Source organism: Callospermophilus lateralis, chromosome 12 (assembly GCF_048772815.1).
Source record: "Callospermophilus lateralis isolate mCalLat2 chromosome 12, mCalLat2.hap1, whole genome shotgun sequence".
Classification (NCBI taxonomy): Eukaryota; Metazoa; Chordata; class Mammalia; order Rodentia; family Sciuridae; genus Callospermophilus; species Callospermophilus lateralis.
The window spans coordinates 20,989,134-21,061,222 of record NC_135316.1 but is presented as its reverse complement, the minus strand read 5'-3'; the positions used below and the strand labels follow the sequence as shown (position 1 = coordinate 21,061,222).

Below are 72,089 nucleotides of genomic sequence, written 5' to 3'. Positions count from 1 at the left end.
AGAACTTCAATCATGATAGCTTAATAAAATAAAAATACAAATACTGAGGAATCTCTTAACTAAAAAGATAGAAGACCTCTACGATGAAAATTAGAGAATACAAAAAAAAAAAGAATTACAATAAAACACTAGAATATGGAAAGACCTCCCATGTTCATCCAGAGGTAGAATTAGCATTGCTAAATTGCGTTACTGCCAAGAGCAATCTGCAAATTCCATGTAATCCCCATCCAAATACCAATTAAATTCCTCACAAAACAAGGAAAAATGTCATAAAGTTCACATAGAAAAACAAAACCCCAGAGTAGCCAAAACAATTCTGAGCAAAAACAGCAATGTAGAAGCATGACAATACACAATTTCAATTTATACTACAGAGTTATAATAACCAAACTTCATGATACTGGCATAGGAACAGTCATGTAGATCAATGGAACAGAAGACCTAAAGCCTGTCACACAGAGTTGCAATCATCCAATACTTGACAAGAGCACCAAAAGTTGTTAGAGAAAAGACAACAGTTTTAACAAATGGTGCTGGGACAACTAAATATCCATAGGTAGAAGGAAAAACTACATTCCTATGTTTTACCTGTACAAAAGTCAATTCTAAATGGGTCAAAGACTTTGGAATACACCAGAAAGTTTTGTAACTTCTAGAAAAAGTGTGGGTCAACACTCCAACATACAGTTGCAGGAAATAATTTCATCAATAGGACTCCTATAGCTTAGGAAATAATACCAAGAATAAATAAATAGGATGGCAACAAATTAAAAAGCCTCTGCACAGTAAAGAAAACAAGTAATAGTATAAAAAGAAAATCTATGGAGTGGGAGGAAATCTTTTTTCACTACTTTTCTGACAGATGATTAATATCCAGAATATATAAAGAATTCAAAAAACTTAACACCAAAAAAATTAGAATAACCCAATTAATAAATGGGCAGATAAACTAAGCACACTTTTCAAAAGACATACAAATTTTCCAACATATATATGAAAAAATGTTCGACATTTTTAGCAATCAGAGAAATGCACACAAAAGTAAACTGAGATTTTTCCTACTCCAGTCAGAATGACAATCATCAAGAATATGGTTAACAGTAAAATAAAGACTGGCAAGGATGCAGGTAAAAAATAACGCCTAACAACTGTTAGTGGAAATTTTAATTAGCACATAATGCTATGAAAATCAGTAAGTAAGTTCTCCAAAAATCTGGATATGGAGCCATTATATCATCCACCTGTACCAGTCTTTATCATTTAATGAAAAGAAAGTCAACATACTATGTATATGCACGCACACCATGTTTACAGCAGAAAAATTCACAATACCCGAGTTATTGAACCAGCATCAGTTTCCATTAACAAATAAATGGATAAAAAATGTGTCATGTATACACAACTTAGTTTTACTGAGTCAGAAAGAAAAATAAAATTATTTTATTTGTAGAAAAATAGGTGGAAATGGTGAACACTTAAGTGAAACAAACTAAGAAAGTTAAGGGTCATACATTTTCTTTCAGATGCGGAATCTAGAGAGAAAAACAATGGCAGGGCTTGTCTCATAAAAATAGAAGGAAGAAAATAAAGCAGAAGGGAATCAGGTGGAGGGAGGAGGAGAGAAAAAACGAGATACTAGAGAAAGAAATTTATCAAATTAACTTTTGAGAATGTACAAATATCCTACAAAGGAAAGTCAGGGTTCTGTATAATTATTATATACCAATAAAATTTTTTAAATTTGACAATACATTGATTATATATTAGTTTTTAAAAATATAGTGTTTTAATTTTTTTCTACAGTTTCACTGGTAGCAGTTTTAAAATATAAGCAGAATGTACATTCTCTTATATGAATAAGACTTCATACAGCACATTGAATATATATAAATGGAAAGAAATGGTTTATAACAGATCTCTAGGGATATCTTTTGGTTATGCTATGCCCATGATAGGGGCTTTACACTCACCCATTAAAATGATGTTTGAATGATTATACTGTAGAAGCATCTTAGAGTAGGGAGTTCTACTAGGGACATAAAGAGAACAATCAATTTCCTTTTTTATTTCCTTTCATTTATCAGTATATCCTATCACAATGCAGTCAGATGGCAGTCAGAAACCCATTTGTACCACACAGCAGCAAAGAAGCAATATATATTATTAATTTTTTCAAATGCAAGTTGGAAATTCATCAAAACAGTGACTATATAAATCACTGTAATTTTAGTAAAAGGAAAAGTTTAAAAGGGTACATACAGAGACAAAGTATACAAGTGAACATTAAAATACATCCCAAAGCAGAAACTCATAATTAATTTTATAGCTGAAATGTAGGGTGGGCACATTTTGAGAAATATAATCAATTTTTCTATATTTTCTGAAGCACTGAGTACAAAGTAGTACATTTACCAACAGAAGTGATGGGTAAAATTATTTTAAAGCTCAAAGATTGGGGAGGCTCTAAAATAATTTAAAATGTTGTGCCATTTAGGATACAATACTTTGTATTTATTTGTGTTGGCTTCTTTTCTCCTATTATTCCATTGGAAATGATTAGCATATTTTAAATTTTAATTATAAATAATTACAATAAAAACAGAATAAGTTTGTTTAAAGTATCATATCTGAAAGAACTTTAAAACTGCATACCACATACAATATAATATGTAACAAAAAAAGATTTATATGGTCCCACAGTAACTATTATTATTTATTTATTCATTTTTGTTTGATACTCAATAGTTTTAAAAATGATTTAAAGCAGCTTATAAAAATACATAGTGCAACCAAATACATATTGAAAACAAGTGAAGAATTTGTGCAAAGGTAAACAAGAATAGAAACAATGGGATAAATTCAAAAATGACACAAATGTATGCTCTGGAGCACAATAGCTGGTATGGTGCCTCTAATGTGGTACCTTATAAACAGTAAAGCAGAAGGAGAGAAGCAAGACAGCACTTGAGCCATAGATTTCAAAATATGAAGATAGTTCAGTTTTCTCATATTTTTTCAATAGACAATAAATATATACATCTTAACTATACCAAATTTATTAAAAAGTCATGTGAGATTCTTCCTAATAATTTTTTAGTCAGAACCCATTTTACATAACTTGATGAGAAGAAAAGACTGCCTATGAAAATTCCTATGTAACACTTTCATGTAATTTTAAGGTGCTCTTGCCTCCACCCTTATTCAAAGTTAAGACTTTCTGAGAAAAAAGAAAAAAAAAGGATAAGCTTTTTAATTTTCAGGAAAATTTTTGAAAGTAGTGCTTATTTCTACAAATATTTTGAGGCACTGAACAGTTTTGAGTTTGTGACTCTTTCAGACAAACCCTTAGTGCATATGATCTATGTTGGTGCTTAAACCAAAGCCAGACAGAAGTTCATGGACTAATTGAAGATGAAACTATGCTTTATGAGGAGAAGGAAAGAGAGACAGAGATAAGGGAAGAAAAAAAGAGAATAGAAATAATTCACACAAAATTATTTGTTTAATAAAAGGTCTCTTTTTCTTCAGCACTGAGGTTGACACAAAATTTCCGATAAGCCCTATGATTTCTGAAATTATCCATAGACAATGGAAGTTTTAAAGAAGTTTAACAAAATTGATGATAGCAAGCATATTAGCCTATAAAATAGGTGTAGTCCATCTAATTGTGTTTTATGTGTTCTTGTATGAGTATGTATTCCCCAGTAAAGTATCCAGAAATGTTTAATTATAAAATTATAGCACATATTTTAATTATTGGATACAAGACATTAGCCAAAATTCAAAAAATATCTCTTGTCTTGGAAAAATTAATCTGAGAGTCATTCTTCCAGATAGTGATGATATATATCAGTTGATTGGTTCTAAACTTAAGAAAACATAATTCTGTTAAATGTATAAAAAATGTGCATATCCTTCTATGTTCTCTTAGAGCAACATATTTCCAGTTATTGAATTTTTTAAAAGTATTAAAATGTAAGTATAGTTGTCCTTTTGTACCCACAGGTATTTGGTTTCAGAACCCCCCATAGAGGCCAAAATCCACAGATGCTCAAGTTTCTTATTTAAAATTACACAGTATTTGAATGTAACCTGCACGTATGCTCCCATATAATTTCAAACAGCTTTAAATGGCTTTTAACACCTAATACAATGTAAGTGTTACAAGGTATTTGATATACATATATTGTTCATGGAATAATGACAAGGAAAAAGACTTTACTGTTCAAAAAAGAAACAACATATTTTTAAATATTTCTGATTCATAGTTGGTTGAATCCATGAAGCAGAAACCTGGAAATCTGTACTCATATTCTATGAAAGTCAATAATAAGGTATGTACCTTGATTCTAAACAATTCACTTATCAGACATTGTATTAATGTGAAATCAAATTAGACTTCTGATAACCTTTTGTATCCATTCAGGAATAATTAACAAAACTAGATTTTTAATTTACACAGACCAATAAGTTCCTTTTGTCATTAAACTATTTTTATTTGGCTTGTGGGCCATTTTCACCAAATAGTACAGATTTATATCACTCATGAGATTCCAAGACTCTGAGGTGAAGATCAAGGTAAGGTTAACATAAATTCCATGTTACTTAATGTTTTCAACAGATATCACCACAAAGTGATGAACAATATAAATTTGCAATTCAGTGAATATAGAAGCTAGCTTTTAAAATTGGTAAATTGGTTAATGATTTCATCCATCCTCTTATTGCAGGATACTTTGTGCTACTTAATCTTCTGGTCTATGTTTAAATGTCTCCTTCTCAAAGAAGCCTTTTCTCAATTTGTAAGAAATCAAAGGGAGACAGAAGCAAGATGCAGAGGCAGAATGGCAGAATGGCAAAAAGGCAGAGTCCCTCTTATAGTTTCTAGTTTTATAATCTATATTTATGTAACTTTTACAATGCATTATATTCCTATGCTTTTGCGTAATTTTTTATAGTAGAACCCTCCCACCTGGAAATTGTGAGTCATAATTAGTATATTGCTTTTTTTCTTTCTTTTTACTTTTCTGTGTATGTGTGTGTGTGTATGTTTGTGGTGTGTGTGTGTGTGTGTGTGTGTGTGTGTGTGTGTGTGTGAAGGGAAGCTTTTCTGTTATGTCTTCAACATCCAGGGTGCTACCTGAAAATAGTAGGCACTCAATCAATATTTATAAAATTAATGAATGAATAAATGAAAACAATCTCATTACTGGTTCTAGAGTACTATATTATCAAAATTAAACAAAGCGTAGGTTAGACTAGCACTGAATCTTACTATGACATGATGTTGAAGTTGATTATTCATCTGTTTTCAATGAAACAATTTCTGTAGATTACATTTATTCTTTCATGGACCATGTTTATTAGAACATTTGCTCCAGGGTGTGCCCTTAAATTTTAGTAGCAGTGAGCAAGGTGAGAACTCACTGGGAGTAAATTAGTTGCAAGTATATCACTTTTTTAAAATAGAAAAGGAAATTGCTTAAGATTAATGATGAAATATGGGAATAACATGTTTTGAGTATATGCTATGTATGTACCAGGCATATTTTATTGTTTCACTGTAAATGAAGCTTTTGAATTTATCCCTGTTTGATAAAAAAGATAATAAAATTTAAAGTTTAACTAACTCATTCATATAACTAATCAGCAGATAACATATGGAATTGCAGATACAATGAAATATTTAAATAAGTCTAAAATGTAAAATGGACTTTTCACTATAACAAATAGCCTCTATATGAAAATTAACTTCAATATTTGTTTTCCTATTCTAACTTGTTCCTGAGGGGATAGTATATTTATGGGAAAGGCAACGAAATGTGTATTATGCAATATAGACATAAAAATTAGTGAAAGCTTATTGATCTTCATAGATGTACAAACATTTTATAAGTGACTTTAATAATTGTATTCAAACAATGTAGTACTCACACAGCCAAGAATAAAATAAATAGAGCTATGATGATAGAAATAGGTATATGAAATATGTAGTAAATATAAAAGATGGGTTATGAAGTAGCATGCATTTCATGATCACATTCATTGTAGAAAAAGGACAGTGATACAGATATACTATATTTAATCATATCTAAAATGCTGATTTTACTGGTCTTTTCCATATTTGCTTTTAGGCTCATTTCCCAGGCTTCTATCCAGCTGGCTTCCTTTTGTTTCAACAAAGGTTTATGTGAATGAATGGGGGAGGAATAGGCAAGGTGTTTCTCTCCTTCTCTTCCTGCCATAGAAAGCATATCCAACAGAAATGTCTCCTGCATGGCTCCTTCTGTGGTTCAAGATCTGCCAATGATTCCAGTTTCTGCCAGAGAGCCTGGTTCATGTTTACATATAACACCATCTTATTCCTTTTTATTTTTATCCTGAAAATGCATAATATCTGGAAATTTGCCTTTTTAACTTGGAACTTTTTAAAGTCGTTTTCTGTTAGATGTCTCTATAGAATTTCCTCATATCAGTTGTGTTTCCTTGACTGAATGCAAACTGATGCTCATCTTGTTTGGACATCCTAACTTTTCTGAATTTTTACCACATCTTATGATTTTTATTGATGAGGTAACAACACTGATTTTTTTTACTATTACATGTGCATGTGCATCAAAACTTGTGAATGAGTATTTGTGGCTTAAAATAATAAGAGAAGACATTATTTTAAAGTATAATGTGTCATCTATATTCTTATAGTTAACAATATATGTAAAAATATATGTACAAGACAAACCATAATTCAATTGTCAGCATTTTGTGCAAATATAAGAATGCTTTAACCAATTTAATAAAAATACCAAAACCAATCTGTTTTTGCCTATTTTTACATATAAGTGTCATATATTATTAAATATTTTAACTAATATGCCTGAAAATACATAATATTTATATTGTAAGTGATATGTAAGTTTATATCATTGTTTTACATGACATCATAAACATTTTTCTTCATTGTTTATAAAATAATAGAGCTTCTTAAATTAGATGAAAAATGGTAGGTATATATGCCAAACACTAGAAAGGATTATCTCCAATTTGTATAGATTTTTACTTCCTTTAAAAGTTGACTTCCTTTTTTTTTCCAGTACTAGGGATGGAACCCAAGACCTGCCACATGCTGGCAAGTGCTTTACTATTGAGTACATCCCCAGTCCTACTTAATACTTTATTGATTAAATAAAGTGTTAGCCCACTTTTACAATGATAAAGAGTAATTTTTAAAGAAATGATATGCATTAAATCTAAATCTGTATCTTATAATCTCTAAAGCTATTAACAATAGAGATTGGTAGTATTCTGGACTTCTTGGTTGCACAGCAGAGTCTGCATTCAAACTGATTTGTTGGTGCTTCCTCTATGTTATTCTTTGGGATTTAAAACAACCAGTGTTTCCTTTACTCATTATCTGAGCAACCATTGATTATTGACATTTCTTTTTTGTGATTAAATATTTTGAAATGGTCTTTTAGTTGACAATGACTATATATAATATTATCCAATATAGTCATACTAGCAGAGATAGACTCAAAACCTGCTTTGTTCAGCTGAATACATTAAAGAACAACTAGATCATCACACAAATATAGAAGAATGAGTGCAGGACAATAAACTCTGATTCTTAAGGAGGAATCATAACGTTGAGATTTCCCAGTAATGTTCTGGGATGTCAAGAATGTGGAATGAGGGTAAACAGGAAGGGATATGTGAAGTACTCTATGAAGATTGATTCATTTTCTCTCTCTATTAAACCATTACAATTTTTAACTTACACATGTTGACTAGGGAAAGAGGCCAGAGCAACTTGAATAAATGACAATAAACATGCCTAATTGCAGAATGTATACTTCCAAATTTTATCTCCTACAACATATTCTCCTATAATGTACACCATGAAGTAAATAAGGTCACCTAAAATTTTTAATATCAGAATAGAACATTTTTTTTCATTTGACTCTTCTCAATACAAGGGACAATCATTATTCAAAAGGTGTAGTTTCACTCCATCAGGGGCATTGAGAAGCTGAATGGAATATTCTTCCAGATTAATTTAGTATAACCAATGAATAAAAATTGCACATATTTAAGTATGCAGCCTAATATTTTGATATATATATATATATATATATATATATATATATATACACACACACATTGTAAAATAATTAGAACAATAAATATAATTATATATCCAGAATCCAACAGTTATCTTTCCCAGAGGTATTTGTGTGTGTGTGTGTGTGTGTGTGTGTGTGTGCACTACAGAGAGAAAAAGTTGAGAATACTGAAGTTCCTTTCTCTTGACAAATTTAAAATGGTCAGTCTTTCATTGTCAACCAAAGTCAGAATGTTGTGCATTATGTCTTCTCCATAATCTCACCAGTACTTTTTTTGCCCTCTTAGAATAAGCATCTTAATAGGTATAAGGTAATAAGTCATTTTGTTTTAAATTTACATTTTCCTAGTAATTAATGATATAAGCACCATATCAGATATTGGTCTGAAAATTTTAGTTTTTCATTCAATAGGATAGGAATTTTTTTCCTTTGCTGTGCAAGAGTCTTTCAGTTTTATGAAGCCCAGATTGTTTGTTTTGTTGCCTGTACTTTGATTGTCATATGTAATCAATCATTGCCCCAAGAAATGTCTTGAAACGATCCCTTATGTTTTTTCTCAGAGTTTTGCAGTTTCAAGTATTTCATTTAAGTAATTGAAACATTTTTTTGTTCATTGTTGTGCATAGTGTAAGATATGGGTCAAATAACAGGATCTGAGTGTGGATAGTAAGTTTTTCCAACACTACTTATGAAGTAACTCTTGTTTTCCTATAGTATATTCTTGTTGCTTTGTTGGAAATTAGTTGACTATATATGAGTTTGTTTGGATTTGTTTCTGGAATTTCTATTTTCTTCCTTAGGTCTCTTTGTTTGCTTTTTAGACCAATAACATACTATTTTGATTACTGTAATTTTATAATATATTAAAATCAAACAGTGTGGTGTCTCCAGCTTTGTTCTTTTTGCTCAAGATTGTTTCAGGTATTTGGATGTCTTGTGTGGTTCCATATGAATTTTAAGCACTTTTTTAAAATTTCTATGAAAAATTCCATTGGAATTTTTATATATGTGTGTATATATATATATATATATATATATATATATATATGCATATATACATATAAAATTATATATTTAGTTGTAGGTGCACACAATACCTTTATTTTATTTTTATGTGGTGCTGGGGATCAAACCCAGTGCCTCATGTGTGCCAGGCAAGCACTCTACCACTGGGACCCAGCCCCAGCCCCACCATTGGAATTTTGATAGGGATTTCATTCAGTAAGTTGATTGTTTGGGTGGTATAAATATTTTAACAATGTTAATTTTCCTCATCCTTGAATGTGGATTGAACATGAAATTTATTTCCATTTATCTGTGCCTTCTTCAATTTTTCATCTGTTTTCAGCATAAAAATCTTTCACCTTCTTTATTGAATTTACTCCTAGTTATTTTATTCTTTTTGTTGTTATTTATTCCCCTATGACTGATGTTAAATGAAAGGGATTCAGCTCAACACCAGTGAATATGATACTAGTAATATCCTTGGGCTAAATGGTATTCCTTCAATAGGATTCTTTCCAAAGATTTTATCATTTAAGTATGTTGTAGTTTTTCAAATGCCTTTTCTTTGTCTGTTGAGAGGATCATCTGATTTTATTTCTTTAATTTGTTAATGTGGTGGGTCACATTAATTAATTTGCATATGTTGGACCATCTTTGTATCCCAGGGTTGAATCTCAGTTGGCTGGGAAAAGCTGAAAGAATCTCTGACATCACTTATTTTAAAACAATCATTTTTCAGAATAAAAACATTTTGCTCCAATATAAATAGAAAAACCTTGTTTTACATGTATGGTGTTACATAATAAATTAATACAAATATTATCTGACAACAATGTCACACAGTTTTTAAGGATCAAAAATCCAAAATATGCTTAGTCAAGTATATCTGGCTTTGGGATTATGAAGTGGCATCAAACTTCTGGCTTGCCTGAAGATTTTTGTTTTGACTGGTGTTGAAGAAACTTCTTCCATGCTCCCTCATGTGGCTTCACTAAGAGGCTTCAATTTCTTGACATTTAGGGTAAATGGCCAGTCTTACCACAGATCAAGTGAGCCAAGGGATAGAGCAATCAAGTTGTAAATCATAATCTCTTGTAATCTAAACTCACAACTGATATAACATCAACCTTAGTATGTTTTATGTTAAGACTTGTGAGGCATTTAGTGGCCATTTTTAAGTCTCAATAACACAGAGCCCTGAACTAGGATTCCAAATATTTGAATTAATTGAGGTAGTAGAAAAAGAAAAACCATTATTTTCCTTGTCTTTCCTCAAAACTCCATCATCAAAAAAGATGACATTATACTTGAATAATTCTCCCACCTTAGAGGTAGTAGATATTTCTCTATTTCTCATTCCTGAGAGTCATAAAGCAAAAGTATATTAAGTAGTAAAGAGATACAATGAATGCCCCCACTAAACTTCTGAATTCTTTTGATTTTATCTATTCTCCAGTTAACTCAATAGTTTATCTAGAGAAAGACTATATGAAACCAGAATCCAAGGCAGTTTAGTTAGTGGAAGAAGGCGATCAGAATGGCAAAGTCTCCTTTGAGATGCAACACTCTCTGTTCTTGTCAAAAGTTGCAATTATCTTCCTTGGATCTGTGAAATATATTAGCTCTTCAAGAACTTACAAATTTGTTATTAATGATTTCCTGAGACGTTTTTCTAAATACTTCTAAATAGAACATTGTGTTAAGTAAGTTTCTAGGCTAAGTTAAACACTAAAATTCACATACTGTACTTTAGTCAATCTGGATTAGGATAACAGAAATAATGTAGTCTAGAATGACAATCAGATTTTTTATTTACTATTGTAGAGACAGAGTTTGCATAGTTTTGTCCTTTCTCTAAATTTTCCTCCTTATGAATGACTAATAAAATAAGACACATATTTTCCATTGTATTAAATACAATGAATGTATTTACAATAGTTTTATAATCAGTGAGACTTAGGGAAAACAAGATTATTGCTGTGCTTGGCTTTACTTCTCAGTGCAACTAAGGTGGAACAAATGTAGTTCAAATATCACTTTGTCTCTTGTTCATTCATTTTGAGATAGACTCTGTTTTCCCTTTATTGATTTTTCACTTCTCATTACAGGTCACTTTATCTCTCTTTGATTTGTTTCTCTTACTGACTTGGCACTTCTTGTAGATGATTCACTTCTTACTAATCACAATTGCTGGCTATTGACTAAATATTACATGACCACTGAATTGAAACTTTCTACATCATTACAACTCCCTGTTGATAAGTGCAGTTTTATATACTCCAAATTATCTCTACGTATGACACTTAAAAATGCAGGGACCAATGAGGACAAATTCTCTATAGAAATAGCTAAAAGCATAATCACAGTTTGTATGTCTCCTAATACTGTAAAGTAAAGAGTTTTGCTGATCTAAAATTAAGTGAAGGAGATGATTCCACAAACATCCCTGTACCTAATGGGTACCTATATTCTTCTTTAAAGGTTTGTAATCTACTTAGTAATGAAAAATAAAATTAATCTATACAGAAAATATTTAGCCCCTGATCAAAAAGACCAAAGAAAACATTTCTTTCTTTCTTTTTAAAAATACCTTTGTTTTATTTTTACTTATTTTTATGTGGTGCTGAGGATTGAACCCAGTGTCTCACACATGCCACGCAAGCACTTTACCACTGAGCTACAACTCCAGCCCTCTATTTTCCTTTTTAGATGAAAAAATTTTCCTATTTTTCTTTTTTAGTAGAGAAAGCTTTCTCAAGAGCAGTAATGCCACTTAGCTCACCTATTCCTTCCTGAGTAGCAAAAAAAGCAGATCATGTTGTGTAGGTTGCATTTGTAATGAAACAATTTCAACATGAAAATTAAAACAGATTGTTTTGTGAAACATGAATGTTTTGAGAAAGATGAATAGCCAGGTAGAGTATAGATGAGACATAATTAATGATAAAAGAGACATCAAAATAGTATAAAAATAAAGAGTACGTTATAATTTTTCTCTTACTTGCCAGGACCCTGGAAGTGATGCACATACCTATTAAGCAAATATACTAGCAGGAAATGGAGGAAATATAAGAAGCAGAATTGAATGTTGAGATTAAATTCTAATTCTTAATTTTATACATTTTTATTCATAGCTTGAGAAGTAACTGAACAATCATTTATATGAATGTAATAAAACAACACTTCTTTATTGGATTAATAGATTTTCTTTGAATCAAATTGAATTAACTGAATTATTAATTTAATTTCTTTCCAATTCCTCTGTTTTGATTTTTTTTTTCCTCCTTGAATCCTTAGCCTACCTCTTGACTGTGAGATTCACCTTGGCATATTCAGTCCTCAAACAATCAACAAAATTATTAATGAACTACAGAATTTCCTTCTTTTCTTCTTCTGTTGAAGTCTCAAAAGCCTTCTATATCCACTGTTTCACTTGATGCTTCTATAGAGTTTTTTCCCCCGCTTTGATAGACTATTTTTCAAAACAGTTTCAGGTTTACAGGAAAAACTGGCAAAAGATAGAGATTTCTCATAGATCCATAACCCTACCCATATACACAATCTTACCCATAATCAAAATCTTCTTCCAGAATAGGAAATTTGTTACAGTTCATGAATGCTCATTGACACGTCATTATTGCCAGAAGTCCATAGTTTATATTTGGGTTCATTCTTGGTACTTTACATTCTATGGTTTGGGAAAATTTATAATAGCTGGTATTCATCATTATGTTATCATACAGAGCAATTTTACTGCCTAAAATTCCCCTGTGTTCTGTGTATTCATCCCTTTATCACCTCCAATTCCTAGAAACCACTGATATTTTTACTCTCAGCATAGGTTTTTTCCTACTCAGAATGCTATAGAGTTGAAATAGTGGTATGTAGCCTATTCAGACGGGTTCCTAGCAATAGTGAGATGTATTTAATCTACTTCCATGTCTTTGCATGGCTTAATAGTTCACTTCTTTTTAGCATTGAATAATATTTCATTTTATGGATGTGTCAGTTTATCCATTCATCCACTAAAAAATATTTATTTTGGTTGCTTCCAAGTTTAGCTATTTTGAAATAAGTCTATTTATGAACATAATTTTTCAACTCTTTTGAGTAAATACCAAGGAGTACAATTGCTGAATCAGATGGTAATAAATACCATGTTTATCCTTGGAAAAAGCTGCCTAACAAACTTCCTCAGTAGTAGTACCATTTTGCATTCTTATCAGCAATAAATAAGATTTACTATTGTTCCACATCTTTGCCAGTCTTTGGTATTGCTAGTATTCTAAATTTTGGTCTTTCCAATAGCTGTATAGTATTGTCTGATTGTTATTTTAACTAATGTGTGTGGAATCCACTGAACTGTGTTTTTTCCTCTAGCATTCCATTAGAACTGCTAGCAACTATCCTCTGAATTTCAAATAGGTTTTTATTTTTTGTCTGTCTTAATTTCTTTGTGATAGCTCTCCCTAAATTTTCACTTCTCTTGACTTAACTGTAGGATTTATATTTTCCTTGTTATTATTCCTGTTATTTGTGTATGTTTTAGCTTTAATTCTTCATATTCTTTGTTGTCCACATATGAACATCTTTGTCCTGTTATAATATTTTTAGTTTCCTCCAAAATATTAAATATACAAAATAATTCATAAATTTTCAACTCTTTTGAGTGAATCCCAAGGAGTACAATTGCTGGGTCCAATGGTAATATTATGTTTAGCCTTGTAAGAAAATTGTATTAAACTGACTTCTGAATTCATTTTAAGTCACCTTCTGAACTCTTATAATTCTCCAATAGAAATCTCAAATACATTATGTCCAAAAATAATACTGATAATAATAATAACAATAGAAATCATATTTCACAGTCATGATCCACTTTAATGTTCATAAAAATCTCAAGAGGGAATTACTCTATGAGTTCTACCATGGACAAAACCACGATTTAGAATATGAAGTAATGTGTGCCATTTCAAAAAGTCAGTAAGAATTAGTTTAGTGATTTGAGTCCAAGTCTATCTGATTGCTAATTCTATTGCTTGTCCAAACCAATTCTGTATAAAATTCAACCAAATTTCACATTTTCTTTATAATTTAGTTAATGACTTCAGCATTCATTTACTGAAATTTAAAATCTAAGAGATTTAATTCTGGGGCTGGGGATGTGGCTCAAGTGGTAGTGCGCTCGCCTGGCATGCATGCTGCCCGGGTTCGATCCTCAGCACCACATACAAACAAAGATGTTGTGTCTGCTGAAAACTAAAAAATAAATATTAAAAATTTCTCTCTCTCTCTCTCTCTCTCTCTCTCTCTCTTTTTCTCACTCTCTCTTTAAAAAAAAGAGATTTAAATCCATCTTCAACACTAAACTTATTCAATTTATGACTTTTATAAATAGGTGATGATTTTTTAAATGAAAAAAAAATTGCTTACATTTCTTTTCCACTGCCCTTGTTCATAGTTTCACATTTGTTTTATCCTTTTCCATCCACTGACTGACTTATCATTCTGAATTAAAACTTTTTCATGCCATTCTCTATATTTCAGTTAGCTTTTTACTGCTGTGACCAAAAGACCTGACAAAACAATTTTAGAGGCATGAAAGTTTATTTGACACTCACAGTTTCAGAGGTCTCATTACATACACAGACATTTCCACTCCTCTGGACCCAAAGGGAGGCACAATCTCAAGGCAGAAGAGCATGGTGGAGGAAAGCAGCTAAGCACATGGCAATCAGAAAGAAAAGAGAGCTCTGCTCACCAGTGACAAAATATATGGCCCAAAGAGATTCCCCCAGTGATCTACCTCCTCCAGCCATACCCTATTTACCTAAAGTTACCAAGCAGTTAATCCATTGAAGTGGATTAATACACTGATTAATTATGAGATTAAGGCTCTCATATCCCAATCATTTCATCTCTAAACTTTCTTGAATGGTCTCACACATGAACTTTATGGGGTAAACTAATATCTAAACCTGAGCACTCTGAAATAAAATCTAGTAATTTTTCTACTTATATCAGGGAGAAAGTTCAACCTTCTAGTCCTCCCATTCATACATCATTCATGATGCTCGGTTTCTTCCTTGTCATTCAGCCCCAGGCTCTCTTGGTTTTAGATCTTCTTCATCTCATCGTTTGTGTGTGAACATGCTAGTCACATCATGAATTATTTCTCTGCTTATATTCTTTCTATTGTCCTTATTATTTCCCTGAATTATAACCCTGTCCATCTCTATTAATCACTAATAAATGATATGATTTGAATATTTCGGTTATACATTTGTCTCCCCAAAGAAACTGAGTGGTTTTCAGGACAAGAGTCAAACACTGATTTCACAACTCCTTTCTCTTTTCCTTGGATACTACATCATCTAGAACTTCTTGCAAATAAAAACTCATGTTGAATTCTTGAATACACAGCTGTAGTGAGAAAATAACAGGAACTTTAAACATTTATATATGAAGTTTTGTGATCTTGGGAAGACTAAATAAGAGAGAATGATCATAATAACTGTTGTTTAAAAACATTACAGCATGACTTACAGAAATGAAATTGGTCAGACTTCTTCACCCAGATGTCCGGAAAGGGATGACTAAGATGTTTTCTGTAGATTAGGAACAACAGGGCATACTTATGTAACCTGTGATATCATACCTGGCATGATGCCAGGTTGGTTTTAATTTCAAACTGGGACTTGCTGATGAATGGAATACCCACCCATAGAATGAAGGCATGTTAGATCTCCTTACAGCCATGTGTATTTTCTTCAGGCTGCCTGAATCTAAAGTCAGCCTACTTGTAATAGAGTGATTTCAGAACAGTTAGCATATTTGGAAGGATTTGCATCAGCCTAGTATAGAATCCACTGTACTTGCTGAAGTAGGTATGGAGGAATGGCTAGCTATGAGTATGTGGTATCAGGTTGCAAGTTCTGGCTACCTTGTCCCCTCCCCAGGAATGGGAAAAGATGGATGGTATCCCTGTGGTGTTGAAAATGGCATTGTGCCAAGTGAGAGAGAGCCTGGAAAAGTGCGGTATAAGTGCAGCCTCTGAAGCTGTGAGATGAGCGTTTCTTACAGATATGAGAGAAGAAACTGTTGCATCTTTATGAGCAGCATCCAAGGTGAGGGAGTTGTAAAATAAGGAAGAGTTCTTGGAAACCAAATTGTAGTCACTGAAGGAGGATCTCTGTACCTTGGAAAAGCACCTCTTGGACCCTCCAACTACCCTTGGAGTTGAAGAAGGAGGAAGGAGATCAACACCTGCAAGCTTAGCCAGTGGTAATGCAGAAAATGAAACAACAGCAGTTGATGGCTCTGGATGGGTAGCTGGCAGAGATGGTCCAGGTAATGTATGTCACCACATTTCATCAGTATACTCAAGCAAAGGTGATGGACTTTGGAAAGCAATTTAGCCAGAGGCTGGGAAAATCTGTGGATACTTGGTTGTTAAGTCTGTGAGATTTAGGGGTGGATGGCATCATGTATAGTACCCTAGTAATTGAAAGGTTGGCATCTATAATTGCTCACCCCTCATTATGGCAGAGCTGACAAAACATTTGAAGCCATGGATGCAGAGAGGGAGGCCACTCTTTGTTAGATTGAGTAATGGCTACTATCCACACTAGTTGAGTGTGGGGGTCATTCCTCAGACTCTGAGTAAATGGTAGTCATAAGAAGGTACTATAAGAGTTGGGAATGAAAAAGACCATGTTTAACCTTAATATTCATGGGCCAGATGATGAGTGGTTTACAACTGAAGAAGGCCCAATCAGTATAATTTCTGTCCCTGAGGACTATCCCAGCTCCTTTTGTGGGTCACCATATTAATGAAGAAACTATTGTGGTTTCCAATCTGGGGAAGGCGGAGAGGACCAACATCAACAAAATTGGGTTCAAGCCACCACTGTGGCTATCCCAGTTGTACCTCCTCAGATGAAAAGAGGGCCCATTAAAATAACAAGACTCAAATATGAATAAAGATTTTAGGAGCAGGGACTGATAGAGACAAAATAGGTCCCAAGAAAAATGCATATTTACTGGAAGTATGGAAACAATTAAATAGGGAACAGCAGGTCCTCCATGTAAAAAGTCCACTTGGATATAGCCTTAGCCAAAAACAGTGCTCCACATGTGATGGGTCACACTGATAGCTCCTTCAGGACAAGGATTGAAAGTCGACTTGTATGTGACTATGTGACTCCATGGGTAATGGGGTTCTGGTGCCCAATCTTAAAAGTCTCCTTCCAGTGATGCTCTATTAATAGGTAACTTTTTATTGTCCATCAGGCCAATTATGAGTTCTCCTTTATTAATGCATATTGAATCAGAGAAACATATGGAAGCATCTCTAGCAGGTCGGTTGTTGCTGCCTGCAACAGAATTACCACGGACTTGAAATTGGCCTGTGTTTTGCCTGAGGCATGAGATTTATCTTTGTTAGTACCCATAACTATCATGTCTTTTGCCACTAGATGCATACAGGCAATGTGTAGATACAATGGGCGGACATATATGCTACTCTTGTCAATCAATTTGTGTGCTGGTTATTCACTGAAATGCTACTGAGTGCTGCAGATGGCCTGTCAGGGCAAACTGATCCAGAAACAACCCTTAAATGGAATTGGTTCCTAACATGAAACATGACTGACCCTTCAAAGGAACTATACAAAAACCATATTTTTGAAGTGTACCACAGTGCACAAATTGCTTATGACTCATCATAGATTATTCAGTATAGGATAGTGTAAGATGGTTTCCAGCTGAAGCTGTAGACCTTAACTAAAAGATACTCCATTATATAGAGAGGAGGGAGGCAGGAATATATAGTGGACCCCATAATTCTTGTGCACTACAATAGTTGATGGTTCTGAAACCTGGGATTCACAAAATGATAGTTGTGCCTACCCTGTCTCACTAGGATATATATGGGAATGAGGGCAATGTGGATGGCCATATTTATCTGCTGAATGAACTGACCAATGTACTCGGAGAAGATAATAACTCCCAGCAATGATACAAAAAAAGCGTATATGAGCAGTAATCAAATTAGGAGACTTACAAGAAATGGCATCATGTGAAAGTACTCCATGATGGCTTTACCCCATAGTTTTGTTCTCATGACAAGGGGCCATCATTGTTAATGTGATGGTGTTTTCAATACTGTTACTGCATACAAAGTCCTCAATGCTACCCATTAGTCCCTCAATCTCTTAAATAAAGAAATGTACCAAATAAGGAAACTAGTGCTACAAAATCAAATGGCCTTTGATATACTGACCACCTCCCAAGGTGAAGTATGCACTCTCCTAGGCATTGAACATTGTGTATAAATACCAGATGAGTTCCATAATATAAGCCAGGCACTATAAACCTGAGCCCTTGAAAATCAGCAAATTGAACATTTAATAGGGAACTCTACAAGAATGATGGGCTAGCCTGACTGCCTCATGAATATAGGTCTTGTTTATTTTATGGGGGACAGCTTGTGTAGTAACTTGTTGTTGTGCCTCATGTTGCTTTTGTGTATTATGGGTGCAGAGCTATGCTCTCCTGGCCAAGGAATCTTCTTGGAAGACATCTGTGGCATAGATTATCCAGTGAGGAAACATGACGAGGTGGAATGTAAGGAAAATGGAATCAGTCAGGCTTTTTCTCCTGGAGTACGGGAAGGAAAGACTAAGCTGTTTATAAGGTCAGGAACAATTATACCTGTGTACTCTTGTGCAACCTGTGATATCAGACTTGGCACACTACCAGATTTGTTGCAATGCTGTAAAACTGTCTGAAATTTTGTGCTGTGCTGATTGTCTACCTGTAGAATAAAGGCAGGTGAGATCTCCCTACAGCCCTATGTTTATTTTCAGGCTGCTTAAATCTCTATATTCAACCTGCCTGTGATAGAATCATTGGAGAACACTGAAAATGACGTATTGCCATTGACCTTTCACTGTGTCTTTACATAGCAACATTCCAGAACACTTATAATACAAAATAGATCTCAGAAGATTTCAGAAATAGAAAAAGAAAGCTGAGTGTGGTGGTACTTGCCTGTAATCCTAGTGACTCAGGAAGATGAAGCAGGAAGTTCAAAACCAGCCTCAAAATTAAAAAATAAAATAAATAAAATAAAAAAAGTCTGGGGATGTGGCTCAGCAGTTAAGATACTTTGTGTTCAATACCTGGTATGGAAAAAAAAGAAAGAAATAGAAAAAGAAATTATATACAGAAGACAAATATCAGAACATCATCTCATTTCTAAAAACTTAACTGCTGTAAAAATGTCTAAAACTGAAAGACATCACAAAGAAAATGCAAAGATGATACTAAACATTCAAATCATGAAAGGGGACAGATGGATGAAAAATACTCTTATTTTAGCAAAATTTATAAAAGATAAGAAATAAAGCTTAATAAAGCTGAATAAAATTGATTATGATAAATAATACATGAATGTTAAACAATAAATATATATTAAAATTAAAAATTTTTAATATATTTTAAAAGAAAGGCAAAATTGAGTATATGTACTTCATAATAGAAAATCTAAAATTGATAAGCAAGTAAATAAATAGGCACAATTATCACAAACAAAAGCAAATAAAATATTGTACAGATGGCGATTTTATATTAAATGGCCCAGACTCAAGAAGAACATTTATATTTATAATCATATATTTCATGTAATATAGTAGAAAAATATATAAATTGATTTATGTAATTGAGTGGTTCAGAATATATGTTGTAGTTTGTTCAATGAACCATAACATTGCATAATTTTACATAGCTAAAAGCTGAGTAAATGTTAATAATATTTAAATATTTCACATGTAATTATTGCTACTGTGCCAAGTGATTAATTTTATGTATTTCTTATGTTACATGAGATGGAAGCTTCAAAGTTACAAATTACAAAGTTTTTTCTTTTCCAAAGTGGAATTCCACATGTAATTTCCATGTGGAAGCCCAGCTGGTAGGTATATGGCATCATACTGCCAAGAATTCTCTTAGACAACACTCTTCCCAAAAAGGATTATGAAAACCTTCATATTGGGCAAACACTTTTATTAATCTAAACATTGTGAGTTAAATTAAATGAAGGCTTGGGGTGTAGCTTAGTGATAGAATACTTGCCTAATTATTCCAGACAAGAGGTCCAGTTCCATCCCCAGCACTAAAAAAAAAACCCCTCTTTTTAGAAGAGTTATTTTTTTAATGTTTTTTGCCTTGTTTCTACCTCTCTCAAGTCTCTTTTTCTACTGTTAATAATATTTAAGTATTTTAAATATTATTATGCTAATGATATTTAAATATTTCACATGTAATGATTGCTACAGTGCTAAGTGATTAATTTTATGTCAAAAACTTCTTTGGCTTCATAAGATGACAGGAGTGATAGTTTCCTTAGGTAAGACCAAAGGAGTATTTGACTTCCATTCATTCTCATCATTTGTTAGTTATAAAACTGGGTACTTGCCAGGCAGGGTAGAACATAGCTGTAATCCAAGTGATTTTGGAGGCTGAGGCAGGAGCATTACAACCTCAAAACCAGTCTCGGCAATGTAGCAAGTCTCTGTCTCCAAATGGAAAAAAAAAAAAAAACAGGGGATATGATTCCATGTTACAGCATCTCTGAGTTCAATCTTCAATATTCAAGGGGGAAAGTAAAAGGAAGGAAGGAAGAGAAGGAAGGAAGGAAGGAAGGAAGGAAGGAAGGAAGGAAGGAAGGAAGGAAGGAAGGGAAAAGAAAAGAAAACTGGGTATCCGGTACTTAATTCTCTTGTCATCAGTTCTGATTCATAGTTACTACGTTAGTCAACTTTCAATGCTGTTACAAAATATCTGAGAAAATTAACTTAAAGGAGCAAAGATGTATTTGCAGTTTCAGTCCATAATCTCTTAGCCCCATTGTTGTGTGCTTGTGGTGAGGAAAAACATCATGGTGGTGAGTACAAGTAGGAGTACAACTGTTCACCTCATAGTGACTAGAAAGCATAGAGAGACAGAAAGTGCTAGTGACAAAATATAAGTCTCCAGGGACATACCCCCATGAACCCACTCCCTTCACCTAAGTCCTATCTCCTACAGTTTCCACCACCTCTCAATAGAACATCTAGTTATGAATCTATCAGTTAATGAATTCACAAATGAGGTCATAGAACCAGTCATTTCCCCAAAGCTTCACTCATGAATATTACTGCACTGGAGACCAAGCCTTCGACACATGAGCCTTATTTGAACATTCCAGATCCAAAAAATAATAGTTACTGTTTCCCAGGTGGCAGGAAAGACCTATTCCCCAAACTATTATTATAAATCTAGAGAAGCAATTACATAAACCTCAGAGCACAAAATTCTAATACAATTGTTTGGTTGATTGTTTTCCAAAAATCTGTCCTTTAAATTCAATTGATAAAGTATTTTTCTTTACTATCTCACTTAAAAGCTCAAGGACCACTGCTCTTAAATATATAAATTTGACTTCAGTGCAGTTTAAAATATTATGGGAAATTTGAAACAAGTTGGAAGCGTTATGGACTCTCTACTTTGTTTGAGGTTTCTCCCACTTTACCATAGAGACTTTTTAAGGTTTCTATTCTGAAAATAAGATTTATAAAAAGAAAAAAAAAAAGGAAAGAAATGTGTTTATCCTAGCTGATCTTAGCACCAACCCTTCTTGTAGAGCTAAATCAAGTATAGAATCTTAAACAGTATATGTGACTCTAAATTTCACATAGTGTATTAAAAAAAAAGATGTGCATTACCTAAGAATGTTATAAAGAATAAAAATAGTGTAGGGTTATATTTTCAAATGTACAGAGTTAAATTGATAAAATTTGAGCAAGAGACATAGATAGTCTAAAAACTAATCAGGGAAGATAAATCCACAGAAAACAATTTTGTAAATTGTGTTCTAAGAAAGGAAGAAGCTCAGAGAAATAATTAAAGATTAAGCACTCTCATTGGAGAGTAGGTAAAAGGAAGAGTTACATCACGATCCAAGTGTTAATTACTGAGGTAGAAGGAGGCTCTAAAAATATCACTCTGATTCCCTCAGATCAACCACTAACAATTTGGCTTCCCACTTTTCACGTTCATCGTCCACTAGAGTTGTTTCTAAAATTAAGTTCTTTCTTTTCCTAAATATTATGGAGCATGAAAAATGGAAGTGACTGGATTATGGCAGAATAATCATTTCAAAAGGGAAATGGATATTCTTGGGTTTCAGTGATGTTCCCAAGCTTTTGAACCCCCAAGAATATTGTCAGAATGTCAGCTCTAGATACCTCTCTTCCTCGTAGTATAGGAAGATTGCACTGTAAATTATATAAACAAATGATTACCACAAGATCGACTTCTTGGCAAATTTCAGATATAAAATACATTATTAACTATAATCACCAAAATAAATTAATTTTTAAAAATTAAACACTAAAATTATATATGTGGATAAAAGTACTTTTTTCATTATTCCTGGTTTCCTTTTCTGATGAGTGATTTTTCTCCCCATAGATTTTATTGGTGCATTATGGTTGTACATAAGGATGTGATTTTTTTGTTACATATTCATACATGCACAAAATATAACATTATAATTTGGCCGATATTGTTCCCTACTGTTTCCCTTTCCTCTATTCCTCTTTCCCTACAGACAGTCCCTCTTCTCTATTCTACTGATCTCCCTTCTATTTTCACTGAATGATGAATGATTTTCTTCATGGGCAATTTGATTTCATCACAGAGTAATATAAAATCTGATTCTAAAATTCTTCTAATGTATTCATGAGACACACACCTTTACTTTTATAAAAGATCATTCTGTTGTGACCTAAGATGAGTGTCTTATTTTTTGCTCTAAATTGAATACACCAGTAACTGAAGTTTTCTGACACTCAAGATTTGTCACTCTAAAGTAGAAAAATCTCAAGGTTCTTTTCCAGAATGAGATTAAATTTCCCAGATAAAAATATTGCCTTCCTTACTATGACTCTTCAGTGATATAGTGTTCATGGAAATAACCTTTCATTGCTAGTTTGCAAAAAAAAAATTTCATCTCATCCAGGTTGCAAGACAAATAACAGTTTTCTCAGATTCAAATATTTTAATACTCTGAAGTGAAAGTGCATCTAATCCCTTAGGAATTCTTATATGAATCTCAATCACAGAAATCTTTTAATTTAAAAATACTTAAGAGCAGAGAATTTTAGAAACATTAAAATCAATTCATACAACACATCCTGTTTTGATATACTCTGTGAGAGTTTTGGGTAGAGGGATATAAGAATGTTCTGATTGATCAATACAGCAGTTATCTACATGATTAGTCATTCATTTGTTTTCTCCAATTTCATTGAGGTAGAATCAACACAAAAAAATTATATACTTAGTGTACAATGTAATGTTTTGATATATAAATGAATAGTGAAATGCTTATGCTTATGCTTATGCATAATAGCCTGCATTATGCTATTATGCAGGCTAATTCATGCATCACTTCAGATATGTTTGTGACAGGGAGAATATGGTAAGAATACTTAATATCTACTTCTTAGCCAACTTCAGATATACAATACATCATTATTCACTATAGCCACCATGCTGAAAATTGAGCCTCCAAAGCATATTCAGCTTATAACTAAACATTTGTACCTTTTTAATCAATAATCTTGTTTCACCAGCTTGGGGGAGATTGTTTTAATGAGTAATCATATTAGGCACCTGTAATCAAAAGGGAACCCAATAAAACTAAGATTTTGTATATTAAAATAATACATTTATTATTTTAAAACTTTTTAAATCTATCACCTGTGTTTCTACTTTTTCATATACAAACCTATACACTATTAATTTATTACACGTATTCTTTAAAAAACAACAAAATTAAATATGAAAAATTTGCATCTGAATACCATCCCATTTATGTAACTAATGCTAACTAGTGCAAATTACATTACATGGCACAAGTTATGTGTAATTTACTTATTAAAAGAGATAAAACATTGTTATTGAGGAACATTTTTTTTAATTTTAACTTGGTATTTGTAAAGTCATAACCTATTGTACAATACCATAACTTCTCATCTGTATTCTCACATCATCTCCTACCTCTTTTCTAGAAATTTATTATGAGTTTACTGAATGTATGCTGTTAGATGAATTTATTTTTATTTTTATTTTTATTTTTTATTGGTTGTTCAAAGCATTACAACGCTCTTGACATATCATATTTCATACATTAGATTCAAGTGGGTTATGAACTCCCATTTTTACCCCATATACAGATTGCAGAGTCATATCGGGTTACACATCGACATTTTTGCATAATGCCATATTAGTAACTGTTGTATTCTGCTACCTTTCCTATCCTCTACTATCCCCGCTCCCCTCTCCTCCCATCTTCTCTCTCTACCCCATCTACTGTAATTCATTTCTCTCCTTGTTTTTTTCCCATTCCCCTCACAACCTCTTATATGTAATTTTGTATAACAATGAGGATCTCCTTGTATTTATATGCAATTTCCCTTTTCTCTCACTTACCCTCCCACCTCATGGCTCTGTTTGATGTTAACCTTTTCCTCTTGCTCTTCCTCCCTGCTCAGTTCTTAATTGCTCTTGTTATATCAAAGAAGAAATTTGGCATTTGTTTTTTAGGGATTGGCTAGCTTCACTTAGCATAATCTGCTCTAATCCATTTCCCTGCAAATTCCATGATTTTGTCATTTTTTAGTGCTGTGTAATACTCCATCGTGCATAAATGCCACATTTTTATCTGACTGTGCAGCCTCAAAGGTTTAGGCTACAACTTACTTAAGTTATTGAATGTCTATCATAATAATTCATTATCAGGGTTGTTTTTTGTGATGATTTTAGATGCAAGTAAAGAACAGTAAATCAATGAAACAAATAAAAATGTCACAATGAATTTTAATTTTCCAAATGCGTACTAAGCACTAACAAAAAAAGGAAACAACTAACAGGAGAATATACTGTAAGAGCATGATGTCAAAATGAACAGTGGTATGAAAGTAGCTAGACTGAAAAATTCCAGAATTCAGAACAAAGACAACAACATATGGTTTGAATAGCAAAAGAACAAAAACTGTCAAAGTTACAGTCACTATTAACTTCTCATCTTTTTTTTCCTTTCTATCCTGTGACTTTCTCAATTTTATTTTTTGTAATGCATATCAGCTTTTACTACACCCATCCCACAGAGCAGAAACCTTCAACCATTCAGTAAACATTACCAGATTCAAATCAAAAGTTAGTGCTAGTTCTAAATTCTCCTTATGGATTTCTGAAAGGCCCAGCTTGGATGAGATGTCCATCTAGAACTTTTCTGATTTGGCCCAGAGTGGCAGCAGACTTCCCTTTTTACCATGGGAGTACAAGAATGAAGTAAAGAGGGGCTGCTGAGTATATATACATAGTGTGCAATACACTATTGAGAAATTAAAAGGATGAGTGAATGAATCACCCTAAAGCACATAATTCAATAAAACATCCCCATGAATAAGTTTTGATTGATATATTCTTGGAATGGGAAGTATTTTTTCCCTGTGACAAGCAACATAATTATTAATACAGTATCTTGTGACTGATGTCATTCTAGAATACTTTTTTTCTTTCTTTTTCCCTCTGATATATTTGTCTTGATTTCAGATTAGTCAGGAAGTCTTTAAAGTACAGAAATGCCTTTCATCTTTTTTCTTCTGCTGGAGACAATGTGTGGTGTTTACATAACAGGATGTTCAGTGTATGTTTTTAATACTGATATATTTATTAGTGTCTTCCAGTGATTCATGTTGAGCAAAGATATTCGTAATCTAAACACAGGAATCACAAACATTTCAATACTAGAATTTCCATTTTCCATGTCCTTTAACTCCTTTTACCCCTAATTGGGTGATATAGTCCCATACAAATATAATTAGAAATGAAAATTTTAAATAAGATCTTATATAAACAGTCTGTTGTGTTCCAAAGTAGTTTCTTCAGCTTGCAGTGAAGACAGCAAATGAGGGTACACTTCTTCAACAGAAGCCTAAGTAAAGAAACCCAAGAAGTACACACTTACAGGCAATGGCAAAGGAGTGAGCAGGAGGGTGAAGCTGAGTAAATATCTGGACTGCATTTTGGGATTGTGACTTTTGGATACTTCTTGACTTGCTAAGGCTTGAGAAGTGACTGGCTGGATCCACTGAAAGATTTAGTGTTATAGGCACAAACTTGCTCTCCCATTCATGACTCAAATTTTAGAGTTTGCATCCCAAAACTTATATGAGTTCTTGGTTATTCCTGAAATGACAAGTAGCTTGTCATTATAGTTTTCTTGAAATATTTTCTATAAAACCCAAATGAAGAGTTTGGAAAAAATTCATCAAAGGAAAGACTTCTTTGATGACATAGAGATTCCCTTTCTTGGTACATCAGTGCTTATTGTTGTGTATAATCATGAATGTAATTAGATGAGAAATAAGCCCAAATCTTATTAGGATTGGAAGAAAATACTTTTTATAGCAAATACGTGAATGTGTGTGTGTGTGTGTGTGTGCGCGCGCGCGCGCACCCAGTATTGATGTTCAATTTTTAAAGGAAGATTCTTAATGTTTTTTTTAACTTACCTTATAACTTACCTTATCTTTGATATCCTTTGATGAATGTTAGGGACATACTACATTATTTTTAACTTTATAAACTTTTAAACCTAGGGTTGAGGTTGTAGCTCAGTGATAGAAGCATTTGGCTAACAGGCTTGAGGCCCTGGGTTTAATCCAATTCCCAACCCTATGCACACACACAAAAATAAAGAAATGATTTATCTGATAAAACAGAAAAAAATATTCACTGCTATTAGTTAACCATACAAAATAGCCTTTAAACCATAATTAGAACTTCATTATATGTTATGCTTTTTTAATGTTACCATATTCATAAAGATGAAATTTTTGCATATATGTAATATCTAGTTATATTAAGTCTATTTAGAAGGGAAAACATTTCTTACTAACAGGAGTTGTAATTTATTTTTTAACTAAAACTCCTTATGAAAAGTAGAAATAAATTCTTACTAGTCAATAATTTGAAGTATAGTATAAGACTAGAAAAGATTGTATAATTTAAAAGGGCCCCAAGATTAGGTAATGTCAGTTTAGTCCTACCTTTGACTAGGTCACACCATAAAAATCATACAGCCTCTATACATCCTTTTCTCTTCTAATACATTTATAGTGTTATATTTCATACATGGATCACTATAATTCTAAATGTATGTATGTATTTATTTTTACTGGTTCTTTTTAGTTTTACATACCTAAATACATTTTGATGTAATTATAAATGCATGGAATATATCTTCTTCTAATTAAGTCCCTAGTACCTCTCCTTCCCTTTCCCTCCTCCCCACTCCTGCTCCCTTCCCTCTACTCCACTGATCTTTCTACAAACATACAACTATGTTTTTAAATATCTTAAATATGTTCTTAAATATGTAATTTGATTAATGCAAAGAATCTGAATTTTACCTTCCATGTATTTTAGAATTCAGAGAGTTGTGCTATATGAATAAAAGAAAAATATTGCAAATACTATTAAAAATTAAAAATTTTACATTTTTATTCACACTATACATTGACCAAATGTCATTGAATACCTATTATGTACCAGACACTTCTGTTAGACATCAAGGGCAGTTACAAAGTTCTGTAATCAAAAAGCTTCTATAGATGTTTTTAGGCTCCTAACAAGGTGTGCTGACTGCATGTGTTTCTTTATATATTTTATTTGCTAATCAAAAATGAATATACATAAAAATATGGGTGTATGTTTTGTCTTGAAAAAAAATGAAATTATTCCTTTTATTCTTGCTTGTCAAAAATTCACTGAAATTTACAACTAATCTTTAATGTAGGACCCTTGATCTCCAGCTGATTATATGCAATTACCTCCTCCTGTTGCCTGCTTTTTCTTTCAATCTCCCATGTACAAACAAAAGATCAGCTGGACAAATAGCTCACTTAAAGTAGCTATATTGAAATAAGTCTGCTGGAAAATTTCCAATGTCAAAGCAAAGGTAGCCACCATGCATACTTAAAAAATGATTTTTTTCAACATTTTGGCATAAATTTTAGGAAAAAATGAAAGACCTAACACACTAGTGAAAGTCTAGGTAAAAGATACATTGATGGAACCTTTCACACCATTTAATATAATTTTTGGATTAGGTTAGACATCTATGTATCATGCTAAAGGACATTTATGCAGATACTTCAAATATTAACATCTTTTAACTATGCCATAATTTATAAACAACCTTTAGAACAAGTTTATAGAAGAGATAGAAAAGGGAAAAATACTGACAAATAGAATGGGACTATTTATCAGTGTGAAAGTAGAAAGAAGGAGAACTGTGTGTGGTGACACACTCCTGTAATCCCAGTGATTTGGAAGGCTGGGACTTGAGGATCACAAGTTCAAGACCAACTCAACAACTTAGTGAGGCCCTAAGCTACTTAGTGAGACTCTGTCTTAAAATTAAAAAAAAATAAATAAAACTGGCTGGGGGAAATGACTCACCGGTTAATCATCTCATCTTGAGAGCAATAAACTGGTGTGTAAGACTAAATGTTTGCTAATAATCTCCTGTGAAAGGCCCACCTTTTCTCAAGGAATGACAGCAGGAAGTGGGAGCCTTCTTGCTTCATACTGACCATGCTCTCGATCATTGCTTTCCTGTGTTCTTGCTGATGTTTTGACCACAGTCTCAAGTTTCCTTTCCACAATTATTATTCTGTGGGTTGGTTGCTCAGCTCTAGCAAGTGAGAGAGCCACTTACTATTTAGCACTTGCTTCAGCTCAATTTACATCTGCTTTTCAACCCAAGACTTACAACATTTTTTTTGTTGTTATTTGTTTTCTTTAAGTTGTGCTGGGGGTTGAACTCAGAGCTTTGTGTATGTGAAGCCAGTGCTTGGCCACTGAGTTAAACCCCCAAATCTGACACAATATTTTCATAGAGAATCTTCAAACTGACAGACTCTGAATACATATTACCCTAAAATAAGGCCACTGGCATACATTTGGGTAAGAAGTAATTTAATAGCAGAGATGTAGAGAATCATTTAAGTAAAGTAATATCATAAAGTGTTATTTAATAGGGCTGGGGTTATAGCTCAGTAGAAGACAGCTTGCATAGCATGTGTGAGGCACTGGGCTTAATTCTCAGGACCAATACAAATAAATAAAATAAAGGTCCATCAACAATTAAAAAAAACTATATCTATATATCTATATATCTATATATATCTATTTATATATATATATATATATATATATATATATATATATATATATATATAGTGAGAGAGAGAGAGAGAGAGAGAGAGAGTCAAAATTTAAAAATAAAGTGATTCTAAAACATAATCCAAAAAATGTCTATGCATATAATGTTTAGTATTTAATACCATAACAAAGCAGACATGGTGGTGCATGCCTGTGATCCCAGCAGCTCAGAAGGTCAAGGCAGGAGGATCCCAAGTTCAAAGCCAGCCTCAGCAAATTAGTGAGGTCCTAAAGCAACTCAGGGAGAGCCTGTCTCTAAATAAAATATAAAAAGGGGGTGCAGATGTGGTCACTGGATAATCACTGCTGGGTTCAATCCCTCCTACCCCCCAAAAAAAATTAGTGTCAGAGCTAAAGGAAAATGATTCAATACAGTAAACAAATATGGTAAATAACTAACATTCATGCTTTCAATGAGAGAATAGACATTTCTGATATGAAATATCATATTAGAATACAATTTATATATACTGTATTGTTTGAAATATATAATATATACAAGAAAGTTTATGTGTGTATACACAGGCACATATCATTTTGGGATATTGGAAATTCTGAAGATAATTGTATTGTCAACTTTCAAACTTTGATCATGTCAGTGTCTTCTTTTACTATTAGAAAGATATTATTTTCAAAATTATTCTTGAGAAAAGCCTAACAAGGCTATTTTCTCATTGGTAGTTATTTGTAACATCCTTTCCTAGTACACCTCTTTTCATTATAATTTACTGGTTCCTGAAGTGTAACTATATTCTTTTTTTAAAATTAGTAATAAGTCTCTTCTTAGCTTTGATACTGTGTTACTTCAAACTTCAGTCCTAATATTTTGAACTTCCTAAGTCACAGATTTAACTTCACATCTCAAATTTACCACCGATTAGTGAAAAAACATAATGGCCTTACAACAGTGTGTATATATATATATATATATATATATATATATATATATATATATATATATATAACCAAATTTTCACTTCACTCCTATCATTTAAAACTTCACATTTCAAATGTCATTATTCAGCAAATGGGAAGCAGCATAAAACCATTTCCTAGTCTTGTCCTGAAATTTACCTGTATGCTATTGCCATTTTACATTTTTATTTGCATAAAATTTTGACATTCTGAAATTATTTTTGAATGATTTTATTGCTTTTAATAAATTAGAAGAGGGTTACACAGATGTTTGTATTTACACAAAGATTTTCAATTTCCATTTGCTAGTCTCTCTTTGTAAACTGAAGTTTCCATCTTTCCATTCCGCCTGAAAAACATCTTTTTTATTAAATATAATAATAAGTAATTGACAATTATTTCCCTTAGCTTTAATTTTTCTGAAAAAAAAAATGTTGATTTTGTCATCTTCTTGGAGTATACTTTCATTGGTTATAGACAATATTGATAGCTTTTTGTTTTCTTTTAATATCTTCAAGATGTTTCTGCATTGATTTCTGTTATCAATTTAAATACTAAATTTACCAGATTCTCTAGAAACTAAATGTGGCCATGTGACACATCCCTCACTAAAGAAATGCATATGTGTCAAGGGCATTACAAGGGACTTTTAAATAAGTTATTGTTTCCATTGCTTTTAAAAAACAAAATTACAAGTACCCAAACACAAATGGCTTTTCATTTTGCAAATTACATATCCCCCTCTACTTTTCCTCTCTGTCCAGGAAGTTTTGACCTTACCTTATAAAAGAAAATGACAATGATAAGCCAGCCTTGGAAGAATATGAGAGGAGACACTTGGTGTAAACTTCAAGTCAGCTTGTGGCCTAGTACCAGGTTGAGCTTGTCAATCAACCTGAGTCTGACACATAAGAAACTCGTATTTGCTATAAACTTCAGAGATTTTACCATTTTGGGTTATATAACATTCTTCTAGAAACAGGTGATTGAAACAATAAGGTAGAATGAAATCATGGGAGTGTTTATGAACAGTTAATAATCCACCAGTGCTGCTAAAGTACTAGTGTTCAATATCCAGTTTTGTTTTTAATCACAGGAGCCACATTAATTATGCTGTGTCTCAGTTTCCTAAGAACAACTATGAGATATTTTTGAGGATAAAACAAGCAATCATTTAAAGTTTGATAGTGTGATATCTAATATATATTAGATATTTTAAAGTACTCACAATAATTATACAATCAAGACTGATGAATTTGGGTTTTATTCAGCAGGTCAGTGGTTTTAAATTATATTTCCATAAAAGATGACTGGTTGTTTTGCTAAGGAATTGTGTTCCTTAATAAATTAAAAAAAAAATGTTGGTGTTTACCTGGTTTACAGATGAATTTAAGCAATTTGATATGTTTCTTGTTCTAAAATTTTTCTCCTCTGAATGTTTTAAATCTCTAGTGCTTGATAATTGTTTATAAGCCAAATAATGAGCTAATTAATGAATAGTTTATTAACAGAAAAATTCAAAACAAAAAAATTATAAATATATTTGGAGGCTTGTATTTTAAATAGATAGATATGCTCATAATTTTGAGGGGGACACTGAGCTTTGAATTCATGGGTTCTTAAACACTAAGCCAAATCCTCAGCTCTTTTTATTTTATCTTTTTAAATTTTTTTAACTTATATATCAGCAGAATGCATTACAATTCTTAGTACACATATAGAGCACAATTTTTCATATCTCTGATTGTATGCAAAGTATATTAACACCAATTAGTGTCTTCATACATGTACTTTGGATAATAATGTCCATCACATTCCACCATCATTTCTGACCCCAAGATCCCCCCTTCCTCTCCCACCCCTCTGTCCTGTCTAGAGTCCCTCTGTTCCTCTCAAGCTCCCTCTCCCTTCCCCACTATGAGTCAGCCTCCTTATCTCAGAGAATATATATTTGGCATTTGATATTTTGAGCTTGGCTAACTTTACATAGCATTATCTTCTCTAACTTCATCCATTTTCCTGCAAATGCCATGATTTTATTCTCCTTTATTGCTGAGTAATATTTCATTGTGTATATATGCCATATTTTCTTTTATCTATTAATCTATTGAAGGGCATCTAGGTTGGTTCTACAGTTTAGCTATTGTGAATTGTGCTGCTATAAACACTGAAGTGGCTGTGTCCCTGTAGCATGCTGCTTTTAAGTCCTTTGGGTATTGGCTATACAGCTGGGTCAAATGGTGGTTCCATTCCCAATTTTCCTAGAAATCTACATACTGCTTTCCATATTGCCTCAGTCCTTTTTATATTGAGACAGTGTATAATTAAATTGCTTAGGGTGGCTTTGAATTTGTGATTTTTCTAATTAAGTCATCAGAATCATTGAGATTATAGACACAAGAGACAGTGCCCAGTTCAAATTGTCATTTTAATATTGCAGGAGCAGAACACAATCTTTTCTCTCAGGAATATTGTTCTTCATTGCTCTGATGGATTTAGATACTTCATGTCATAATGCTTTACTAAAAATATGGTATTCTACAAAGAAAATATTTTCAGGTGATTTGTCTGCTTACTTTCATTATTATTGAGGACTGAGAATGTCAGAAATATCTTTTGATTTATTAATGTTTGTTACTTCAAGCTAAACTTGAACTTGAAAAGTTTAGCCTTAAATTAATATACAAGGTTTAACTAAAGACATAAAGGGCAGGAAGTAAAGTAGATTGTATACAATCCTAGCAATATAAGAATGATTAGTTGTTACAAACAGAGAGTTAAAGAGTGTGGATTAATGTCAAAAATATTAGGAAAAGGACAGATATTACAACATCTTGATGCTAGTTATGAGGGAAATAAAACAGTTGCTTAAATTTTGTCTTAAATGAAAACCACCTCCATGAATTTGTGTATGATTCCAATATGATCTATGTTCCCAATCCCCCAAATTCTGTCTCAGAAATTCTAGAATCTGTACTTTTAATAAAGTATCTTATTCTGATTCAAATGGTTGCTAGTCATATTTTGAGAAACATTAGAATATAGCTTGTTATAAACATTTGAAGCATGACTTTAAAATTCAGAAGTTTACATGTCCTTGGCAAGGACTGTTGTAGCTGGAAGTGAAAGGTAATAAATGCCTCCAATGTTATGCCTGAGCATCCAGGAGAAGAATAATTCCATTAATAAATATGAAGAACACTATGCAAAATCAGATTTTGAAAGAAAGGAAATATATCACATGTACTCCTTCCTTCCTTCTTCCTCCATCGCTCCTTTACTTCTCCTTTCTTGCTGAATTTTATGTTGGACTATCTTGGGAGATCACAGAGAGTGACATTAAATACCAACATTCTTTCAAGTATGGTTTGGAATAGAGAGATCTGTGTATGGAAGATGGGAAATCCAAACAACCACTTTATTATTGATAAACGCCAGCTGGAAGCAGGACACTTGGATGTGTCACAAATAGGTTTCCTCCTACAGGAACCTAGGATTAAGATGCCTATTCCTGGCAGTTCTATCAGGCAGAAGCAACTGCATCATCCTGCTCTCTGCAAACAGTTAAAAGACAGTGTCCTGTGCATCTCCCCCAAAATAGTCATTTACAAATTTTTCACTATAGATCCTGTACTTCTCACATACAATACAAAAGTCAGAATTTAGTTAATGTGAATGTTATTGTTATTGTCACTTGAACATAAGCTTTATGAAAGTAGGAACAAGTCTTATTTATTCACACTCCAATATCCCAAATTAGCATAGTCCCAAGCAAAACGTAGGACAGCTAAAGGACTTGTTGAACAAATAAATTTTAAAAAATGTAAATATTAACTTATTCAAGTCAGATATTTTCTTGTAAGTTAAATCTGCTCCAGCTGTAACTCCATATTATTGGTGAAAAAGGCAAACAGGTAAAGAAGAGTGCTTAACAAAGGATAGGGCCAAGCATTCAGTCTGAGTTGGACTTCTGTAAAGGAAACAAACAGCTAGAACTGGGGCAGGCAAATCATAGGCCACCTATTTGCTAATTGACTTCACCAAAATTAAAAGGAATCCATCTTAGATTTTCACCAGCAAGAGGAGGTGTTCCAATCTGAAGGAGCTTGTGCTGAGGTTAGTTTCCAGTCCTCTCACAGAAACTGGGCAACAGAAGCACTGTTTTCCTTGTTTGAATTTCAAAGGAATGACTCACAGGTTCTTGAAACTTGGGGGCATTTTAAAAAAGATTTGCATTCCAAAGGAGCAGATAAAGAATTCAAAATTCTGGGTTTTTTTGGGGAAAAAAAAAAAAAAAAGGAAGTCTGGGGCCTCCAAGCCTGAAAACAGTCTGCTGAAATTTTTTCAATCAAGCCAAAGAAAAGCCATAAAGTTCACCTTCTGGTTGATTTGCTGTATTTTTGCAGTTTTACACCAAGCAATTCAAATTATGCGCTTTGTCTTATGGTTTTGGCATGGAGTAGATGTACACCTTATTCTTGTTGTTTACTTTTTGTTACTCATCCTAAATCACCTCTTTCTCTACAGTAGAAACAGCACCAAACACTCCTCAAGCATCTTCTCCTTTCCCCTTCCGTCAGGGCCTGTGCGCAATCTGCAGAGAGGCTGAGGTCACTGACTGCGTCCAGCCCCTACATATTAGCAACCCAAGCGTCTGTAGCAGCAGTGGCTGCTGAGATGTACGAACTTCCGGTTCGCCAGGCAGCTGCTGCCAGCTCTGCAGCCGCTGCTGTCTCTGCCACCTGCTGTCCCCAGCCCTCAGCCCAGGATTTAGTCACTATTTCTTCTTTACCCAGCGGGCCCTTGGTCCCTCCTGGACCCAGGTTGGCGGGCCCGGCGGCTCCAGCGTGGTGAGAGTGAGGTCTGGGGACGATGAAGGCCCTGCACTGCTGCTGCTGTCTCCGCCGCCTCCTGTCCTCCTTCTTCCTCCTACTGCTTCTGCCAGCTCTGAGGGGGCCGCTGGTGGTGTGGTTGCAGGCAGCCGAGGCCGCGCAGGGCCCCGGGCCTCCAGACCCTGGCCAGCGGACCTTGCCATTTCTGTCCCGGGCCCCACAGCTGCCCAGCAACCGGGCCATGCTCTGGCTGAAGCCTCAGGACCTCGAGGCACCTAAGGCAGGAATGGCAGCAGCCCCTGGGCGGGGCTTGCAGCAGAGGAAAACGGAGGAAAGGCCAGGGAAGGCTCAGTGGGTGGCGGCCTTGCCGTGAGCCCCAAACCTGGAGACAAGCCCATGACCCAGCGGGCCCTGACCATGTTAATGGTGGTGAGCTGCGCGGTGCTGGTGTACTTCCTGGTCAGGACAGTCAGGTGAGGCGAAGCCTGGATGGGGCACTCCCTGCAGCCAGACCTGGGCAGACCAGTGACCTCCTTCCTTTCCCGCAGCATCAGGGGCGCTTAGCTCAGAGAATGTGCTGTTCATAATCCTAAAGGCCTGTGGTACTTTCGGAGGAATTTAAACCTCCTAGTAGGTGCTGTCTTTTGTTTATAATCAGCATTCTACCTCCAAATCTCTTCATCTTGCCTGAGACTTGACTCAGCCTCAAAGGACACCTTTTTCCTGAAGTGGAAGTGATCTCAAATTCCCTTGAATTTCCATGATCACACAATCTTGTAACACTTTTCTCTTTCTGCTTCATGCAATTTTAAGTAACTAACTCATCAAAAATTTGCCTATCAGAATGCAAACTCCTTTAGGTCAGAATCCCCATTTGTAAGTTTTTGTGTTCTTTATTCAGTACTTCAGTGCTGCATTAATGTAGTGTACAGGGCCTTATTGTAGGTATTTTTTATATGATTTAGAAGGGAAGTTCTTGTTTACCATCAGTGTTTTTTAGATCCTTAATCTGCACCTAAATAATTGGATTATACCTAATTAGTTGGAAACCACCTCTCTGAAGAGTTAACATACAGCCAAGACCTTACCAGAAAGAGCTAGCCAAGAGAAGAGCTAACAAAAAGCTATCAGTCAGTTTTATTCTCTATAAAATAGGAGTAGTGGATGAGTTTCCAGGGTTGTTTTCCAAACCACTTCATATTTTCCCCATAAATATATATATATATATATATATATATATATATATATATATATATATAATCTTCATGAATTGAAGAAAATGAACATCACTTAGCTCAAATAGCTGATTTAAGAAGGTACAGTGGAAGCCAGTGTTGCTGAATATGGATCCAACATTCTATGGTCAAAGAAACCATGGGAAATTGTTGGTTTCCCCTGAGGCCTCTTTTGATATCTATAGTATTCAACTTTTCCAAATAATGCATTCTCTTATAAGTTTATAAGGACAAACCATTCATTGATATTATTTCAGATTCTACATTTCAGTTAACATTAATAAACTATCTCTTGCCAAATTTTGGTATAATATATATAAAAAAAGAATAACCATTAGTATCTGACAGGCATTTAAAACACCCCTCCATTTACAAGTTCATATCTATATATAACTGGACTTTCTCTATGTCCTAAATCCAAACATCACTTTGCACGATTGAATTTAGAATCAGAAAATCTAGCACTTTCTACTTTACATCTATTCTTATTTTCTATCTCCTCTCATTTTAGACCAGATACTAACTGAATTTGGAAAAAAAAAGTGCCATTCTTTTCACCATTTTTATTTTTGTTTCTGAGAAGTTTTTACAAAAATATCTAAATTATAATTTATTATATTTTTCAAATATTTAATTTTTAGTTGTAGTTGGACAGAATACCTTTATTTTGCTTATTTATTTTTATGTGGTACTGAGGATCGAACCCAGGGTCCCACATGTCCAAGGTGAGCACTCTACCACTGAGCTACAACTCTAGCCCTTATAATTTATTATTTTGAACCAATAACTATTTAAAAGTTTATTAAGGTTTAATTAATATATTAAATTTTAAAAAATATATTTTTAGTTGTAGATGGACACAATACCTTTCTTTCACTTATTATTTTTTTCTTTTAATGTCTTGGTGAAGATCGAACCCAGTGCCTCACACATGCTAGTTGAGCGCTCTACTACTGAGCCACAACCCCAGCCCAGTATATTAAATATTGATATACTCAATCTACATAAACAATAGTCCTTTGAAGGTCTTTAATAATTTTTGAGAATGTAAAGGGATTCAAACCATTTGAAAATTACTGGTATAAGTAATATTGTTGAACTAGATACTGTTGATTCACAAAGACCATCAAATTCAGGCCAAAACTATTATACAGGAATTAAAGTTGTTAAATTACCTATTATAGCAACTATTAAGGGCATATTGCTATTTCATATGTATATATATGTGCATATTTACACACACACACACACACACAATGGATAGTGGAATACTTTTCTTGGTATTCTCTTAAATTTTTTTCCACTTTGGTTTATTTGTAATCTAAAATACAAGTGATTATCATCATTGATTTTCCTGTCTTCATTGCTGTAAAACTTGAAAATTACAGCCATTTCAATCAGATTCTATTGGATAATGCAATATCATATTGTATGAGAACTGCCAAATGCTGAACCATGGCTAATAAAAACTACATTCTTCACCCAGTATTTAACACATTCATGTAGTCCAAGTTCTAAATTTAGTAGGTTACCTAAGGTCCAAAGCTTGATTGATGTTAACGATGTCTGGGCAATGTTCGGGGTCCACAATTTTTGTTTCCAGATTATGCTTTTCATTTTGGTGGATGCTCATTTTGGCCCCCGTTTCCAAAATATGTGCAACAGTGAATCAGCATTAGTTGTCTGTGCCAAGGGGGGAGAATATGCCAAAATTATCATTCCCTTTACTGTTATGAGATGACACTGAGACTATTTTACTTGTAAAATTTTATGATATTGAACTCTGAGATTTCCAAATTGTCTTCGAATGTAATTCAGTTATATTTTTAACTGAAGAAGTATTTGGAAGAACAGTCAGTTGCTTTCCAGAGTAACTGAAAAATATATGCAAGGAACACTGAAGGTACAGAATAAATTTTCCAAGATAAACTTAATGTCAATGAAAGAAGCTTATTTGTTTAATTCTTTACTCTATGCCCAATGGTGAACAAAATATAGTGAGCACTGAATAAGTAGTTGCTGAATGAGTAAATATACTAGGTTAATTCTTCATATTACTGTACAGTTAGATTATGAAGTTTAGAAATTTAGAGATAATTGCTACTTAGTGATAGAAGAAATAAGTATGAAGATCTTAATACTAACATTTTATTCCTCTTTGTGAAAGATTCTTACAGTAAAAATATATAAAGCTAAAACAGAATCACTTTAGAGGGCTGTTATTATTTTTGAGCATGCACATTGATTATATAAAAGCAATTTCTGGTATGAGTATGTGAAAATTGTCCATACTTTAAAAGCAGAGAATCATTTCTCTTTTCATACCATGTCACTGCTGCTATTTCTTTTTTTATTCAGTATGGTGTATTGGAAAGACACCAATGCTGGGACTCCAACTCTTCCATTCTTTTACCTCTGTAATCTTTGGCAAAAGTCACTTAAGCTCTTCAATTTCAGAACTCCTTCTTCTATGAAATGAGGATAAAGGCTATTTGATGTGGTATAGATGTGTGTGAAATTTAGCATCCATAGCCTTCATTCTGGCAATCAGTATTTATTCAGGGGGGATCCAACATGGCGGTGGGCACACAGGCTGCACTTTTAATGCACTCCCAGTCATGGGGTCATAAAGTCACAAGGATAACTCTTGGATTCTACCAACGGAGATTCTCCTAGCAAAATTCCACTGAAGAGAGACCGCCCGGGAGCTACTAGGATTTTTTTGAAGCGTCTGTGTGACCCAGGAGAGCGGGACCCTGCCACTAGACGCGGAGTTCCAGATTCACCAGCCACAGTCCATGCACCGTGGGCACAGCTGCAGATCCGTCCACCCCCCCCCCCCCCGCAGCCAAAGTGACTGGGTCCTGCTAGACGCCGAGACACAGCTTGGCAGGAAGAAGTCTTTAGCCAAGCCTCCACGAGCCAGGAGCTGAGGTGAACCGGGCTGGACCAGTCCCACCCCTCCCCTCGGTCACTCCGGCAAGAAGCCTGGGGCCCGTCATAGCAGAGAGGTGACGTCATCGGAGTTCGGCCGGCGGAATTCCTTCCCTACAGAATCCACTTTAGCAGGTGCGTGACTCCCCATACTGATACAAGCAGCCAGGAAATGTCATTGACTTCTCAGGGGTCGTGTCCGTAGGGAAGCAGAGGGGATCCCAGACCCCAATTCCCCCATATCACCAGCGGTGACCCCCAAGGTCTTAGTGGCCAGTTTACCACAGCACTGGGGCTTAAAAGGGACACTCGGTGGGGCTGCAAGTGTAACTAGATCTCTGGAGAATCACTTCTGGGAAACAGGACCTGACTGGCAGGCTGACAGGAGGAAGGGGGTTAAGAGCTGGAGAAGTGAAATGGCTCTGGATTGACAAGTCTGAGAGACCCCCAGGAGATGCCCTACAGAGATAGCTCTAGGCAGGTAGAGAGCAGACGCTCCGCTTGGAGGGCACAGCTCCGCCTACTGGAAGAGAAGAAGGTGGATCTCTAAGACTTTAATTTTTGTTGTTGTTGTTGTTCTTGCCGTTGTCGATATTATTTTTTCTCTCCTTCTTCTCTCCCTGTTCCTTTCCCCCCCTTTTCTTCTCTCTTTCTATCCCATTTCAAGTTTTATTGTTCTTTTCATTCCCCTCTAATCTATCTCTCCCTCTATCCTTTTTTCTTTTGAACAGCACCTTCATTCCCCTACCCCCCAACTCTCATCCCAAGCATTACATCTTCCATTGCGTGTAATTGTCTAAATGCAAATAGGTGAATGTCTCGAGGCTGTCTATAAGACTCCTAAATACCTAGCTACTACCAACACCCTGATCCAATTGCCTGGTAGTATCCACCTTCAGTGGAGCAATCTTCTAAAGTAGCCAAGACATACTAACCATCGTACCACCAGAGCACCCACCCTAAACATATAGTCCTAAGAACAAACAGCAAATCATTATATGCATACAGAACCTAGAAGCCTTATATGAATTGAATGAATCAGCTTTAAAGTACAACAAAGCCCAACATTTCTAGGCATAATCTCCCACCACAAAAGAGAGACAACAGAGATATACAAAGCCAAAACAAATGTATAGGAGAAAGCAGTTACAAAGCAGTCAAACAGAGCTGGAAAGCAACGTGAACAATATGAAAAAACAAGGGAAAAAAGGGTTACAAACAATGCATGAGAATCTAAATATACAGGAGGACCTAGAAGAATCAGAAACATGGACAGGGAAAGAAATCAAGGCATACCTAATTCAGATGGAACGGAATATTAGAGAAGACATGAGACAGCAAATCCAAGCATTGAAAGTATATTTTGAAGAGGAACTAACCACACAAATTCAATCCGCAAAGAATGAGCTTTATCAGGAGATAGAGGTGTTAAAAAAATCAAGTTGTAATCATAGAAATGCAAGAAACCATAAATCAGATTAAAAGCGCTAATGAGAATATTACAAACAGACTAGATCAAGTAGAAGTCAGAACATCAGATAATGAAGACAAAGTTTATCAACTTGAAAAGAATATAGTCAACACAGAAAAGATGCTGAAATCTCACGAGCAATCTATCCAAGATATATGGGATCTCATCAAAAGACCAAATTTGAGAGTCATTGGGATAGAAGAAGGCACAGAGAATCAGTCCAAAGGAATGGATAGCTTACTAAATGAGATAATACTAGAAAACTGCCCAGAGATGAAAGATGGAATGGATTGCCAAATCCTGGAAGCTTACAGGACCCCAAACATCCAAAACTATAATAGACCAACTCCAAGACACATAATTTTGAAGATAGTTAACATACAGGACAAGGAGAGAATACTAAAAGCTACGAGAGAAAGGAGGCAGATTACATTTAGGGGTAAACCAATTAGGTTAACAACTGATTTTTCATCACAGACTTTGAAAGTGAGAAGATCCTGGAACAACATATTTCAAACACTGAAAAATAATGGATTCCAACCAAGAATACTGTATCCAGCAAAACTAAGCTTCAGATTTGACAATGAAATTAAAATATTTCATGATAAACAAAAGCTAAAAGAATTTGCAGCCAGAAAACCAGCAATGCAAAGCATTTTGAGCAAAATATTACAAGAAGAGGAATTGAAAAATAGCGCCCAAAACTAACAGTGGGAGGTATCTCAGTAAATGGGAAGAAAAATAACCAAAGAGGGAAAACTAGCCAATCTAAAATAAATAAATAAATAAACATGACTGGAAGTACAAACCATATTTCAATTGTAACCTTAAATGTTAATGGCTTAAATTCACCAATCAAGAGACATAGGCTAGTAACCTGGATTAAAAAAATAAATCCAACATTATGCTGCCTTCCAGGAGACTCATATGTTAGGAAAAGACATACACAGACTGAAGGTGAAAGGTTGGGAAAAATCATACCACTCACATGGCCATCGGAAGCAAGCAGGAGTGGCCATTCTCATATCGAATAAAGTCAACCTCAAACCTAAGGTAATCAAAAGGGATAAAGAAGGACACTATATACTGTTAAAAGGAACCATCCACCATGAAGACATAACAATTATCAATTTGTATGCACCAAACAATGGTGCTGCAACATTCATGAAACAAACTCTCCTCAAGTTCAAGAGTCAAATAGACCAAAACACAATAATTATGGGGGACTTCAACACACCACTCTTGCCATTGGACATATCCTCTAGACAAAAGCTGAACAAAGAAACTATAAAACTCAATAACACAATCAATAACCTAGACTTAACTGAAATATATAGAATATATCAACCATCATCAAGTGGATACACATTCTTCTCAGCAGCACATGGATCCTACTCAAAAATAGACCATATATTATGCCATAGGGCGACTCTCAGTAAATATAAAGGTGTGGAGATAATACCATGCACCATATATGACCATAATGGAATGAAGCTGGAAATTAATGATAAAAGAAGGAAGAAAAAATCCTGCATCACCTGGAAAATGAACAATATGTTACTGAATGATCAATGGGTTACAGAAGATATAAAGGAGGAAATCAAAAAATTCCTAGAGATAAATGACAATACAGACACAACATACCGGAATCTATGGGACACAATGAAAGCAGTTTTAAGAGGGAAATTCATTTCCTGGAGTTCATTGCTCAAAAAAAGAAAAAACTAACAAATAAATAAACTCACACTACATCTTAAAACCTTAGAAAAGGAAGAGCAAAACAACAGCAAATATAGCAGAAGACAAGAAATAATTAAAATCAGCAGAAATCAACGAAATTGAAACAAAAAAAAACCATTGAAATAATTGATAAAACTAAAAGTTGGTTCTTTGAAAAAATAAATAAGATCAACAGACCCTTAGCCATGCTAACGAAGAGAAGAAGAGAGAGAACGCAAATTACTAACATACAGGATGAAAAAGGCAATATCACAACAGACACTACAGAAATACTGAAGATAATTAAAAAGTATTTTGAAACCCTATATTCCAATAAAATAGAAGATAGTGAAGATATCGATAAATTTCTTAAGTCATATGATCTGCCCAGATTGAGTCAGGAAGACACACACAATTTAAACAGACCAATAACAAAAGAAAAAATTGAAGAGGCTATCAAAAGACTACCAACTAAGAAAAGCCCGGGACCGGATGGGAATACAGCAGAGTTTTACAAAACCTTCAAAGAAGAATTAATACCAATACTTTTCAAGCTATTTCAAGAAATAGAAAAAGAAGGAGCTCTTCCAAATTCATTCTATGAGGCCAACATAACCCTGATCCCAAAATCAGACAAAGACCCTTCAAAGAAAGAAAACTATAGACCAATATCTCTAATGAACTTAGATGCAAAAATTCTCAATAAAATCCTGGAGAATCGAATGCAAAAACATATCAAAAAAATTGTGCACCATTATCAAGTAGGATTCATCCCTGGGATGCAAGGCTGGTTCAATATACAGAAATCAATAAATGTTATTCACCACATCAATAGACTTAAAGATAAGAACCATATGATCATCTCAATAGATGCAGGAAAAAGCATTTGACAAAGTACAGCATCCCTTTATGTTCATAACACTAGAAAAACTAGGGATAACAGGAACTTACCTCAACATTGTAAAAGCTATATATGCTAAGCCTCAGGCTAACATCATTCTAAATGGAGAAAAACTGAAGGCATTTTCTCTAAAATTTGGAACTAGACAGGGATGCCCTCTCTCACCACTTCTGTTGAACTTAGTTTTTGAAGTACTAGCAATTAGACAGACAAAAGAAATTAAAGGCATAAAAATAGGGAAAGAAGAACTTAAATTATCGCTATTTGCAGATGACATGATAATATACTTAACAGACCCAAAAGGGTCTACAAAGAAACTGCTAGAGTTAATAAATGAATTCAGCAAAGTGGCAGGATATAAAATCAACACACATAAATCAAAGGCATTGCTGTATATCAGCAACAAAACTTCTGAAATGGAAATGAGGAAAACCATTCCATTCACAATATCCTCAAAAAAAAAAAAAATAAAATACTTGGGAATCAACCTAACAAAAGAGGTGAAAGATTTATACAATGAAAACTACAGAACCCTAAAGAGAGAGATAGAAGAAGATCTTAGAAGATGGAAAAATGTACCCTGTTCATGGATAGGCAGAACTAACATTATTAAAATGGCGATATTACCCAAAGTTCTCTACAGGTTTAATGCGATGCGAATCAAAATCCCAACGGCATTTCTTGTAGAAATAGATAAAGCCATCATGAAATTCATATGGAATAACAAAAGACACAGAATAGCAAAAACAATTCTATGCAGGAAGTGTGAATCTGGAGGTATAGCGATACCAGAGTTCAAACTTTACTACAAAGCAATAGTAACAAAAACAGCGTGGTACTGGTACCAAAATAGGCAGGTGGATCAATGGTACAGAATAGAGGACACAGAAACCAATTCACAAAATTACAAATTTCTTATATTTGATAAAGGGGCTAAAAACATGCAATAGAGGAAGGATAGCATCTTCAACAAATGGTGCTGGGAAAATTGGAAATCCATATGCAACAAAATGAAACTGAATCCCTTTCTCTCGCCATGCACAAATGTTAACTCAAAATGGATCAAGGAGCTTGATATCAAAGCAGAGACCCTGCACCTGATAGAAGTAAAAGTTGGCTCCAATCTACATATAGTGGGGTCAGGCTCCAAATTCCTTAATAAGACGCCCATAGCCCAAGAGTTAATAACAAGAATAAACAAATGGGACTTAGTTAAACTAAAAAGTTTTTTCTCAGCAAGAGAAACAATAAGAGAAGTAAATAGGGAGCCTACATCCTGGGAACAAATCTTAACTCCTCATACTTCAGATAGAGCCCTAATTTCCAGAATATACAAAGAACTCAAAAAATTAAACAATAAGATAACAAATAACCCAATCAACAAATGGGCCAAGGACCTGAACAGACACTTCTCAGAAGAGGACATACAATCAATTAATAAGTACATGAAAAAATGCTCACCATCTCCAGTAGTCAGAGAAATGCAAATCAAAACCACCCTAAGATACCATCTCACTCCAGTAAGACTGGCAGCCATTAGGAAGTCAAACAACAATAAGTGCTGGCGAGGATGTGGGGACAAGGGTACACTTGTGCATTGCTGGTGGGACTGCAAATTGGTGCGGCCAATATGGAAAGCAGTATGGAGATTCCTGGGAAAGCTGTGAATGGAACCACCATTTGACCCAGCTATCGCCCTCCTTGAACTATTCCCTGAGGACCTTAAAAGAGCATACTATAGGGATACTGCCACATCAATGATCATAGCAGCACAATTCACAATAGCTAGACTGTGGAACCAACCTAGATGTCCTTCAATAGATGAATGGATAAAAAAAATGTGTCATCTATACACAATGGAGTATTATGCAGCACTAAAAAATGACAAAATCATGGAATTTGCAGGGAAATGGATGGCATTATAGCAGATTATGCTAAGTGAAGCTAGCCAATCCTTAAAAAACAAATGCCAAATGTCTTCTTTGATTTAAGGAGAGCAACTAAGAACTGAACAGAGGGAAAGAGCATGAGGAAAATATTAACATTAAACTGAGACGAGTGATTGGAGGGAAAGGGAGAGAGAAGGGAAATTGCATGGAAACGGAAGGAAACCCTCACCTTTATACGAAATCACATATATGAGGTTGTGAGGGGAAAGGGGGGGGGAGGGAGAGAACGGAACAACAACAGATGAGGTAGAGAAGGAAGATGGGAGGCGAGGGGAGGGGGTATAGTAGGGGATAGGAAAGTCAGCAGAATACAACAGTCACTAATATGGCATTATGTAAACATTGTGAATGTGTAACTGATGTGATTCTGCAATTTGTATTTGGGGTAAAAATGGAAATGCATAACTCACTTGAATAAAATGTATGAAAGATGAAAAAATTTTTTTAAAAAAAGTATTTATTCAGCTGCCTAATACTGTGCACTAAAGATATAGTTGTGTTGATAGGAATCAACATTTCTGTTTCTGTGGTACTTGTATACTGGAGGAGCAGAGAGTCATTCATCAATCATACAGATAGTAAACATATAATTAAATGGTATCAAATTGCAGAATCACAGATCCTCCTTATATAATCTTTCTCCATTCTACCTTCCTGTCTCCTTCCCAGCCTGCTGTGATTATGATTCTATTTTTTTTTTTTTTTGAGATCAACATTTTTAACTTCCACAGATGTGAGGATATGCCCTATTTGTCTTTTGTTCATTTAGTATAATGTTCTTCAAAATACAGATTGGAGGAATAAGTTGTAGTGTTTCACTGCATAATAGGGGGCTGTGTCGATTACAACAATTTATTATATGTTTTATGGAATATTGGAAGAGAGAAGTATGACAGCTCCAAAGATGAAGAAATGATAAGGACAAATACTAGTTTTGATTTCATCATTACATAGTGAATATTTGTATTAAGCCATGACACTGTATCCATATATGAGTATATTTATTATGTTCCAAGTAAAAATTAAATTATAAAAACTTCAAAACGAAAAAAATGCAGATCCTATTAATATTTATAGGAAACAAACTATTTAATTTGATTATCCAAGCTGGTAAATGAAACATAATATTAGGTTTCTTTCAAAAAACCTTTCTTTATAACTAAAACATTATTTTTGAGTTTTTATTGGCCATCTTAATAGCAAATAGTTATAAAATATTAATCTGTCTCTCATATAATGCTACATATTTTATGTACATTTTTCAATTTAATTCTTGCAAAAACTTTTGAAATTGGTAATATATTCTTGAGATAACTGAGGCTGAGCAAGTTTAAATAGTTTGTCCAGGCATACCCATCTAGGATTTGAATAAACCCAGATCTACTTGAACTTACTTAACAAGTTTAAATACTGGGCTTCTTATGAGGAAAATAAGTGATTTAAAGTCATATAACATGTAAAAATGTCTAATATATGAAAAAAATAAACTGTGTAATATATTTGAGTTTTTGTTGAGTGACAAATAATAAACCTCCACATTTTACAATTTTATAAAAATGATTCAACTTGAACATTTATCGATTATCATGTCTGTGTCAAGGTGAAATGATTTCTGATGCTATCTCCTCCCCTCATTCAAAGATTTTCTTAATTTGCTATATGTAGTCAGAAATGGTGATATTTTAAAGCAACGTCTGTTATCTGATCATACATATATCTTTAATTCTTTCTGAAACCAGACACTAATAAAATATGTCTGTGTGACTGGTAACCACCTCTCTCCCATCTAGTTACTTAATTGTATGAGTTAAGAAATTAATTTTCTTCCAGAATTGTGATTTCAACATATAAAATCATGATATTGATAGAAATTATTCAACTGGGCTAAAATGGACTACATTGTCTACTTAGTCATTTGTGTATTTAGTCACTGCTATTGATTTAGAAAATATTATTGGGCACCTAATATGTATCAGTACCAGGCCCTGTGGCAAGGATTAGCTGCACATAGATGGGAAAGTCTTTGCAATTATGGATCACTATTCTAGTTGTTTATGTATCCAATGAAGCAGAATTTTTCTACCAAGCAGATTGTCCTGTTTCTCCTTCATTTATACAGCTTTCACCTATAGTAAGGATGGTAATAGTTCTAATTGTTATCTCACCAAATGTTTATTGTGGGAGAAATAACACAAATAAAGGAGTAAGGTGTACTGCAAGAAAATAAATAGTCACCAAAACAAGGGGTGTGCATTGCTCTAGGATTTTAGGAATGAGTATTAATTATTATATATTCCATGCTACTAGATCTTTCCTTTTTAACCCAGCAATTTAAAACACCAGTCCATTCTTAAGTTGTTTTCTTCTGCTGACTTCTGTTCCCTTATTTTCCCTTATCCTATTTCATTGTATCCTGACAGGTGTGTGTGGAGAGGGGGAGTCAACATCCCTGAGGTCTAATCCAAGCTTCACACATGAGTTACATGCCATCTGTAAGGTTCAGCCCATGCTTTGTGAAATAGAAAATATCTACTTGAAAGGACTGTTTCAAAGATCTATTTAAAGTACTAAGCATAGTTTCTGGCATATAATAACTCCTCAAGATATTTTTGTAGTAATGATTATTGTTCCTCTCCTCATTTTTTATTTTGACTATATATCTTCATTTTTTTTCTGTGATGTAGACATAACTAAAGCTTTTTGGAGTACTTCTAAAACAATCTTTTTTCTCTGTTCTTAAGTATGCGTTACTAGGATTTTATATATTTAAGCAATATGTGTTATAGATACAGTTTTGAGAGGTAAAATACATTTTAATTTGTTGGGATATTAAGCCAAAAGAGTGCTTTCCAACTGTTTTCATATTATGACACATAGAAATTGACATCCATATAGAATAAATATATGAGATAGTATTCCCTTAGACTCTGCCTAGTTGACCTCAAGAGCTGAGGGGAACTTTGTATCAATTCATCAGTAACCATACAACATGCTTGTTGGGAGGTTTTTTTTTAAGGATGATGCTGATTGTGAATTATGTAAACAAGTGCTCAGATAAGTAATCATATGAACCACCTTTAAACCCATGCAAATCAGTTCATAGTACTTTGGAGTTTCTGTTATACCTCCCAAACTATCCTGGATATTGGAGCTTAAATGACAATACAAGTCATGTTTGACCTCAAAGTGCTCATTATCCAGTAAAGGAGCATTGTTGCCTTTTGTGGTTATAAATTCAGCTTGTCAGAATATCACAACAAGAGACTAAGGTGGTTGAATGTAGCTTCTCTGAAATCTCATTTCTGTACATAAGGCTATTTGAAAAGCCATTTAACAATGTAACAAAACTATTATATTTGTCTAGAAGACTGAGGGTTTTACAATTGATATCAGTCATCTAAAAGCTGGCCCTGTAACTAAATCTACTTTCTGTTGACCTATACTCTTTGGATTTTGGTCATTCTTAGTAATCTTAAATCTGTAAGCAGGGAGAAGTTTGAATTAGAGATATAGAAAATTGCCTATTTAAGGATGATTGCCAATAGCGGGGACAGAGGCAGTAGAGGAGGATATTTGAAACTATAGGAAAGTAAGAAACCAAAGAAGCCATGAAAAGGGAATCTAAATAAAGCTCCTATGGAAGTAAAAGTATAGGCACGACTAGAGAGAGATTCTCCATTGAAGTGTCCCCATTCTCTACCTTGCTTTCCCTTCTTTTCTTGTTGCAGTCTGGCTTTTAATTATACCACTCTAAAGTTGCTCTTTAACAGGATAATTAATAAGCACATTGTCTCGGTTCTACAGATATTTCCCTTCTTTTCTATAGATATCAATACACTAGTTTTTCTTTGGTTTCTGTGACTTTCTGATTTTCTTCTTACCTCTTTATTTAGTTTCTTGTTTCTCCATGAATTGTCTCATCTATGAACAATTTTTCCTACTTTTAAAACTGTCCTACACATCTAATGTCCTGGAGAGTAGGGCTTGTACCTTATCCACCTTCGGTCCTTCAAGGCCCTGACCAGCTGCTGGAATACAAAGGCATTCACTGAATGTTTGTGTGAAAAAATGATTTTCACCCTGAGATTTCAGTGATGTCTGGACTTTTTCTTAACCCCTTATACTTTGATGGTTAGTGTTCTTTGGGTGATCTATGCATCCATCCATTTCTTTTATTTCCACCTCTAACCTTTTAATTGCTGTCTGAGTTATAGACTTTAGTCAGCTAACTCATTATTAGATAGGGATACAATCTCCTAAAATTCAACTTTGATACTACCATTTTTATCCTTCAACAAATTCTTGCTGCATTACTTTTATTAGGTGAATGGCATCATATCTATAGTTTCTCAAATTAGAAACCTGTGCCACCCCAAATTTGTCTGTTTAGTTACTGTTCACATCCAATCATCTAGCTTTAATTTCTAAATATTATTTTAGAATATTACCTCTTTCTGAATGACACTGTCCTTACATTATGCTCAACTCACACTAGGTTACTATAATAGATACTGTTCTTCTTTCTCCATTACAAATATGTCTGTCCTTGAACTTATCTTATACTGAATATATAATATTCCTTCCAATGTGTTTTTGATCACAATATGTTTTTGCTTATAATTCTTTATGACCATACTGTTGAATATAGTAGCAATAGCTACTGTATTGTTTAAAACTTAACTGAAATGACATTTAAAATCCCAGTCCATTAGATGCATTGGCCACATTTCGAGGCTCAATTATTGCATCACCAATAGCTACATTATTGAACAGAATGATGCAGAATAATTCTATCATTCTATAACATTTTCTTGGGCAGCAAAGTCCCATGGCATCTTATGGGATAAGGTTCATGTTTGTGAAATTTCATCTGCAGGTTTGCACTATCATCCAGGACAGTTGTCTTACATATGATAACTCAGCAGTTTCGCTACCTTTCATATTATGATATTGCCATTTCAACATAAGTCCTCCAGAGTAGTCAGGATTTGCTGTTAGACACAAGTGAATGCACAGGAGCTTTTGACTACCTTAGCAAAGAAATGGTAGTTACTTCTATTTATGTTTTATTTACCAAAAGTTTATATGAGCCTAACTGTATGAAAGTTGGGAGTTACACATGTGTATTTGGGGTTTGGTAAGGGAAGGTCCATGTGTGCTAAGCACTAATAATGTTACCATATGAATCCATATACCAGAAGATTGTAATACCTGGAAAAATGCACAACCCCTGTAGAACCCAGAGTTTGAATTCTAACTGAACATTCCTTCGTGTTACTCATCGGTTTCTTAAAGTAATTGATTGATTACATTTTTTTTATTTTTTAAGATGATCTTGCATCTTATAGAACAGTAAAACCAATTCTTATTTAAACTAAAAATAATGAACAATTAAATAATGCTTCTGAAGTTACTTTGATTGACATCACTTCCCCATGTTTTCTTGAAAATTATATAGAACATACAGATATGAATTGATTCCCATTGAAAAAGTATATTAATCTAAAAAAAAATGATGCTTCCGTGGAAAATCAACAAAATTTATCTGTTCTTTGATTGCTTAGTTTTGTTTTTCTTGCTTTTGGCCAATGAAATTATTCACTATGTATATTTATTTCTAGTACTTCAAAGCTTCTGACTCTATATTTTGCTTTCTTTTAGCTTAAGTTTTCTATGACATATCATTCTTTTCATGATAACTTGAATATCCTCATGAATCCTTTAATCTTCATAAAAAATTGACTCAGTCAAATGCCTCATATATGTGAGTGCATTTTTTTTTCCTATACTGACTTCTTAAATCACATATTCTGATTGGTTAATCTTATCTTTGTATTTCAGGCGTTAACACAGATCAAATCCACCCTTGATATTGACAATCCTGATCTAGAAAAGGTGCTCATATTAATATCATATTATTTTGGGGTGAGATTAGGTGATTTTACATGGTAGAAAACATAATTAACCAATGTGTATCATTCAGAAAAGTTTATAGTTAAAGCAATTTTTTCTCTGGAAGAAGTAGGACCAGAGGATCTAACAGATATCACAATAGTATTTTGTGTAGATTTTTACTAACATTTTATATATTTACATTCTATTTTTATAGGTGGGGTCTCTCTATAAACTAGTTGAACATAATACTGCAGTGATTGTCTATACCTCTACTGAAACTCAGGAATCTAAGGAGAACAGTTTGAAAACAGTTATGTTCTTTCTGTGGACTTCTAAATTTCTGAGGAGAGAATATAACAAAAAAGATTTGATGGGGCTGGTGGTGGTTGTGGCTCAGTGGCACCTACCTTACATGTTTTCCTAGCACATAAAAGGCACTGGTTCGATCCTCAGCACACATAAAAATTTAAAAAAAAATGTGTCCCTCTACAACCAAAGTATTTTTAAAAAGGGATTTTATGATCAAGATGTTGGTGGGACCACTGTGCTCTGCAGAAAAAAACAAGTGTGGAATAAAGCTTTGAAAATCTGTGGCCTGTTTGGAAACTGCTAAGAAAACATGTTCAGTTTAATAAGAGAGAAGGGCATGCTAATAGATCCTACATGAAAGATTCATTGAAGAAATAGGGTTATAAGGAATATACATCTAGGTAATATAAATTGGCAATGTGACTCAGAAGCTAAGATGCTAAATGTTTGAATCAGGAAGTTTTTAACTCTAAGAACTAGAATACACATTAAATTGTGTTGTTGTTTTCTTGTCATGAATGTGAATGGTTTGATGGTTTGGTTCGTACCCTTATAAGATAATGAAGAATTCTGAATTTTTTCATCATGTTCTCTCTATGTTAGGGCTACATAATCTCTAAAAATTATGTTCCCACAAAGTAGTATTTCATGCAGGATGGAGGGAAGGGGGCTGGGGCCTGAAAGGAGGCTTTCTCTTCTTGTTGTGTTTTTTTGTTTTTTTTTTTTCATTTTTGTTGTTTTATTTTTTAATCAGTGAGAAAAGTCTTTCCTAGAAAATCAACCAGAGACATTTTGTTCTATCTAATTTGTCTGAGCTGCTTCATTTCCTCTCTCTTAGATGATGACTGGCAAAAGGAAAATAATATTGTTATGATTGGTTTACATCAATTATTACAATCATTATATACTCCTTAGAGCTAGACTTTATTGCTTTCTAACAAAATCATAGTTCTGTAAGCTGTAAGAGGAAGGTTGTCTCAAAACAAAAAGCAGATTCCATTACAGTGATCAAAACTAAAAGATGGACTAATAAGAACAACATAAATCTATATGTTAAAGCAAGTAGATGCCAAGTCATTACTTTTACAATGGAAGGGTGAACAAAAAATATATTTCAACTAAAAAATTATTCAGTATGATACAATGTGAAATCATTGTATTGAGGATCATAAAATGTTTGTCAATTAATTTTGTGACCTTGGTTAGTATTACTTTAATTTATCATGAAATCACTTTAGCTTAATGATTTAAAACTCAATCAGGAAGTAAAAGTAGTTGTGTATGAATCCCAGCTTTCCAATTTATAGTCCCATATTTAATTTTCTCTAAACTCTGCCTTTTTCTATGTAATATGAGGGTACCTTCCTAATAGAATTGTTTGCAAAGATTATAAAAAGATAATGATTATAAGTTGCTTTGCTCAGTGGCTGGCATATGTGAATGTACAAGAGATATGAGTTATTCTTACGGAGATTATTTTGTGTCTAGAATTACAAATGTATATCTTACATAGTTTTTACTATGTTTTCTAATGCATTCACATGTTTTAAAACATGGCTGTCATTAATATTTTTTATACAATTTTTGGCATTTATAAGACAGATTACATTTGAAACATATTATTACATTGTATGAATACATGTATACATTTTAAACTTCTATTTATATGCAACATATATACATACATAAATATACATATAAACAAATATATATCTACACACACAAACACACATCCACACACACATAAAATATACACATTTGTGTGATATCTGACCTCTGAAACTATAATCAACAAGAAAGTAGGTCTGGGAAGACTGGAGTAGGGTAAAAAAGTGGGGAGTAGGGTAAAAAAGAAGATTGTAGAAGAAAACTAATAGGGTTTGCCATAGTGCCAGCCAGAGGCCAAGCAGGAGGGGAAACCAGAGAGTTCTTAGTAGATAGGAATTTAAAGTTGACTAGAAAAGATATTTATGCTGAACTTTTAGAAATGGAAGTCAGAAGAATTATCAAGGTACACATTCTAAACTTTAGGGTCAAAAAGGAAAAAAAAGAAATCCTTGTAAAGATAAAGAGGAGAAATGATGAGGAAATCATTTGTTGTATACTTTCATATGGGGCACTTTAAAGCCAACATATATGACAATATGACATTAACTTAGGACTTACTTCACCTGGTTGTCATCAAACAAGAGACAAAAATCTAAGTTCAGGAACTGATTATATGGACTGAATTACAAGAAACTAGATGAAAAAGGTATCTCTGAGGAAAAGCAACATTGCAGTGTTCTAAACACACATGGACATTCTTTTGATATTTTCTTTGTTAAACTTTGGATATTACCATTGAACAGTTTCCTGGAGATGAGCAGTGATAAGATACAGTTTGGGGACAATTGTCTATTTGATGATATACTTTGTCAAGGTTGTATTAAACTTGGAAGCTGTCAGGCCAATAGCCAGGACCCAATAAAAATTGCAAAAGGAGCCAAAAAAAAAATTCAGAAGCATAGTAGTCTGAGAACTTCATTATGGGGTCACATATACCTCAACCTCTCCTGGAAGCATTATTGCTATATATCAGAGTATACCAAGCATCATGATCTTGAGATTAAAAAGATTAGAACATTCATTCATATAGGTAGGCAAAAATATCTCTAGCATTGGAAATTATTCCAGATAGAATGCAGAGAATTTTTAAAAAGAATTAAAAATTCTGTTTGGCTTTTGAAAGGATATATGTCCATTATGTAAAGTATAGGTTAACTGTGTGTTAGAATATGAAAATTTTGCATATCAAAAGCTAAAAATGAAGCTCCATAGCATAGGATATACGCTAAATATTAGTGATTCTAGTTTGAGTGTGACAATCCCCTGAGATATACCTAAATGAGATCAAAAAGTTCCTAGAGTGAGTACCTATTTAAATATTCTAGTAATACAGTTTTGTTTTGAGACAGAAGGCAATTATTCACCTCCTGAGGTCCATATTAGAATTTGAAAATTGGCTAGATTCTTAGGTTTTGTTGTGGTATATTCAGAAGAGAATATTCTTATTGGCTCCCATTCCCAGAGGAGATGATTTCCATCTAAAATTGTAAATATCTTTGTTATAGAGAGAAAATGCTAGATATATTATTAATCTACATATTTCAGTCAGTTTACTTAACAGATATTTATTAGGTATTTATGAAAAAAACTGTGTACTATGGTGAGCAAAACAGGTAGAGCTCCTACTCCTATGAAACTAATGGTCTGGTAGAGAAGAAAAATATTAACTGAAATAAGTGCACAAGTACACATTTGATGAGTACTTTGCCAGTAAGGTGCATTCATACTATGGAGGCATTTTTGATCTAGCTAGATAGATCAGAAAAGGCTTTCCTAAATTAATGATACTTGATCTGAAAACTAAATAAATAAGCACTATTACAGCAGTAATGTCAGTGTAAAAACTGTCAATACAGTGGCAGAAAAAGTAGGGCCCCCATAAGGATTGAGAGAAGGGTTTGTGACTGGGCTATAGAAAGTGAAATGGAATGCGGAATGAAGACGAAAGTGGAGCAAGAGCTGCTAATATGAGCCAAGCTGTGCTCATATTTTGAAGATCATATTACAAACTCATTACTGAATGCTGAGGGAACTCATTGAAGATTTGAGGGGATAAAGGGCAGTTTAGTTTGTTGCCATAGTTGGTATAAGTAGTAAATTAGAATGCTCTTTTGATAGGAGAAAAGATGATAACATTGATACGGTGGAGCAACATAAAAGGATTTCAGTGATTCCCAGGAAGTACACTGGATAGGGCCTTGTAATTGGTGGCAGTTATGGAAATACATTAATCCTGCCTAATGTTAGGATAGCCTACTGCAGGAAGCATGGTTGACCGACAGCCTCCATCTGTTACAGTCTTTAATCCATTGTGGCATCAATACCAAGATCATAATTCTTAGGTATCTGCTTAGCCAGTAACTAAGTGCAGCAAAATCTAGCTATCCTGACTGACTTGGGACAGCTAATGGGTAGTCTTTGCTTAAAGACACACCATTGGCCTGATCAAAACTCTTTCAAAATTGCACTACAAGCTGCACATCTTACTACCCAGTTATCCTTTCTCACTGTTTTTTATGGGTCTTAAAACCTGTATCATCTGCTGTTGTATCTTCTGGCCTTCTCTATTTCCCTCTATCCTATGTAATAAATAAATCTTTTGCATGATGTATTAATTTTTTAGAGCTGTTATAAGAAAGTCTTACAAATGGGGTTAAACTTCTGTTGTTTGAACTGAGGGCCATGAGTGAAGAATCTCTTCCAGGCCTTTCTCCTTGGCTTGTGGATGACTGTCTTCACACTCACATGTCATTCATTTTGTATTCATGTAGTCTTAAAATTTCCTTTTTAATAAGAACACCAGACATAATATATTAAGTTTTACCTTAACGACCCAAGTTTAATTGAATACCTCTGTAAAGACCCTATCTTTAAGGTGTGATCTAAAGATCACATTCTCCAGTGCTGGGAGTTAGGACATCAATATGAATATTTAAAAGGCAAAGTTCTGCCCATAAAATGCTTTAATCTCTTATCAGTGTTTGCTTCCAAAAGTTCTAGAACTGAGAATTGATGGACTGAGTTATGAGAATGAGGTCTAAAAATGAGATGTCAAATTAGCAAAAATAACTTTTACTATTTATCTTGTATCCAATTTTATTTGACTTCCTGATGAAAGTCATAGACAACTAAAATTATAGCTCTCTAACTTATTTACTTACGCTACTATGGCAAAAATTATAGTTTTAAATTATTGTTTGGTCAATAATTAGATTCATTATTGGTCACTTTATGATAAAAATAGTCAATACAGATACTCTATATCAATAGTTGTGTATTTATTATTGAGGTTTACCCTGTTTTATCATCATGTCTAACAATATACCAAAGAACGTGCATGTGTAATTAACATTCTTCAGTATAGGTTGAATGTGTTATTGAGTAAATTAAGGAATATTATTATTTATATTGTTGATATTTAATACATACCCTACATATAATCCATTAAAATAAAACAAATGGAACAAAAGGTATGAGTCAATTCCAGTGGATGCAGCAAGTTGTAACAAGTTACATTGATTTGTACTTTTTTCCTTGCATAAAGTAGTAAAATTAAATGAAGTCTTATTCTGTTTTGTTTATTTTATGTGGCATCCAATTTTTATATACAGTTTTATCAAGCTTATCTTAGTACTTTTATTTTTATACTATCATTTCTACATGTAAGAACAGGAAATAGTTCTGACCAAGCTTAGTGTAATTGAACATTAAGAAATATTTGTCTATATTAAGACAGCTATTTGGTTACCAACTCAAATATCTAGAAAGAATATGATCAGGATAATTCTTTTGTGCATGCTATGTGCTGGGTGAATGTAATTCAATGTAAGTAATTGTTTAGATTTTAAAATCTTTTGTCCTTTTGGGCTTCCATACATTCTTTCTTGTATTTTGTTACATGAATTTCCTATTTTTATACTTCATTAGGAACCACAAAATATACTTTAATATTAGATAAGTATTTATTATGTGTAATAGAAAACATTTGCATATTATTATGTGGCAATAGATATATAATTATAAACACATATACAGGCAAGTTGAGCTTATTGAAACATTTATTGGTAAGAAAGAAAATATGGCTATGAAAATTAAAGATTTTTAAGCCCCCTTTACTCTTTTGTTTCAGAATAATATACACTGTATATCAATAGATAAAATTAGACTTTTTCTTGATGATACTTATTATATTTTACTTTTTTTGTATTTTAAATAGCTCATTGGATTAACACAATAATTTTAAGACTTTATAAGGGTTTTTGACCCTCCTTGAGGAAAAAAAAATCACAGCATATGATAGTAAATACGTTTTTTTGTATTTAATGTTTTATGGTCCTGCAGCTATCATGACCATGTAGCTATCTCTCCCTATTTGGACTAAGAGAAAACACTTTTCAAGAAGTAGCATATCAGTTCTAAATTCTACTTAATAATACATTGGTTTTATAATGTGATTCATTCTTGTATGAATTAGTACATAAAAATATTTAATTTATTTAAATTGAACTGAGTTCCCCACTTATTTAAAACTTAACAATATTCTGCCTGTTTATATGAAATAGGTTTCTGTTTTTTAAAAGATTCATGTTTGGAAGATATATTTTATACCCATGATTACAAAAAAGAAACCTACAATACAAAAATATTTGTTGAATGTATATATGTATGCATGTATAGGTAGGACACTATCTTCTAGGGGCTCACACGTCGTGTTTGAAAATGCTTATCTATCATTGAAGTTGGTGCCACTCAATTTGTCATGCAAACCCTCAACAAATATTTTAAAAGCATCTTAACTATATGTATATTGTGATTATATAATAGTGAATAAAGCAAGTATAGTTGCTCCACTCTTGGATCTTAATGGGAGAGACAGAAAAATCAACACCCACATAAACATATACCCTCTCTTTTCAAAGTTTTTTGTTCTCTTAAGTCTATGTTGAGCATAAAAATTTTTATTTCTTATAAATTTCTTGGTTAGTATGGTTCTGGGGAGCAGAGAGACACACTTTAAGAACCACTGGTTTAGGATAGAACTTTTCATCACCATTGGAATCACTTGTAGAACTTTAATAAAATAATGATGCTTAATTCCTATTCCTGAAAATTCTAATGCAATTATGTCCTGAGCATGCTACTTTTTAATGGACACTAGGTGATTCTGATGTGCAGCCTGTGATATGTTGCAAGCTACCAGTCTAGAATTTGAGTATATATGTATACATACAGTTTCTTTATGTTGCAAAAAATACCTAATCCTAAATAATGATAAGAAAATATGGAGGCAAAGATGGAATAGAAGGCTTTGGTAAAGTTGTACCAAGGTTTAGAAAATTATCTATCAGCACCACCAGTTGTCAGTGACAAAAAAAGAGTATGTCAGCCATGGAAGCAATCATAGGAATACATTTTGTTTAATGAATCATAAGTAATCCTTGGTGTGAATTATATACTTGAAATATGACCATCTATGTATTGAGTGCCTCCTATGTCAGACACGTAGGGATTGTTTATTTTAAATTTAGAATATAAACTAAGGATTATCTATCTGATATTAAAATAATTTTTGTTCATTAATTTGCTGTATTTTGTAGGATGAGAAGAAGAAACTGAAAAACTAGGAGATACAGAGTTTTGGACACTAACATAGAAATCATGGAATTAACACCTCTAGAACAAGATGATGATGATGAAGATAACACATTGTTTGATGCCAATCATCCTAGAAGGTAAGTATTCAGTAGTTTAATTCCATATATAAGGAAGCAAGTCCTTGCCAAGAAAACTTAAGATGTAGATGTTCACTTAACAGTTTTTATTCTAATTGATATTATTGAGTTCTCTTTAATGAAGTTCTGTGTGCTATCCAGCCAATAGCTCACATTCACATTGCTATTCTGAAATAGCCATAAAGAATACAATACATCTGCCTCCAATATCTTTATTGTAGGTTTCCTTGCAATGCTTTAGTTTTAACTTCTTTATTCTTACAATATGTATTGTGTGTGTTTGTGTGAGGGGGAATTTAGTAATCTTTTTCTTTTTATATTCTGAAGGCATTTTGTTTTCCATTTGAATTATTTTATTTACAAATAGTACTTCAAAACAGAATTGTAGAGTTAATTGTGTTCTGATAGTTTAACTGTGTAAATAAAATATATGTATTTAGATTTATTCTCACTCCATTTTAAGACCTTTCCTAAGATATTTGGATAAATGAAATTACAAGGGTATTGAGTTAATGCAAATAGAATGAGAAAAAGATGCAGTGAAGATCCTACACATTAAGTAAAGATATGTTAGGATAAAAAAGGATTTCTTAGGTCAAGGAAAATTATTATCAAGGATCAGGTACAAATTTAAAGAGTACAGAAATCTTGGAATTAAAAAGAAAAGAATGAACAAAACTCAGGCTATTAAATTTCATGTATTTAGTATATATAATGTATAGAATCTAAATTTTACATTTTTGTATTTTAATCAATAAATGGTATATATGTATTAAATCCCATATTTTAGTGTATTGTGTATGTACGTATTGAGTCATATATACAAATAAAATTTTATGTATATATTATTATAAATTAATATAGAAAAAAAGGAATTACCAATACTACTGAAAATTCCCATGTATTTTTAAAATTTTATTTTTATATATTTATTGTATATATGTGTATGTTTATATACATACATATATAAGTATATAAAAGGTATCTGGGGATGTAGCTCAGTTTATAAAGTGCTTGCCAACCCACGCACAAGGCCCTAGGTTAAATCCCCAGCACAACCACAAGAAAACAACAACAACCAAAACACTCATAAGTATATAAAAGAACTTCAAGTAATGACAAAAATTTATACATTTTATAAAAAATATATTTATATACTTTTAATTATACAATTATATTAATATTAGAACTTAGATAGGCAATGTGAACAAAAGTCTTAACCTCTCATTAATATCTTAGCCTCTTAAAAAACAAACATGACTAAAATATATACACGTTTATAACATTTGGTTTGGCTCACTAAAAACCTATTAAATTGCTTATCAATGTTGTAGAATTTTCAAGAAGGTTAATATAGTTGACTGTTAACTTTTTTTATGCTGTGTATCAGATAAATTTGTGGATTTTCATTTAAGAGTCACTAAATATATTTGGTACTTTATGCACTAGAATTAAAAACTGAATAATATGTAATAGAGTCGGGAATAAAGACTTATTAAAGGAGTTACTAATCATATCTCTCATCTTGGGCTCACTCTAAGAAAGTGTTTTAATAATTAAGATGGCAGTGGAATCTCACTCTTTTTAATATTATTATTGTTAAAATTAAAAGTTTTCATAGCTATTATATTGAAATAATTTAGATACATATGAGGCATCTGCTCTGTACATAGAAATGGAAGGTAGGAAACAAAATTGTTAACAACTTAAGATTGTCTCCAAGCCAGGCATGGTGGTGCATGCCTATAATATCAGCAGCTCAGGAGGCAGGAGGGTTGAGAGTTCGAAGCCATCCTCAGGAATGGTGAGGCACTAAGTAATTTAGTGAGATCCTGTCTTCCTGTCTTTCAATAAAATACAAAATTGGGCTGAAGATGTAGAACAGTGGTTGAGTGCCACTGAGTTCAATCCCCAGGACCAAAAAAAAAAAAAAAAGATTGTCTCCAAAGATGGACTTAATTTGAACTCCAGTTCATCTATTTCAGCATGCTAGTTAAAGACAAAGCCTGCAAAGTTCAATAGTTGTAAAAGGTAATGCCTCACGAATAAAAAAGATCTTGTATAATTATATGCCAACAGATTTGATAACCTAGAAGAAAAGTAAATGGCTAGGATTGTACAACCAAAATCTAATCAAGGATAAATTGAAACCTCAACAGACTAATAACGAAAGGAGATGAAATCGGTAATCAAAAATTTCCCAAGAAGTGTGCATGGTAACACATATGCCTATAACCTCAGCTGTTCAGGAGGGTGAGGCAGGATAATTATGTGTTTGAGGCTAGCTTAGGTAACATAACAAGGTCCTGTCTAAAGCAGAGAAACAAAAAATCCCAAGACAAATTACTTCACAAAGTTAATCATAACAAATTTTCAAAAAGAAATCAATGCCAGTCTTTCTCAAAATATTTTTTCTTTACTAAGGGAACATACCAAAGATACAACAAATGAAAGTTACAGGTTAATATGCCCTTGATGAACAAAGTTGCAAAAATTCTCAATGAAATTCTACCGAACTGAATTCTATAGAATATTTAAGTGAGACCAAATGGGATTTGTCCCTGGAATGCAAGGATATTTCAAGATACGCAAGTCAATCCATAATATACATTAGTTTTTAAAAAAAGATAAAAATATATTTGTCTCAGAAGACATTGAAAAGCATTTGATAAAGTATAAATCTATTTATGAATATGTTCAACCAGATAAGTTTATAAGGAGTTTAATGCTATAGAGATCATTTATGAAAAATTACCAATAACATCATAGTCAGTGGGAAAAAAACTGAATTATTTTTTGGTAGGACCTGATACAAGCAAAGGATGCTTACTTTTGCTTCTTCTATTCAATATAGTTTTAAAGGTCCTACCTACATAGTAATTTGATAAGAAAAAATCACCCAAATCATAAAGGAAGAAGTAAAGTTATATCTACAATGACATGATTATCTATATAAGAAACTCTAAAAATTAAACAAAAATAAACTGTTAGAACTAATAAATAATTTAAAATTTTGTAAGGTATAAAATTGGCATTCAAAGATCAGTCATGTAAATGAGCTATTCTTTGAAAAAAAAAAAAAAAAATCCAATTCTTAGTAGCAGTGAAACGCTGGAGCATAGCTCAATGGTGGAGCATGTGCTTTACATGCATGAGGCCCCATGTTTGATCCACAACACCAAAAGTGGAAAATCCCCCCTAATAGGAAAAAAAGTTATGAAATACTTAAAAATAGATTTAACCAAATAAGCAAAAATATTTATATGCTTAAATTTATAAAATACTAGTGAAGGAAATAAAAGAGAACACAGATAAAAGTCAACTGTGTTTATGGATTGGAAAAATTAAATATTGTTAAAATGTTCATCACTACCCAAAGTGATATACAGATTCAATGTAACATCCCAACTACATTCTTTTCAGAAATAGAAAAAGAATCCTTAAAATTCATATGCAACTACAAAGGACTCCACATAGCCAAAGCAATATGAGAAAGAAAAACAAAGCAGAGGATCACAATCCTTTTTTTCTACAGTACAGTTCTACAGTAATTCAAACAGTATGATACTCAAATAAAAACAGAAGATTAGAAGCCCAGAAAAAATCCACATATCTATAGTCAATTTATTTTTCACATGAGTGTAAAGACACAATGGGAAAGAATAATCTTTTTCATAAATTTTAGTGAGAAAACTGTCATCTTCATGCAGAAGAATGAAACCATTCTTTTTTTGCCATATACAAAAATCAATCAAAATGGATTAAAGACTTACATATATGGCTTCCATAAAAGATTTCCCAAAAGACATGAAGAAAACATTTTTGACATTGGTCTGTGTAATGATGTTTTGAACATGATCCCAGAAATCACAGGCAACAAAATAATTAGGGCTGCATCTAAGTAAAAAGGTTCCACACAATCAACAGAGTAAAAAGGCCACCTATGTAATAGCAGAAAACATAGTTTGTTTGTTTGTTTAATTTTTAATTATTTTATTTGTTCTTTTTTATTTATACATACAGTAGGTTATATTTTGAATATATACATGGAGTATAAGTTCTAATTAGGATGCCATTCTTCTGGTCATACATAATGTGGAGTTTTCACTGGTCATGTATTCATATGTGAATATAGGAAAAATTATGTCTGATTCATTCTACTGTCTTTCTTATACTGAATTCCCCCTCCATTTCCTTCATTCCCCATTGTCTAATCCAATGAACTTCTGTTTTTAATATACCTTATATAAGATGTTTGTGAAAAAAAGTATTTCAGATCTCAGAGATTTTTGGACTTTGGAATTTTTGCCTGAAGATTTGGATTTTAGATATTTGGATGTATACAAACGATGTATACTTACATACTCCATATTGTATCTCTCTATATATACAGATAGATCATGTAGCATTTGTATTTTTGTGTCAGGATCTTTCTTTCTCTCTCTTTTTCTCTATATCTCTCTCCATACACACACACACACACACACACACACACACACACACACACACGTGGAGTGAAGCTTTAATATCTAATATTTTTATAGAAGCTATGTAACTCAACAGCAAAATAAAACAGAACAAATAACCTGATTCAAAAGTGGGCAAAAGACAGTAGAGTATTATAAATATAGTTAATGAGAGTACATTGCATACTTGACATTTGCTATGAGGGTAAATCTTTATTGTTCTCACCAGAAAAATAAATGGTAGTTATTTGAGGTGAAAATGTTTTTAGCTTGTTTGTGATTGTTTCAGATACTGCATGTATATCAAAACATCTAAGTATACCTATTAATGTTAACAATTTTTATTTGTCAACTATATCTCAATAGAGATGAGGAAAGAGAAATGGAGACATATATTTTCGGGGTAGGGCCGGGGTGTGGGGGAGCACTTAACCATTGAACTACCATCCCCAGCTCTTTTTATTTTTTATTTTGAGACAGAGTCTAAGTTGCTTAGGGCCTCTCAGCGTCACTAAGTCATTGAGGCTGGCATTAAACTTGTGATTCTCTTGCCTTAGCCTCCCAAGTCATTGGGATTACAAGCAGATGCCACTGCACTCAGCTAAGAAAACATATCTTGAAACACTTGTAATGCATGCTATTCATGCTTCTCATCAATTATTCTACAGGTGATGAAAATTCATTCTGAAAATCTTAAGACATGGGAAAAAAAGTTGTGTTATAATGATTTCTCCATTGGGATGGAGGAGAACAGGGTAAGGAGTAAGAGGATAAGAAAGAAGACCATTTACAGGGGCAAATACATGGAGTGTCTTGAATTATTCAAGGGGCTTTGGAATGTATTATCAGTGGAATCTAGGTATTCTGTTTTCATGGCAAAGAAGAAATACTAAGGAAAAAGCAATAATGAAATCTTCGTGAGCTTTTTAGTAGTCTGACCCAATTTATTTCATAAATAAATAATTTTAGTTTACAGATCTACGTAAAGTAAGGAGGAGGAAAATAGTTGTTTTAGTCAGCTTTTTTTTTTGCCACTATGACTAAAAGATCTGACCAAAACAACTGTAGAGGAGAAAAAGGTTATTTGAGGACTCACAGTTTCAGAGGTCTTAGTTGGTGTAGCAGGCTGGCTCCATTCCTTGGAGCTTAAGAGGAAGCAGAAGATCATGGTGCAAGAGTGTGGCAGAGGGAAGCAGTTCACATGGTGATCAGAAAACAGAGAAATAGTTCTCTACTCACCAGATACAAATATAGACCCCAAAACCACACCCTTACTGCCTTACCTCCTCCAGGTACACCCTGCTTTCAATTATCACTCAGTTAATTCCATCAGGCAATTAATTCACTATTGGGTTAAGACTCTTATAACCCAATCATTTACCTTCTGAACTCTCTTGCATTGTCTCACATGTGAACTTTTGGGGGACACCTCATATTCAAACGGTAACAATCATAACTTGTATCTACTCATTCATCTCTCCAGTAAATGAATATTGTAGCAGCTATTCAGGTGCGAAGCACCAGTGTGGGTGCTTGGGATGTATTTGAGCAAAAAACAAGAAAAAAAAATCTTAACTTTGTGAAGTTTAGCTTCTAGTGGGGAAAAGATAACATTGGGAGGTTGATAATTCATTTTATTTTCCATTTACATCTTCCTGTTTGATTTTTCTTCTTCAAAGAATATATATTCATGCATTACTTTTTTAAAAATATTTTTATATAGAAATAATTTCAAACTTACAGTAAAAACATTACAAAGAAAGTCCTAGATGCTTTTTACCCCAATTCAACCATTCTTAACATTTTATTTTGTTCTCTTTTTCTTTCATACTATGGATATAGAAGAGCTCATACCATTCATTTGTATTTACCTGATGTTATGTTTCCTCATAATTAGATTCAGGTTATGCATTTTTGATTAAACTGCTAAAGAGAACATACATGATAACTGAAGACCACAGGGTTTTCACTTATCCTTCATTGCAGTGTTAATTGTTATGCACCTTTTGAAGGTTTTATCCAACTTCTTCACTATGTTACTCTTTTTCCTCCCTCAAAATTAATCGGGATATATTTAAAATCCAGAAAAATTTCCATTTTCATTAAAAATTTCTTCTGTAAGTACTATTTATCATGATTTTGCACAATCTAACCTTTGACTAGATAGTGGCAAAATGATGATTTTCTAACTTCAGTATTTTCTCCATGGTAACTAGTCAGCATTAATTTTCTACCATAAGTAAATGTTGTTTAATTGTTTTAATCTATCTACATCTCTATCTATCTATCTATCATGGACTAATGTCATTCTTGTTTTCAGAGGTTTGTAATTCATTTATGTACTTGTTTATTTGGATTCCAAGTGATCCCAGAAGTCACCAGTAGTAGCACTACCAAATGATTTCTGTTCCCTTGTGACTTCATCCTTTATTTTTTTTTATTTTTAACCTCCTTGCTATCCCAGGATCATTTTGTACCCCCACCCATGAAATCAACTATTTCTCCAAGGAATTCTCATTCCTTTGAGTGGACCTAGTAAGTTCTTTGAGACTGTGGTATCTTGGTTTCTATAGACCTTTTCACCAGAGACCAGCCTGTGAATGTATATATATACACATGCATCCTTGTGTGTGTGTGTGTGTGTGTGTATGTATGTGTGTGTGTATATGTATGTGTATATATACACATGCATATACACACACACAAACATATACATAATTTAGATACATAGTATTCCTTCATACCTCCCTTTTCAGTCTATACTTATTGGTTTTGTTTTGGTTTTGAATTATCTTTCCATAATTGTTTTCTTCTTCCATCATGAGATCCCTGACTTCCAACATCAATACTTTTACCGACTTGTTCAATCCTATAATAAAACTACAGTAATTTCTGAACTGTTTTGCCTATTAATTACATTGCTTAATAAATAAACCTTCTGAGAAGAGTTTATGATGTTCTCCAGTTTTTTTTCACAACCCCATTGTGTCCAAGACTGAAAGTATTTATTCAGATATGACCTTCATAATGTAATTTATGAAGTCATTTGAAACATAATAATGCCTTTCAGTTTACTTTGTTTCTGGTTTCCCTTTCTCTAGTATAAAAAACATGAACATTCCTCAAACAGTTAATACTCTCAATAAAATTTAATTACACGTATGCATATTTGTCTTATATCCTTATCACTTCATTCTTCCCAGGATACCCTTTGTACATCATCAATTTGTTATCTGGCTTATCCTCCCTATAGTCTTTTGATAATGGTTGACAGAAATACTGATTTCTTATGTCTGACTTATTTCTTACACAATAGGCAGTATACATCTTATGCTCTATATGCTTTTTTGTTGTGATTAATATCTCTTGCAAATCTTAGCATATAATTTCACAGTTATATTTTTATTTCTACAATTGTATAAGTACTGTATAGTAGGTATATTTCATAGCTTATTCATTCATCTATGATTTGACATTTAGGTAGTTTTAAATTATTTTACAATTGTAAATAATATTACAATTAATAACCTTGTGCATACATATTTTTGTATTGCTGAGCTTTCTAGGAGTGATATTAGATTAGTCCATTTTATGTTATTATAATAAAATACCTGCAGCTAGGTAACTTTATAAAGAAAAGAGGTTCAATGGCCTGCATCTTGTGATGGTCTTTTTTTATTAGAGTACTTAGACTGTGAGAGCATCACATAGTAAGAGACAGGGAGTATGCATGTTGTCTCTTTTTCTCTGTAAAATTAACAACATGGGTTGTCCACTCTAATGACCTTATTTAATTCTAATTACCTCCTAAAGGCCCCACAATTAAATACCAAAGTCAGATTAAGTTTTCACCATCTTAATACCTCACATTTGGAATTAAATTTTAACACAGAAACCCTTGGGGGATACACTCAAATCATGTTCAGATCATACCAGATATTATGGGTCAAAAAGTGTGAAGTCAGTTTTAACTGTGAGGAATTTGAGGCAATATTTCAATGGATAAAGCAAATTGCATGGACTCATTCTTTATGAAAATCAGTGATTCTATCTGTCATGTGTCCCAGGCCCTGTATGAAGCTGTGGGGTTATACTGATGAACAAAAAATGCACATGGCCAGTTGTGTAGTTAACAATCTAGTATATATACTAGGCTAGCGATATAGAACAACAGAGTCTTTGAGATAATAGATATCAGCTTTTTTCTTCTTGTTCTCCTCTTCCTCCTCCTTCTTCATCCTTCTTCCTTCTTTCTTCCTTTCTTCCTTCCTTCCCTCCTTCTCCTCCTCCTCCTTCTTCTTCTTTTGGTACTGGGGATTGAAACCAAAAAATCTTAGATGCTTTAACACTGAGCCACATCCTCAGCCTTTTATTTATTTATTTATTTTAGGCAGATTCTTGCTAAGTTGATTAGGGCTTCATTGAGTTGCTGAGGCTGACTCAAACTTGTGATCCTCCTGCCTCAGTCTCCTGAGTTACTGGGCTTATAGGCATGTGACACCATGTCTGGCTAACATTTTCATTTTTCAACCTGCTCAAATCAGTAAGCATGTACTTTCTAAGCCAGGCTCACATTTCTTTTTAAAAATGAAAAACAATTATGGATATTTCAGGATGCAAAAAAGCAAAGACAAGAATTATAGTTTTTGTATTTTCTTTTTATTCTCTTCCCTTTGTTGTTTGTTTTTTCATTTTGTTTTGTTTTGTTTTCAGGTGTTAGTGATCAAACCTAAAGCCTTGCACATTCAGGGCAAGGCTCTATCACTGAGCTACATACCCAGCCTATTCTCTGCTTCAAACAATTATAGAAATTATTTAAGTAAACACACTGATACTAGAATTCTTCTGTAACTTAATTCAAAGTCCAAGCCAATATGAAACCTTTTTTTATTTCCTTTCTGTATTTCACTTTATAAAATGTGGCTACATTTCTTTCTTCCTACTGGGCAGTATTTTCATAGTGGTGTAGGTGGAGGTATGTTTATTCCTGTGACTTCCTTGGTCTTGGAAATTACTTCCTAGAATCTATACAGTCCTGACCCATTACTTAATTGAAGCTGATATGATGGGCAAGACATCTGATTTTTTTAAATGTTGATATTAGAAATAAACATGCAAATCTGGCAGTGGATTCAATATTCTGAATGTCTCTTGGGAAAGTTGAACATAGATCTTAATGTGATTAATAAAAAATGATAAGCTTGATTAATGACATTCCCTTTTCCCCAAAAAATGATGAAAAATATTATACTTGTATTGAGATAATATTATCACATATTTGTAGGATCTGAAAAAGAAATTTGACCAAGGGGTTGCCAGAATAGCATTGTGAATGTCTACATCCTAATGTCTAGAACCTGTAAGTACCTTAAGTTACATGACTAAGGGGATTGCCAATCAGCTGATTTTAAAATAGGAGAATATCTTGGATTATGTTCATATTATGAATCAAGTTATTTTGATTGTTGTTGCTTTATAGTAAGCTGTAATATTAGGTACAACTACCTCCTATATTAAGTATAACACTACTATAACCTCAATTTTTTAGATATTCTCTGTTAATGTAAGTTCCCAACTATTTTTAGATTAAGAGGTTTTACATTAATTAGTTTTAAATTTTTTCAATGCTTTTTTAGCATATATATGTTAAAATTATGTTTTACCCTTTAATCAGTAAATATGGTGAATTTCATGGACTGATAATTGAAGGTCAAAACAATGTAACATTCCTGAGATAAATCCTATTTTATCATGATATCCTCTTTATACATTGTTGCTAATGTTTTCTTAATGGTTTTTCCTCCAAAAATTATATATGTAATAGATGTATACATCTATTTACCTACCTGTATATATGTAGATGGAAAACATCTATATTTTTTATAGTGTTTGACTTGTTTTGATACTAAAATGTTGCAGTTCTGATAAAAAGTCAAATTATATAAATATGCATATATAAGTATACACCATTCTGTATACTTATCATACACCAATTAAAAAATAAAGAATAAAAATGTGTTAGGAAATCATAGGTTTTCATCTATTTTTTTAAAAAAAAATTGGTTAAACATTGGTATTATTTCTTCCTTGAATGTTTGATAGCGGTCACGAGTGAAATAAATCATCAAGGAATGGAATTTTTTAGAGTACTAGTAATAAATTCAGTTTCTTTAATGGATATAGGACTATTTTGTTTCTTCTTGTGTTATTGGAAAATTTTATTTTTTAAGACAATTTTCCATAAGATATTTAATTTTACAAACATGATTGTGCAATTGATTGAAACATAGCTGCTTTGCTTACACTTATTTAAATACTTAAATATATATCTACATATAGAAAGAGAAAGATACATACAGAAAGGGTCACTATACAATAAGTATCAGAAATGCTATTTTTTTAATAAAACCTGTATCTTCAGTTGTATTTGACATATTAAAAGTATTCATAAACAGTATTTCCTTTTACTTTTTATTCTATTGCCTTCTTTTTTCTTTAACTTTTCTCACTTTAGTCTTTCTTCTTCTTCTGCTGATCTTTAATACCAAGCTGTCTAGTAGCCACATTTATCTTTTTAAAGATACAAAGTGAAATAGTAGAAAAGTTGAAAAATGTGGCATCCTCTTTGCTGTTGTTATTACTGTTATAAATAACACTGCCTTCAGATTACTACAAATATCTTGTGATGGATGAAGTAGGTTTTACAGTCATTTTATAGCAAATCCTTGGGTGCCTATGGTTTCCTGTTGCTATACTGATTATATTAGTTAACCTATTTTGTCAACCAGAGCAAATGAGAATAAGCAATTAAAAAATATCAGGAAACAAAACCATTGCTGCTTGAAATTTATCCTTGTACTGAAGGGATCTCTTTGCTGATTCTGATATTCCTGATGAATTTTTTAAAGTATTAAATATATTATAAAAATAATTTAAAATATTCTCTAGGACTGGGGATGTAGCTCATATATTTTACTTTTGCCTAGAATGCATGAGGCCCTTAGTTAGAGCCTCAGTCTACTAAATAAACAGTCAGTCCACCCAAACCCACAAATTATTAAATAAATGCACTGTTGAGAACTTTAACTCTTAGTGAAAGTCTGTTAACCTATCTAATTAGAAGTTTATTTAAGATACATTTTTTTTCTTAAGTGCCTTTTCTTAATAAAACAACATTTGAGCCATTTCAAAATTCTAGGAAAACATATTAGATACATTGTTATGACATTAATCCATAAACCAATTAATAGAGCCATATCCCCTGCACTATTTTGTACTGTATTTAGAGACGAGGTCTCACTGATTTGCAGTATGTTAAGCAAAATAAGTCAGACTGAGAAAGTCAATGGCTATTTGTTTTCTCTCTTGTGTGGAAGCTAGGGGAAAAAAGCAGGAGGTCAGGGCTCACATGAAAATAGGAAGGAGTCCAGTAGAGTAGAGGAAGGTGACTCGGGAGGAAAGGAGAGGAGAAGAATGAGGAAAGGGGAGGCAGCAGGTAATGAAATTGACAAAGTTGTGTTATGTGCATGTATAAATATATGACAAGGAAGCCCACTATTAAGTAAAATTATAATACATCAATTATAAAAAAGAATTATATATATATATATATATATATATATATATATATATATATATATATATATATATTAGGGGATATTGTTGACTAGAATTCTAAGGGGCAAATAAACATGCTGTTCTGCAAATCTTCATTATTGGGTGAGTCTAGATGTTGCTCTTCAAGTAAATATTTTGTTTAAAACTATTTAAGCCACATTCCAACTGTCTTAACTTTTAGATTAAAAAATATTTGACCTCACTGTTTAGCTCTCTTTATCTCTTAAAATTCTTTGTCCAATTTTTTGGGGGGAGGGGTACTGGGAATTGAACCTAGGGGCATTTGACCACTGAGCCATATTCCCCTATTTGTATTTTATTTAGAGACAGGGTCTCACTCAGTTGCTTAGCACCAAAACTTTGCGAACACAGGCTTTGAGCTTGAGATTCTCCTGTTTTAGCCTCCCAAGCTGCTGGGATTATAGTTGTGCACCACCACACTCAGCTCTTTACCCAAATTTGACTCATTTAAAAATTAACAAATGGGCAGGGGATGTGGCTCAAGCAGTAGCACGCTCGCCTGGCATACATGCAGCCTGGGTTCGATCCTCAGCACCACATACAAATAAAAAGATGTTGTGTCCACCGAAAAACAAATATTAAAAATCTCTCTCTCTCTCTCTCTCTCTCTCTCTCTCTCTCTCTCTCTCTCTCTCTCTTTAAAAAATTAACAAAGAATTTATATTTGAATGGAAATAATATTTAAATAACTTAAAGGGCAGAAGAGAATATTTAAGTAAATAGTACAGGTTTTCATACAAGGGGATAATTATATCTGCTCATGGCAGAATGGGGTATCAGTACTCTAATAAGAGTGATTAGGATAGCTTTTAGTGAGTAACACCTACATTAGTTCAGACACTGTGATAGATTCTTTATATGTACTAACAGAATCATCAAAACAATCTTGCCAAGTAGTTTCTATGACTTTCATTTTGAAAATAGGAAATCTGAAGCTGAAAGATTCTAAGTAACTAGGCTTTTTCTTTCTACTGCATTCTCATTCCATTCATTGAATATCAATTTGATTTTTTT

The 72,089-nt window shown here is 33.2% G+C and overlaps 1 pseudogene; it reads left to right on the top strand.

The window, feature by feature from the left end:
• The first annotated feature begins 35,258 nt into the window (after positions 1-35,258).
• Positions 35,259-58,975, top strand: LOC143411315 (membrane protein FAM174A-like; annotated as a pseudogene).
• The last annotated feature ends 13,114 nt before the right edge of the window (positions 58,976-72,089 follow it).